At 29.3% G+C, this 72,089-nt stretch overlaps 1 protein-coding gene across 3 annotated transcripts; it reads right to left on the minus strand.

The window, feature by feature from the left end:
• Nucleotides 1–10,541: 10,541 nt before the first annotated feature.
• LOC111637260 lies at nt 10,542–39,101 on the minus strand. 3 transcript variants are annotated; one of them, XM_023382711.1, is made up of 5 exons: nt 38,782–39,101; nt 25,552–25,858; nt 13,821–13,989; nt 10,685–11,646; nt 10,542–10,608 (listed from the first exon to the last, which is right to left on the minus strand). In XM_023382711.1, the coding sequence occupies exons 2-4, from the start codon at nt 25,848–25,850 to the stop codon at nt 10,837–10,839; spliced, it is 1,278 nt and encodes a 425-aa protein (XP_023238479.1). In that variant the 5' UTR covers nt 25,851–25,858; nt 38,782–39,101; the 3' UTR covers nt 10,542–10,608; nt 10,685–10,836. The 3 variants fall into 3 exon arrangements, with proteins under 3 accessions (XP_023238479.1, XP_023238480.1, XP_023238481.1); XM_023382712.1 differs by lacking the exon at nt 38,782–39,101 and adding an exon at nt 28,046–28,112; XM_023382713.1 differs by lacking the exon at nt 38,782–39,101 and adding an exon at nt 26,758–26,846.
• Nucleotides 39,102–72,089: the final 32,988 nt, after the last annotated feature.

Raw genomic sequence — 72,089 nt, forward strand, 5'->3', positions numbered from 1 at the left:
GAGGCTCATTTGGTAATAAAACATTTAATTTTTTTTTCCTTCTCTTCAACCTAATATATAAGCATTTTGATATAGAGACCCGGGAGAAGTTCTTCTAAAAGCGTCCTACGAGTGCCATTCCATGCGTGCCGTTTTTCCGACGTTATATAGAAGTAGGAAGCTGAGAGAAAAGAGCCTTTTGTTATGTTGGATCGGAAGGCAGCGAGGAAGAAATGGAAGCACAGCCCTGGGACTTGACCTTTCATATCTTTTCTATTCTTCGGTCAGGATATTGACTTCGATCTTTTTCACCCCTTTCTTGCCCCTACTCTTTTGATTTTCTTCTAAAAGATTTGTCAGTATCTAGTTTCCGGAGTAAATTGATACCTAACAAAATCTATAAGATATAGATATTATCTGGATTTACTTCTCGACAGACAAATAAAAGTCAGTTGCAATTCATTCCAGTTAATTAAACATCATCCTCTTTTCACTTCAGTTGAAAAGAGTTATTAATATTTTTAAACGATAATTCCAATCGAATTAAGAAAATAATATCAAAAAATATATATATATATATATTTGTAGTTTTTACTCGAGTTCAATGGGGAGGATGAAGAGGAGAACGTTTCTCCATTACTCGACTTTTCATTCAAAACGCTTCGTATTTATCTTGTGAAACCCTTGAATAATAAATATATTTACAATGTTTTATTCTATCAATATCAAGTTACATAGTATCTCATTCTTAACCTTGAGTAATTCGTATATAGAGATATATCAGCTTCTCTTCTTTTCCTGCGCTTTCTATATACGTGCTGCTATCTAATGCTGTCAACAGAACAACATATTTCGCTTCTTCTGTTTGTTCAACTATTGGTAACTGTCTGCTAGCGTTGTACAAATTTGTGGATAGTTATACGTTCCGTATTGCCTTAGAGGCAGGGAGTTAATCCATAGAGACGACTGCTTCTATAGTTCTTGCCTCTCAGTCAAGCTGTTATTCCAGGGAACACTGAATAGAATAAAATCGAATCCCTTCGACTTTTACATATATTATAACGTTGAATAGAATACCAACTTTTGTATCTATAAGCAAATACTATCTTTTGTTAAAAATACGGATGGTATGTGTGTTTTAGAATATATATATATATATGTATGTTTCTTATATATACATATTAAAAAAAAATTGGAATTATATTCTAGATGGAAAATTCAATTATTTCATATTGGATAACATAAATTACATAATATAAATTCTCTTACCACTTTATTGTTATATACATAATATAATACTTAGAGGAAATTTAAGAAAGAAACAAAAGATAATATTGTTTAGTTAAAATAGAATATCAACGTCTTGTTGCTTTTCTCGAGTCGACAAAAGACTTGAAAGAAGAATCATCCAACTGTAACCCAAAATAGCTCTTTATATAGCCAACTTAAGGAATTTCACAGTCAATTTCTTTCTTTTCTTCCTGGATTTAAAAATATTTTGTTTCTTCTCTACCGACCGTAATAAATTAAAGAATTTCGTAGATTTTCTAATGAGATTATACAAATAAAAATCATTTTAAATATATAAAATAATAAAGAAATAAAAATATAATTAAAAAAATTATTTATAACAGGGAAAATAATTGTAAGAGAAAAATCGATAAAAATTTATGCTTAATTAATTTTGATTAACATTAAGATTTAATTCTACCAGAAAAAAAAATATATTAATTAATCAGTCAAATTTCTCCAAAGAAAAATTGCAAGTTAGAATGTTTATTACGAATTTATTTTTTATGAGATAGAAGTTATTTGTTTAAATTTGTTTTTGTGGGGGGGTTCTTTTTTTTTCTCTCTTCCTTCTTTCCTTATTCACTTCTTTAAAACTACAAGTGCGGCTAAGAGTATACTTGAAAATGTGTAGAATGCAGTGACAGACGGAAATTGAATTCCTGCAAGTCTACATCAAAAGAGAAATAGCCAACAACGACGTGTCAGCACTTTTGCCTTCTTTTTAATGTCAATGAAACCATATATGTCTGCAAAAGTTAAGAACTTTATGCTTTTTTTTCTATTTCCTAAAAACAAGGATAGATTATCCATCATCAATTTTTTTCTTTATCCACAGAAAGAAAAATTCCATGTATTTTATGAACGTTTAAACATTTTACATCAATTCGAACAGTTTCACGTAAAAAATTATCTAAGTGTAATTATGAATCCATAAACATATCTTTAGGTTAACCATACATATATTTACATATAAGACACTATAATGTTTTTAGAATAATAACGTATTAAATACTTATAGATTTTTATGTATAATTTGTATGTAATTTGTATATTTTATACACTCCTTTATCTTTAGATGCAGTTGAAAGAACAGAGTGTTATCATCATTCAGAGTGTTATAAACAATAGCCAGGTGACGATGAGGTTTCATAATAAGTATAAATATTAGCTTTATTTAATTATAGAAAGGAAAGAATTACATAAATACAGTAATGTTATAAACGTTACCACTGATTTAGAGGAATATATAATCTTCCTCTTTCTCTCTCTCTCTCTCTATCCTTTGGATTCACTAAAGAAATTTTTACAATGTTAGTGTTCGAGACGTGACCATTGCAGAGGCGTGGTTTGAGTATCGTGCTTTCTCGTTCGAGACGTGACCGACAATGAGACTTTTATTGCACCCGCGTTTTAATTTACGTGCAGGTCGATGTCCGGTTTTTGGGGGTGCCTGCAGGGTGGCTCGCATCTACGTGCTTAAGGTGCAGAACGGGACAGTCCATGCGTTTCGTGACAAACATTTCCGTAACACTAGATCCCATATTTTCTCTCCTCTATTTTTTTTTACAGTTAGAAAAAAAGAAAAAAAAATTGATTTCCCCACACCCACAAGATATTTAAATAAGATAATATTCGTTTGGTATAGGAGAAACCACACCAAGAATGTAAAAAAAAAAAAAATCTGAATTCCTAAAAATGACGTACTGAGAAAACTTTTGTTGTAATGTAAACTAAACCTGTAAAATTCAAAGATGGCGACGACCACCGACTTAAAGAATAGAAGGGAAAGATATGGTGATTGTTAGATTCCCTATAGGCGTCGATTGATTCTTGCCAAGGGGTCTTTCGAGATGTTCACGTGATTGATTACTACGTCTCTAGGTTGAGGGTTTCAATTTTCTAATGGAAAAATATCGCTCCCGTTTGGCTTAAGACCCTGTTCGGATATCTGTAGCTTCTTAAATAAGACATTTACTTTTGAGACTTGTCAGATCAATGGATGAATAGAGAAATGTCGAGTGGATTGGGAATTTAGTATATCGTTCTCTTTGCTTAAAAAAGAAAAAAAAATTAAATAAAAAAAAAGCAAACGAAATAAATGCATTTAATGGTGTTTGATATTTTTCTAATAGTCGACTCGATGTTAAATTATATTATATTTTTTTTATTTTATTAACGAAACTTATATAATGTTCACCAAGTAAACACATCATTCGTTATTAATCAACAAAACTTTTTGTAATAATTATTAACGAAGTTAATTCTATTAAACTATAGATTGTTGCTCTGAACTTAAGAAAAAAGTAAGCTTTATATCATGTGACGTGACTGTCATTAATGTCATAATAGCTGTGACATATATCAAAAATTTAACGTTAAAAATCTGGTTATTTAAATAATTACGACTTNCGAAGTTAATTCTATTAAACTATAGATTGTTGCTCTGAACTTAAGAAAAAAGTAAGCTTTATATCATGTGACGTGACTGTCATTAATGTCATAATAGCTGTGACATATATAAAAAATTTAACGTTAAAAATCTGGTTATTTAAATAATTACGACTTTTTTCCTTTTTTATATTAAAAGTAATTATAATAATAATAATAATAATAACAACTATACATTTTTAATTTGAATAAAATGCATCTTTCTATATACAGATATATATAATTATATTAATATATCACCTTTTTTAATTCGAGTAATTTCTTTATAACGATTAAACGATAATCATCAGTTGTAATTTGATCGTGTTTTGTTTTTTTTTTTTAGATCAAAAATTAAATTTCGACGATATCACGCGATGGTTATTTATTTAAATAATAATCCTTCCTACTTTATGTAATCACTGAAATATTTTTTAATATATATAACACTTTATAAAATACTAGAGAAGTGTAAAGACGATAAAAAAAAAATAAATTATATTAAAATATAAAATTTTTTTTTTTTTTTTTTTTAAAAAAATTTTTTTTTTTTTTTTTTTTTTTTAAAAAAAAAAAATAAATTATATTATGTTACAATGTAAATGATAGATGGAAAATCCAATTATTTCATATTGGATAACATAAATTACATAATATAAATTCTCTTACCACTTTATTGTTATATACATAATATAATACTTAGAGGAAATTTAAGAAAGAAACAAAAGATAATATTGTTTAGTTAAAATAGAATATCAACGTCTTGTTGCTTTTCTCGAGTCGACAAAAGACTTGAAAGAAGAATCATCCAACTGTAACCCAAAATAGCTCTTTATATAGCCAACTTAAGGAATTTCACAGTCAATTTCTTTCNATGTATTAAAAATCAATATTTAAATAAAATTCTAACCGCCACATTCTCTTAATTAACTTTTAAAGATCAAAAGCAATTCTTAAAATTTCAAAATTCTTTAAAAAAATATATCGAAAAACTATCCAATTAATTCATCTCTACTAGCAACAAACAGCTTTATCTTTTTAGTGATTTGAATTATAATAAATAAATTCTTACGTAGTGTAACTATGTACTGTACTGATTACTTTCATTTTTTTTTTATTTTTATATTTGTTTTGTAAGCAAGCAGGACGTGTACAGGATTTAAAACATTTTTATCTAATTTTCTAACTCTTCTCAGATGGGGAGGGTTAAAACTTCCATGTGTAAACAAGATTCGCACATAAAACACTGCAAATAATATACAAATAATGATGTAATCTATCATGAATATCTCAATAAACATTTAGTTTTTCAACTATAACAATGTTTCTTACTTTCAGCTGCTTGCATCTCTTTAATTTTTAAAATACAGTCGACCCCCCCTATAACACTGTTGATAATTCCGTTTTATATGAAATCCGTGTTGTACGAGTCACTTAGATTATACAAATACGTGTGCCGGGCTGTGAACGGCTCACATATTTGTAAAATCTAAGTGACTCGTACAACATGGATTTCATATAAAACGGAATTATCAACAGTGTTATAGGGGGGGGTCGACTGTACTCTTTGGTATCTCCCCATAAAAAATTCGTTAAGATTTTTATTTATTGGGTTTAATGTCATTCGATTTTTTCATATGCATTTTTAACTTTACATACTTCTTAAGCAATTAAATAAGGAAATTAATTAATGCCCATCCATCATCCATCAATGTAAAACATTTAGGTCTAGGTCAGGTGCCTCATCCTCCAGAGATGAATGCAAGTTAAGGACCTTTATACTATATAAATAGAGAACTAATATAGTTATTCAATGAGTATTGTGTTCTAATTAATATTACGAAATAATAAGATGCTTCTCTCTCTATTGTGAATCCACTGCTAGGAAACTAATCATACCAGGGATAGAATTAATCATTGTTTTAGAAGTATTTTATTATTAATACTGTTAAAAAAAAAGAATAAACCCTTCATCAACCTGAAAAAAACACAACTTTTTTATTAATAATTTATTTGAGTTAAATTTTTAATGACGAATCGAATTTAAAGAGCGATGTTGTTCAAGTGCAATTACTGTTTATATAAAAATGTAAACAGTATTTTAGTATTAATAATCGAAATATACATGAATAAATGCTTTTTGAGCGTTAATAAAATATAACCCAGTCTTTAATCGAGAGAAGAAATTAATAATTAATAAAATTTATTGACTGTTGGCATTCAAAGAACTCAATTTTAAATGAATTTTTCAACATGATTTGCGTTTTTCGTAATTAACAGCTAGGTATTGACTCGACATAAGTTCGATCGTAGAATATAATCGGGAGAAGTTACGGGAAAGTTTTTTTTGCTTAATATTAAATATATTCGTAAACTAAATTATATGAAAAAATTTCAGATACGTTTATTCTTTTATACATCTTGATTTTGTATTTTATCAAAAGTATAGTCGTGTTTACAAGTAGTGAATGACTTGTAAGAAATGTTGACAATTTCGATCGTAGAATATAATCGGGAGAAGTTACGGAAAAGTTTTTTTTGCTTAATATTAAATATATTCGTAAACAGATATATATGAAAAAATTTCAGATATATTTATAAGAGTTTAATTTAAATGCGACAAAAATCAAATCTTTCGGGAAAAACGATAGTCACGGATAATCGAGTCTTCACTTTTAAGATTGCAATAACTCGAAAAGTTACAGTCAGAAACGAAAAATTAAAACGCCATTAAATTCGTCAGACGATTCTGCACCAGANGTATAATAATAGGAGAAAGACTTAAATAAATTACTGGAAAATGACGTAATAATACTAGTTTCATTTCTATTATGATATCATTTCTAAAGAATTTATTCAGTCGAATAGTCTTTCATCGATATTAATTTACTAATAATTAAATTTTAAAATGTTGATGAAATGAATGATATTACTTATTAATCACACACACATCTCTTAACTAAATATTTTATAATAATAATAAAGTGTTATTTATTCTATTTAGAAAGTGTTAAAACGAAGAGATATAACCGTGTTTATTTTCTTGATTTAACAAGGATTATCTCAAATTATCATTTTAGTAATTATAACGCTTCAGAGAATTTTCATTTTATATTTTAAAAATTATTATTATGAGAAAAATACTATAATGTTTCGGATTTAATTCCTAAACGTTTTGAAATTCTAACGAGAAGATAAATTAGTAAAATTCAATGTATATAATTCTAAAAATGTTTCACTTACAATCAATAATCATAATAAAGAGAATTGTGATTAAATATTCTCGAGGAGAGGAGGAGGAGGAGGAGGAGGAGGAGGAGGAGGAGGATGGAGGAAAAAAGAATACATTTTGCTTATTAACTTTTTATTCTAGTAAAAATTTAGTTTGAAAAATCCATAATAAAGTTAGATAATTACATTTTTCGCCCACCTTATACTCAATCTGATTATATTTTCTTTCATTTTTTTTTCCTTTATATTTTTATCAAGAAAAGATAACAAATGAAAATCCTTCCTTTCGAATTTATACTCTGTTGGTTTGTAGAATGAATCTTATCTTCTGCTTGGAAGAAATAATCTAGCAAAGGAAATGTCATCTACACGATGAAAAAATCCCCCAAAAGAAGAGAAAATGTGTTTCATCATTTTGTTTTCATATTTTCTTGAAGATTATGTCTCCAAGAAAACTGTTCAAACTAATATCACTCTATAAAAGTTGGTTTTTCTCAAGAAAGATTTATATTTTAGACTATGTTTACAGTAAATTTTAGAATTTTAAGAAAAGAAAAATTCTTTTAAATATATTATATAAAAAGAAAATTTTTAAAATATATTTTCAATCATTTTTATCTTTTAATGATCATAGAACTTTTAAGAAAGATCAGTCTCCATGATATATAACATAGAAACTAACGAGATTATGGTATATATAGATGTAAATTATTGTAATATTAAAGATAAGAATTGTAGAGTTTACAAAATTAAAGGAAAATTGTGAGTTAAGTTGAGAGAAATAGTTGAGAGAAAAGAGTAGATAAGATATTTTTATGTATCTACAGAAGAGAATAAGTTAGGCCAAATCCTATTATTTTCATACCAGAATTGCTCATCTTATTATTACAGTTCCCAGTAGAAACAGATGCCCATAAATTGATGTCATTTGTTTTTTCCTTGAAAACAATCGATAAGACAGACAACTTCTTCATATAACTTTTATAATAACTAAAATTTAACCATTCCTTTTGTTTCTTTCTTTATATATATATATTGTTGGAATTCTTACATTTAATGTTATTTTCTAACATACAGTTAAAAATAACGCATAATCTATAAGAAAAATAGAACAGAAAAGAGTGAAAAGAGGGGGGAAAAAACCTTTCAAATTCAGACATTTCTTTTCTGAAACTAAACTAAATCGAAACTGGTAACTTCCTTCACACAATTCAAGAAACAATAACTAAAGAAGCGTTTGTTTGTCAGACACAATCGAAGTTTCGTTGGTGGGTTTTTTTCTTCTTCTTTTTTTTTATTCTCAGCGTGTCATTTTTTGGCTGTGAGGGGTGGATTTACGAAAACGACAACAAAACCATCGTTATTATTTCCGGTCGCTCTATCAAACGCCGACGTAACGTTCTATCTTGTGTCTTTCCCCTCCTTCGTCCCCCTCTGTGATTTATGACGGTCCAATGTCTAGGTCGTCGTCGACTGGGGATCTCTCTGTGTGTGCTTCGTCGTTCTATGTAAATTGAATGTGGTCGAGATAACTGGACTCCCCATTTACTCCCTCCCTTAAATCGGAAGTTGGTTTTTCTAACGGAACCGGACTTCCATCATCTATTTCTATCCTCTTTTCGAATGAAACACGATTTTTTATATATATATATATATATATGTTGTTGATTACACGTGGATCATTGTTTGTTAGGAAAACATTCTTCGGTTTATTATAAATTTAATTGCCGAATGATAAAAGGAATATGTTAAATTAATATTGAAATTTATTCAAATAATTAATAATTAATTAAAATTAACTTTTGAACTTATTTATTTTATGTAAATCTAGTCGCGAGTTTAACTTTGATGTCTATCCGATGCTTACAAGTAATAAAGGATGCGATGTAAGCCCCATGTCGGGAAGAAGCTTTGAGAAAATAAAGAGAAGCTGCCGTATATAAATTAGAATTTAGGAGGTTAAAAACTATTTATGAGGCTCATTTGGTAATAAAACATTTAATTTTTTTTTCCTTCTCTTCAACCTAATATATAAGCATTTTGATATAGAGACCCGGGAGAAGTTCTTCTAAAAGCGTCCTACGAGTGCCATTCCATGCGTGCCGTTTTTCCGACGTTATATAGAAGTAGGAAGCTGAGAGAAAAGAGCCTTTTGTTATGTTGAATCGGAAGGCAGCGAGGAAGAAATGGAAGCACAGCCCTGGGACTTGACCTTTCATATCTTTTCTATTCTTCGGTCAGGATATTGACTTCGATCTTTTTCACCCCTTTCTTGCCCCTACTCTTTTGATTTTCTTCTAAAAGATTTGTCAGTATCTAGTTTCCGGAGTAAATTGATACCTAACAAAATCTNGATGATGTCGATTGGCTAACTTCAGACATTCAGCTTTGGTAATTTGAAGGGTCCGTTTCAAACGTTTGGAGATCATGTACAGGCTGGAGGATCGGTGGTAGTTCTTTTGGCATTCGCATCATCGTCATCGTCGATAGTGCAATATATATTCTCAGCTTCTGGCGTTTTATTGACTGGATGAAAAGTAGAAAATTGAGGAGTCGACCTTTCGCGATTTTTAGTTTCTGACTGCGGTACTCCCATCATAACGGGTTTTTCTCTAGGCCAATTTTCTGGATCGTAAGCATCTTGGTAAGCTCCATACCATAACGAAGTAGGACTCTGAAAGGGAGACTTTTCTTCGTTCGTCGCTAACTCCCTATAAGAACTATCGGAACCTTTTCTTCTTGTACTTTTCTGTCCCAATATAAGATCTTCACCCGCTTGACTATCTTCGCTTCGATCTTGATAATCCTGAGCCGAAACAGAACTATCTTGAACTTTGAATAGTCCTCTTCGTTCTTCTTCTTCGCTGCTTACTCCCTCTCCATCGCTCGATCCTACGTCTTTGCAAAGATCACCACCAGTAGAACCTCTGACACTACTAGTACCGGAACACGGCCTGCTACCTTCTTCTCTAGCCAAACTCAATTCATCTTCAGCAAAATCATCTTCGCTATCCGTAGTCCTTCTTTCGACTTCACTATCTTCCATGTCGGAATTGTAGCTATGCGTATCTGCTCGTTCGTCCGAACCACCAGAAACTTCCTCGTATATTGGATTAAAGTGATCCTTCGTTTTCTTGTTTCGACCGCACGTCACTTCTTGTAAAGGATACGGAAAATCACCTTGTCTGAGAGGTGTCATTTGAGAATTGTAGCTATCGTACTTCAAATCGAATAGCTGAAAACATATATATATATATATATATATATACATTTTTCCTTTAATATTACATTGGGAATGTATATTGAGGGAAAAACAAACATTCATTCTTGCTTCATGTGACACATTTTTGCAGTTTTCATTTTTTCGGAAGCTGTGAAGACATTCCAGAGTTATTTACAGCACAAACACAAGTTCATAGTCTTTATAGCATAACCACAAGGCACATTTAAGAATCATAATCCGCCATCTTCAAACTGGGTTTTCTCTATGTAATTATAAATAATAATAATATTAATTTATATAATATAATATCAAACCTGTAGAATAAGAGATTCAGTAATGGTTAAATCTAACTTTAGAAAATGGATTTAGAAATTTAAAAAAAAATTACCTAAACACTTCCTTTTTTAAAATATTATGTGTTGATATTTCTATGGATACTGTGGCGTATCACTTGCCTATAAAAGAAAAAGAAAAAGAAATTAAGTATTTTTTTTCTTTCTAAAATTCCCTACGACATGAAATGTCACTCACCAGCTCGTGTCGGCTCTGAAATCTTCAACACACGGATTAATAGGGAAGAGTTACCGACCCAGCCTGGAATATGCGGACCGGATGATGTCGATTGGCTAACTTCAGACATTCAGCTTTGGTAATTTGAAGGGTCCGTTTCAAACGTTTGGAGATCATGTACAGGCTGGAGGATCGGTGGTAGTTCTTTTGGCATTCGCATCATCGTCATCGTCGATAGTGCAATATATATTCTCAGCTTCTGGCGTTTTATTGACTGGATGAAAAGTAGAAAATTGAGGAGTCGACCTTTCGCGATTTTTAGTTTCTGACTGCGGTACTCCCATCATAACGGGTTTTTCTCTAGGCCAATTTTCTGGATCGTAAGCATCTTGGTAAGCTCCATACCATAACGAAGTAGGACTCTGAAAGGGAGACTTTTCTTCGTTCGTCGCTAACTCCCTATAAGAACTATCGGAACCTTTCCTTCTTGTACTTTTCTGTCCCAATATAAGATCTTCACCCGCTTGACTATCTTCGCTTCGATCTTGATAATCCTGAGCCGAAACAGAACTATCTTGAACTTTGAATAGTCCTCTTCGTTCTTCTTCTTCGCTGCTTACTCCCTCTCCATCGCTCGATCCTACGTCTTTGCAAAGATCACCACCAGTAGAACCTCTGACACTACTAGTACCGGAACACGGCCTGCTACCTTCTTCTCTAGCCAAACTCAATTCATCTTCAGCAAAATCATCTTCGCTATCCGTAGTCCTTCTTTCGACTTCACTATCTTCCATGTCGGAATTGTAGCTATGCGTATCTGCTCGTTCGTCCGAACCACCAGAAACTTCCTCGTATATTGGATTAAAGTGATCCTTCGTTTTCTTGTTTCGACCGCACGTCACTTCTTGTAAAGGATACGGAAAATCACCTTGTCTGAGAGGTGTCATTTGAGAATTGTAGCTATCGTACTTCAAATCGAATAGCTGAAAACATATATATATATATATATATTTACATACATAAGACAATTGTAATTGATAATAACTAATTTATATTCAAATTAAATCAATAAATGTATTCAGAAAAAAGTTTTAAACAATTCTCATAGATGGCAGCATCTAACGAGAAACCCACTTTTTTCTTTTTAATAATAGAAAAATTGTATTATAATATTATACAAAAAATTATTTAAAATTAATAAATTCTCACTCCATATTTTATAATTTTATATAGAAATATAGATACATCATTTTCTATATTTAAAAAAAAAGAAAAAAAAAAAAACGTTGCGAAAGTAGTCATTTCTTAACAGTAGTCGGTCGTAGATGCTAAAGAGAAGATAGTTTTTTTTTCATAAAATTTTATCCGCAAAACTTTATACACGTATATTCTATAAGAGACGAAACTACATTTATGACTAAAGTCGGTTTCTTTACCGATAGTGGATTAAACTGGACTAAAAACACCGATAAACTTTTATGAGGATCGTCTTTCGACCGAAGAGATTAACTGGCAGAACAGCCTATGAACAAACAAGTTTAGCTTGGTTTTATTTTATTTTTATTTTTTCGCTGGTCGTCATCGGACCGTGCATCATTCTGTTGGATTCTTCTATCCAATAAAACCATTTTTATTTAAAGAAAAATATTTCTGATTTCTCAAATGCAACAGTAATTTGAGCAACACCCGTTTTAACCCATTGAAACAAATCTGATACATATATAAAAACAAAACAAAACGGATGGTGTGTGTGTGTGTGTTTTTTTGTGTGTTTCTATACCACGTTTCTTAAAAATATTTAAAATGTCATTAAACTTATATATGTATATATCTTTTGTAATAGGAAAGAATTCAAACTTATTTCTCACTTTCTGCACGAAATTTTAACATATATGAACAAAATGGTAATTTAAGCGACTGGGTGGAATTTAATAGTTAAAAAAAGAAAAGAAAATTGCGCGTTATATACAGTCTTATGGACATTTTTAATGCAAATAAATTAAACATGTAGTTATATTTCTAAGAATATCCGATGCGTGCAGCGAGAAACGTTGTTTCTGAAAATCAACTATAACAACACGCGATTTGAAACACTCCCTCCCCCCTTCGTATTGGTTATCCACGCATGCTCCGATTAATAATCTCCCTTAATTGCCATCAATAGGAACACCATGATAGAGCGGGACCTACTTATTTCTGACAGTGGACTATACCAGCCACGTGTATGCCTATCTTCTGCGTGATGGCACGCGAAGTTCACGTGCCTATCCAATTAGAAGGTGAGTGTACACATTTATGACGTTGCGTGAGACGTCATATAAGGTAGGAAGGGAAGAAAATCACAATGCGTGACATTTACCTGTTCTGTAAATGTCACTAGCACGACCTAAAAATGTCGTTGGGTAGTTTTACAATCTGTTCTCTAAGAGGTGGTTAACTGGACAAGCTCGATAAACCGCAAAATTTAGTTGAGTGTACAGATAAGAGATGGCAGCACGTTGTTCTAACAGTTAGTGTATTGTATCAATAGCGTAATGACGACCTCTTACGACGAGTTCAAAACGCTATAAATAAATAAATAAATAAATAATTATAATGCAAACGAATATTATTCCGATTTAATGACCGAGGAATATAAAAAAAAAGGTAGAAAGAGAAGTGATTTATCAACGTAAGACATAAAATTATCATCACGATTTAAACTGGTACGTGATTGGCCAGAAAAGCTGAGCAATTAGTTAATGTGTAAATTAGTTAATGTCAGGAAAGTAAATTAGTAACGTGTGTGATTTATGATGAAGCAACTTAAAACTTCTGCTTGTTGTTGTTGTTGTTAACATGGAGTTTGCTCCGAGGGGGTTTAACTCGTTACAACTAGAAGAATTACTTTCCGATATTGATGTACGATTTGGATTCTTGTTTAACTCGTAACGAAACAGAATCGATATAGTCTCTACAAGAAAATAAATACTTAGAAGTACAATAAATTTAGAAACATCCGGGTTAAGGTCAGAGAATGAAGGGCGAGTCGAGATGATGTCATTAGATAAACAGTTAAAGAGTGTTGTTAAATAAAAAGGATATTAATTTTTGTTATATTATTTAAAAAAATTATTTTAAATAAAAGAAATAAGAAATCCAAGCTTTGTTTTCTTACCTCGAATGGAGTTGCTGATTGCATTTCTGGTCCTCCGTGAGGTGGTAAACGGGTAGGATGATGATGTATAAGGACATCATCATACGTGACCCCATTCGACCCCGAGAGGTCACAACGGTCTTTCGGCTTGTGATTACATGGCAAGAAGTTCTGGACTTTCTTCTTATGCCTACGAATAGACAAACACTTCAGTGACAGCCTGGTATTAATAAAATGTTCACTTGTGATTTAGTGAATAAATCTAAATTAGCAAGGTTAAAAAGAATCTTTTTTACATGTTCCGAAACCTGTAAATTGCTGTAACGTTATATTAACATTAGAATAATTATCATTGACGTAACAAAAAAATCCAAGAGGGAGAGAGAGAGAGAGAGAGAGATCGATTTTCTTGATAAAAATATATTTTTCCTTTGTTTACGAATGTACTGTACTGTACAAATATATGAGTTGTAGATAGATTTATAAAGCAAGATTTAATATATATAACAGTTAAAAGGATATGTTTATAGTTATATTTCACAACTGTTAAGTGAGTAATTTGTTTTGAACTCTTCCCAAATAAGAATGAGATCTGTGAGAAAAATTTCTAACAAAAGGAAAGAGTATGTCAAACGAGACACCAAACTCTTACAATACTATCACAATCCTTTCCCTGATTTGTGCTTATTGTCCAGCGATGATTCTCAGAAAACCAGTTCTTTATTCGCACTTTGAAAGGTGCCTTCTCGTTTCACTTATCTCCGAACGAAACGTGAAGAAGTTTGAATTTTATACAAAAAAGAACGTTATAAACTTGTTTAGAATCCTTTATATAACAATAAATAAATAAAAGTACGAAAATATTATATAAAAATCTCCTTTAGTTACTTCGTTTTCCACCAGATGACATGACATGTTCTCGTTTTGTGCCATTTTTCGGGAGGTGGATTACACATTATATATTCTTCCCTAGCAACTGCAGATATTCGCTCGTTATCTTATGTTAAAACCGCGCATTCCACTAAAGGTTAAAAGAGCAAAAGTCACGAATAAGTCCCACATTTCGCCTCGTTTACGAGTTTTCACACCCCCCAAAGAATCCGACATTTACACACACATTAGCAAAGATTAATACTCTACAGACGTTATAAGCACGAGTCGACAAATCTTCTAAGTGCGGCTCGTCTCTTTAGTCTCTCGTACATCTAATACATAACGAGAAAGAATATAATTTAAGAAGTAACCAGGGTCATCAGGCCATAATAAAGAAGAAATACTCTTGAATGTTACGATGTTGTATTACGTGTTCGAACAGACCTGCCAGAAATTACTCGTATATTAAACTAAACGTCTTCATCCTTTACAGGAAAAAAAAAACAAAAGTTGCACACCTAATAAATAAATAAATAAATTCTCTTTTATCTTTTCCAAAGGGTTAAAAGGTTAAAATATATATAAAATAATTCGAGAAGGAAATTATTTTCGTGTTGACAAAAGAAAAAAAAAGGATCATAGAAACAGAAAGAACTGTAAATAAAAACATTTCACACTGTTATAGAAGAAGAATCAGTAAAGATATTTTCACATAATCGAAGACAAAATGTCAAAAAAAGAAGAAAAGATTTCGATAGCAAACAATACAGATAAAGGAAATTGACGAAAGTTTTAAAAAAAGATATATATTTTACTAAAGAAAATAAAGAAAAAAAAAAGGATTTAAATCCAATGAACCATTTCACCAGCAAAAATTCCATTTCTGATATCCGAATGCACTTGCCCATCAATAACGGATTTTCGAGAAATAAACGTACAAACAGGCTACAAGCAATTTCGATTTCGACTCTATGAAACGTTTGTAAGAAAAGAAACATATAGATTTTATATAAACCATATCAAACAAAATCTTTAAAAAGATAATTCCAACACATTTTAATAATTAAAAGTTCAGTTTGGATAACGCTATCAAATTAGATTTACCGAAAAATCTATCAAATTATCAAAGTATAAAATAGAATTTTATTGAAAACTTTGTGTAATAAATATTTGTTATAATAATAATAACATAATAAATAATTCATTTGGTTTTAGAAAATTAAATGAAACGCTTCAGAAAAGTTCGTTGAAAAGACGATCCCCTTAGTGACTTGTGGGAAACGTTTGCTTAATGTTGTTTATACCCGAGGGGGGTTTTACTTTGTAATTCTGGGTGAATGACATAATAGCATTTTATTGGTTCATCCATTAAGCATACAACTTCTGATATTTAAACTCCAACTGTGGTTTACTTTTATATTGTTACTTACCATCGCTGACTTGATTTAATAATGTGAATTATTATTTAAAATGAAATTAATATAATTCTATGAGATTTAGGAATATTCTTCTTTTGGAGGAGTAAAATATACTGTTAATGCATTGAATATACTTAAATATTGCTTTAAAATATGAAAATTAGTCCAAAACATAACGAAAATTGCAAGAGAGATGATTACAAGTTTCTTTATCTATATTAAAGCATTCCTATTTAACTCTGACACACGCAGGTTAATAACTATCAAGATGTAATCCTTACAATACGAATTACTGTTGTTAGAATAAATTATACTCCTGTTAAAAATAAGAAATTTTGAGAAAAATATAAAAAGAAAAAGCTTAATTTAATGATGTCGTTGGAAGAGGAAAAATAAAGATAGCCTGTAAAAATAAATCAAACGGTAAAGAGGAAGTGGAGAAATGATTGTAATAATAAGTTTATAAATAGAGAAAACATTTTGTAATGGAAAGTCTTGATTAAATTGTCACAAACTGAATGATCCGATTCTAAGAGAAAGCGGTACGTAGATGAAGTGCGTGATTAGATTTGTTTGAACAATGTCTAGCAACATGTAAGTTATAACTTAATCAGTCAACTGTATATAGTGCTTCTCTTGAATAAACAAAATATCCTTTCGATGATAAACACGTATAGTTTAGCTACAATATGTTAATCTCTTTAGAATCGCGCCATGTTTGTCCTTGGAATGTCTGCCTAGTCAAACGAGTTGAGTGGCTTGTTCTATTCAAGTACAGAAACTTTATATAAGGTCCTATTTTATTCTTGTATTGCTACACATTACCGTATACACTATATATACGTGTATGTGTATGTACTGTACTTTCCATCACAATATATTTCTTTATTTTTAAAATATTAAATTTCCTCTTCTTAATTCTTAAAAATAATTTAAGAGAAGTAAAAAAAAAAAAAATAATTATATTAAAGTAAAATTATGTAGAAACTTTCGAAGGAATTTTTTTAAATTTTATATAAACTTTTCCTTTAAAGCATTATCATAATTTTTAAATTTAATTTTTAGAAAAATCGTTTTAATGATGAATTAAAAACATTAGTCTAAATTTACTTTTTTTATTATACACACGACGAGTTAATTATGGTTAATGATGAAATGATCAACTTAAAGTTATACGTATTTTTTAATTAATAATGATGAAAACTTCACTTTCGAAGTATAATTTTTGTCTTCTTCTTCCTCTAAATTATGTATAAAGCCAACAAAAAAAATGTGGCACGTACGACATTAAATTACTTGTTTTTTTTCTATATAAAAAAGAAAAAAAAAGCAATAATTAACGAGACTCAATTGAAAGGATCAAACTGATAACATTATTTTGAGAAAAATGAATTCTGACAACCTCCTGGACATCTTTCAAAGCAATAAAACAAGTAGAAAGAAAGAGACTCGGGGGAAGAACAATTTCGTATTCAAGAATTTTGCTTTCCCTCGACAGTGTTCGATTTTATTTTTTTTTTTATTTTTATTCTCTAAAATACAAGTATAGAACGAACGATGAATATGTTAATGTGATAGAAACCAAGTAGACAGTGGGTGTGTTTTTTTTTATGTTGAGTTATATTGCTTTTGTCGATATCTTGTTATGCTTATGGTCGCGCCTCACTAACAACAACTATTTTGCTGTTTTCTGTCACATCGAATGCGATTTACTTTGTTAACATAAACAAAAAAATAAATAAAAATAACATATCAAATGATGTGAATTTTGATAGAATTATTAATAATGCCAAATTTCCATTCTGTAGTAGGTCTACTATTTTCTCTTTAATCATTCATCTAGTTATCAATCAACATGTCACCCAATTAGTCTACTGTTCAGAAACATGTATTGTAACCACACAGGAAATGCTAGTTTAGGCCTCTTGAAAAATTTTCACAAATTGTCAAGTAGAAAAAACCCGAATTGTATTTGAGATAGAATACGAGTGGGTCTTTTATAAAAGAACAACAATGAAGTTATCGGCTGAAAGTGTATATATTAAGTAGGAGCGAGTCTATACAGAATACAACTCCTCTACGATATAAAGTCTTTATTGACTGCGCTGACAAAGTATTGTGAGTAGGAACAAGCGACTTTCTGTTACACTCCATAACTTACCAGTTGGCCAATCTTTTGTATACGAGAGGAAAGTTGCCTCAGTCGTCTGACTATTGTGGTTCGAGTTTAGAGTGACGTTATTAAGGGCTCAATGAGCCGTACCGTGTTAAGGGGAGCGGATACAAAGCCACTAGACGAACCATTGACTGGACGATGCCTTTCCATCAATCACAAAAACCTTCAACGCCGTTTTTGTTCTCTCGTAACTCACCTGCCGTTGATTCTTTATGTTTTCCTCCATTTCTATTCCTTAGTAAAATGTTTTCGTGTAAATAATTAGAAATTTATCTTTAAGATTAATTATATTATATGATTGATAATCGAATTATTTTTATATATAATTAAATTTTGTTAATATATTCATTAACTAATGACTATTTTTAAAATTATTCCTTATAGCATCTCAATTATTATATTAATTATTTAAAAATAAAATTTATGTTATTTCACATTTTAAATAACGAAAGAAAGAAATTTTAACGTAGGCCTACGTAATAACAAAAACGGAAATATTTTTTTCGTAAATTAATTTTAATTTATTAATATTTGCAATTAAAAAACAAACAAATGTAATCGTTAGCAATTTATATAAATTTTATATATTATATTTTAAATTTATTATAAAGAAAACAAATCAGTTAGCAGGTATTGTCGATACAGTTTAATCATTAATCTCTACATTTTGTGAATTAATTTGTCGAGTTGCAAATTCTTTCTGCCATTGGTAGTATAAAAAAGAGAAAGCAAAACGAACCAATGAGACATCATACTTCACTTTGTATCCGTCCATTGGGACGTCTCTAGATCACCACATGAATTCCATGGCAAGACGAATAAGCTCCTCCTCCTTTCGTCGGCTCGTTTGTTACGTACGCCAATCATAGTCAGAGGCCCTGGATTGGTCCGCCTTTCAGCTTGTTGACTTCAAGCCGTCTAGTTACTCTCACTGCTGTGGCTGCACCTTCAGCCGGCTGAACATAGTAGCCTGGTGGACTAAGTGCTGACATCTCAGAAACTACACCATATTTGTCAGACACAGTTTGTCACCAAATCCTAACGACTGTGTGGCCTAGGCCTGCCAAAAGGCCAGGCCTACATTTATANAAAATCGACGATAAATAAATAAGAGATAAAAGTTTAATTAGAAACTGTTATATAAATTGCATCCCTATAATAACAAAAAGAAAAAAAAATTTAATTATTTTTCCATGACTAAGAGTACTGTAACACCAATTATACATTAAAAAATATTGACAAATTATACTGAAATCTGATACGTTTCGTATAAAGTTAGCTTTCTTCTCTTAAAAAAAGAATTCAAACTGATTTATTCTTTGTTTCAAAGTTACAATAATCTCTATAGTCTATAGGCTACTTAATGGTCTCTACTCTAGTAAACTTGTCTGAATATGTTGTCGAGAGTGAAATATAAAAATCACTTTGTGCCATACCAAGAAAAGTATCCTTTATATAAACGATAGGAAAAATAAATAAATGGTTAAAATCTATCGTTAACTCTTCATTGACGATTTGATTTATCTTTTGACGAATAAATATTGTTTAGTAAATCGTGTGGGATTCAATGTTATCAGTAGCAGACATCTAAACTTTAGTATACAGTTTGTACATAGTTATGATTGGGAAAATTGCCAAAACACATCGACATTGTTTACAGGAGAGAAAAAGAAAGAAAATACCTTCGGACTTTGCTCTCTCTCTCTCTCTCTCTCATATGTCCAAATATATTTTATAGAGATATAGATTAAGTAATCAGAGGAAACGACGACATCTTTGACCTTTTCCAATAAAAAAAAAATAAATAAGAGCGTTGTCGACAAACTTTTGACTTTAGAATTTAATACGATTTTTCTGTATTTCTACACAACTTTATAAATTAAATCTAATGTGTAATATTTTCTCGTTTATATCCGAGAACATTCAACATAAATGTCAATAGTTAGATCTATAATCCATTTGTTGTATGCTATAATTAATTATTTATCCTTTATAAAAATGCTCTCTTCGTATTATAATTATTTTTACATTTTTAACAAGAGAATTTGTAAACAGGAAAACAAAATTTATTTTTAGAATTTTTATTATTTTATTTTTTAAATATTTAACTTTACCAGTTCGACTTGTGTAATATAAGATGTTACATTATATTAACCTCATTTTATTAATTATTATTATTTTTTTTATTTCTAATGCAATTAAATTCATTTAATTAACAATACTCAATTAAACATCGACATTTCTTTATCATTATAATACAGTACATTATATAATTAAAGCTATAGAAGTAAAAGAAACAGTAGAATAAATTCGAATGTTTTTTTTCATTATATTGCCGATAATTAAAAGACTATTTATAGAGAAAAATTCATACATTATTTAATTTAGTTATTTTTAAATATAACAAAACGTCGTTAAATGAAAAATAAATTTATTAATTGATTAAAAATAAATAAATTTAGTTAATTAAATCTTTTATTAACAGAATTCCGCTTTTTTTTTTTTAAACATTTAATAACCTTTCATACGTGATAAAACAAGGAGAATTTATTGTGTTGTTATGTAAATAACATGGAAATATATTTTAAAAACACAGGAGAAAATAGAACAAGTTTAATGTTACAAATTTAACTTTATAATAATAACAATAAATAATATTTTTCTCGAGAATTATAGCATAATATACGAAAAATACTCATAAAAATCCTCTTTTTTTTAAAAAAATAATGTAAATTTAATTAATTATCTCATTTATATTTATATAACTTTTGAATTTATGATACAGAGTTGTTTTTTTATCATTTTTATTTTACTAAAATGTATCAACTTTTATTCTCTGATACTACATTTAATCAAGAAATGGCCTTCTTTTATCTTTCAATATGACAAAATGCTTTCTAAAAATGAAAGTATTATAAGTATTATATCGATATAAAAAAGGTTTTAAACAATATATGAGCAATAAGTAATTTATTTTCATCATAAAACCATTAAAAAATGTTTAAAATCGCTATTATAAGAAGTGATGTACTTACGGGTTTTTAGTTAAGAAGCTTATTTATTATGAAGCTAAACTTATTGTTTGTGAAAAAAACAATTGAAATTGTAACTGAAATTACAATCTATTCCTCTTAATAATTCATACTTATTATAATAGGCCTATTTTTCGGTAATACCAATTGTTATAATTATTAAACCACACAATACAGTATATATATATATATATATGTATTTATTCAAGCTGAAAAACTCAGTAGCTTTTAACAAATTAAACATTTAAAAATTAATTTTATTACTAATGTATAAGAGTGGTAGAGAAAGGATCGGTTACTTTTTAACTCAAACTAATTTTCTCGACACTTTTAATCAGCAAATTGTATTCTCATGGGTAGTATAGTCTATTGGGATTTGAAGCACTTCACCCAATTAGGGACCCAAAAAGGCGCGATGGTGCTGGTTTTTTTGGGGGGGTGCTCCTACTGAATGTATAATAAGAAAATCCTGTTTTAGTTGCCACCAAAACGCTCGGGAAATGACGCAGAATTATTGAGGAACTCTGTCGGAAGGGCAATTTCCGTTAGAGACCGTTAGAGGGGCACAGGAAATTGTAGGGTCGATCCGGGTCGGGTATAAAAAAAAAAAAAAAAAAAAAATTCTATTCATGTATTAAAAAGAGGATTCAACTCTGCTAGGATCTGATTTAAATGACTATAGAGTTAAACTGTACACTTCCAGTTAATATATAACACATTTTACCCTGATAAACTTACAAAAATTTTATATAAAAATTAAAATTTATAACTTGTTTATAAAGTTTTATATTTAATTAAAACTTCCAGACATTAATAATCCTATTTTAAGATCCTCTATTAAAAATAAAAGCATTTATTTATTGGTATGAACTAGTTTTTTTTTTATATTAGTCGACCCCCAATAACACTGTTAATTATTCCGTTTTATATGAATTCCATGTTGTACGAGTCACTTAGATTTTACAAATACGAGAGCNATCCTATTTTAAGATCCTCTATTAAAAATAAAAGCATTTATTTATTGGTATGAACTAGTTTTTTTTTTATATTAGTCGACCCCCAATAACACTGTTAATTATTCCGTTTTATATGAATTCCATGTTGTACGAGTCACTTAGATTTTACAAATACGTGTGCTAGGCTGTGAACGGCTCACTTATTTGTAAAATCTAAGTGACTCGTACAACATGGAATTCATATAAAACGAAATTATCAACAGTGTTATAGGGGGTCGACTTGTATAGGCCTATATATATATATACAGATCTCTCTTATTGATGGACAATTTTACTTTATTTATTTATATAAAAAGAATTTTACAAGCTAGCAAGGCAGTAAAACATTTACATCCGGTTAAATTTTAAAATATTTATATAATTTACAGGAAGGTTTGCTATAAAATATAATGGAATTTTTTGTAGATTCTTTAACGTAAATACTTATTTGTTGGAGGTTAAAATAGAAACAATGTCAGAAAATGTCGATAAAATTTTATCATATTGATGGGAAATACAAATAAAACGTGACATAATCTTGTCACAAAACAGATTTTGAATGATAGATAACCTTTAGCGGAGCGATCAACAATGTCATTGAACTTGATTCGGAGTCAATAAAACATTAAAACTTCTTACTTAAATATTTAATAATAAAATACTTTAAAATTCTATATTAACTTGTACTTAATTAAATAATAAATATATAAAGTTTTTAAGTTTTAAATACAGTATATATATAGTTACTTCACGATATGTAGGCACTTAGTTACTATACTTTACTTCAAATTACAGAAGCGTAAATCCGTTCTGACTTAAATGAATAGATTTAATTCGAATAATATAACAATTAACTACTCTAGTAATAAAATATCATTATCTTAGCATTAATTAGAAAAAAAATTTAAAGTAGAATGCAATGTCATCACAGCGTAATTAATCGAAAATTGTGACTGCTTGGAGATGAACACAGTTCATTCGTTGCCTGGAGTTCTAGATCAGTAACAACTACGCAATTAATAGAAGAGTTTCTATGGTAATGTTACTGACTACAAGTAAAAGAAGAAACAAAAAAAAAAAAAACAAAAAAAGAAAGAAAGAATCGAGGTAATTGGTCCGAGGGGTCGTTAGCGTGCCTAACCTAACAACATACAAAAGAATATCACGTCTGGTTTATCTATAAAACTCGCCATACAATATTCATTAAAACGTTGCAGAGTTAAGTAAATTGGCTTGTGGACAACTTTGAATTTCTATAGATTCTAGCTACTCTAATATATATAAATAAAATTGAGCAATGGTTAAGTCTCAGACGTTTCGACTACAAATCGTTAAAGCAAGGGGCAAAAGATTGGAATTTCCCGGGACTGAAATATTCCTCTATTTATAGATTTCGGGTGGCACTTTAATTACGACGTGTCATGAGGTGGGCTATTGACGTCAATGGATAATTTTTTTTTTTTTTTTTTTCTTTTTTCGGGGACTAAACTGAACCGTTTTTGGCACGCACCACTACACAATAATAAGACAAACATGGATCCAAACATAGAATAAATTTAAAGATTCTATTATCCTTTTTTCTTTCTTTAACCGATATCTTTCAAATTAGTCTGTGTAATAAAATATTATCTTCGAATGTCGTTAGTTAACAGCCATAAGAAATTTTATCTGCAGTACACACCTAATTATTACTATTGTACCATATGTAATCATTAGTACCTATAATGATTCGTGTAATTTGTTGTTATCACTTAGTTAATCGTATTTTTAATAATTATTGATTATGATAACTTATAAATTATCATTTTTATCACATCCGTTAATTACTTTTTTAACTGCAAAGCTATCATTTTCTAAATGTTTATTAATATTTTCCTCGTAATCGTTCTCTTATCGATACTTTTTCCCATTGATAAGGCTTTAAAACTTGACTACGAACGTATTCAAAAGGCCTATATATATTGTTTTTTTTAACAGAAATAAGCTAGAAAAAGAGCAACGTCTACGATACAAAAGTAAATCGGTTGCCAAATTTTGAATTTCTTTTTTTCGAGATTTTTCCTTAGATAAATTGTTGTTGACAGAATATACAAATAATGTCTCTTTCTTTAATTTTTAACAAGACATTTTCATTTCGATTCGAGTTATTTGTCAACATATAAAAATATTACAAAATAAAATAATAATAAAAAAAGAAGTTTGAGAGAATTTATTTATTATTATTAAAAAAAAATTCTTTCTTAATTTTTGAGGAGGAAAATAATATAAATTTTCTTTTTAAAATGTAAGATAGAAGAAGCAATTTTCTAAAATAAAAGAACGAAAAAAAAGCAATTTATAAATATAAAAAAAAAAATCGAAATACATCTTATAACTTTTTTTTTAATGTTTGTTCTCATCTTAAATCATTCCACGTTGGAAAAGATATAAAAAAAAAAGAGAGAGAGAGAAGAGAAATAAAGTGATAAAACGATTATAAACTCGAAAAAAAAGCTTTTTTAATGAAATCTGCCTGCTCTAGAAATTAAATAAACTTAATATAATCTATAAATTTTCGTTGTTTCTTATATAGAAATTGTAAGAAATGTATAACCTTCGAGAATGGAACGACTTTAAAATCTAAAAGAAAAGAAAAAAAAAACGAACTCTGGCTTATTTATGTAAGTTTAAACGAGGATAAAAATTTAAAAAATAAAAAGTTTAAAGCTACAAACAGATATAAAACGAGATTTCGATCAAAATAATTATTATGGATCATCGATCCGAACACTTTAACTTCAACAAACATCAAACCTAACAGAAAGAAAATGATATTTAATTAGCTTCGTGACAACTATCTTCTTCTTAATGATCTAATTTGCATTTTCATCATCTCCCAATTCTCAAAGTCGAATTTTCTTTTCTTTCTTTCTTATTATTATTATATTTTTTTAAATGGTCTTTTAAGACCAATGACGTTTAGATGATGAAGACTTTGGGGTGGGAGGTAAATGCGAACGACATAGTTGCGATGACTGACAAAAAGCGGATCCATTATTTCTACCATTTTATAGCTCTTTAAGTACGTCTTTTACTAACTGTTATGTCTGGCTACATTTACTGGATAAGAATGAACTTCGTGCTTTAGCGACGAACCGAAGGATGATGATGATAATGCTATTTTTTCGTGTTAGAGTGAAAGCAAAAATAAAAATAAAAAAAAATCTCTGCAAAAATTGTTTTAAACCAATAAGAAAATCATTATTTATGTATACTTACCTCCATAAAACGTATATGGCGACCAGAAGTGCTACTGCTATGATGGAAGAGCAAACTGCGATGACTGGAAGCGAAGGAAATGGTGTCTGACTATATTCAGCTTCGACCAAGTCGATATGGCAATAAGGCAAGTCGGAATCGTAGCCTCCTTGGCATTGTCTAGAAGTTGGAGGAGCGGGAGGAGGTGGAAGGCGAAATTGTGGAGGTGGAGGAGGTCCAGGACAATCGCATTTATAATCTGCTTCTTCGCTATCCCAATATGGACTTGGATCTACTAGTAAACTCGCTTCCGATTCCATAGCCAAACCTATAAATTAGTAATAAAAAAAATATATATATATATATATATGTGTGTTCCTTAGAAAATATTCTATGTACTTTCTGTGCAGATGCATAAACAAGCCGTAGCTCCATTTATAGAAATCTTCTATATCATTTTTTTTTTAGGAAAAATACTTTTTCTGATGACTAGCCGAATACTTTCAAGTATCAGAAATTGCTTTCTACAAAAAAATTCTCTATAATTTTTAAGTTTCTGACTTTTTTTTTGTAATATATATACATTTTTCCCCACAAAACTAAATAAATACTTGTTTCTAATACGGTAATTTATGTGTAACACTATATTTTAATACCTAAAATCTAACATGTTTTCTTGAAAATACAAAAAAGTCTACCGAATTGAAAAGTTTTCTACGGGAAATAATCTCCTATTTTTAAACAGGTAAACTGTATTTTTTTAAGTGAAAAAATGGGTTATTTTCTGTAGTAAATACTAGCCGAACATCAGAAAATATAGAGAATATTTCTTATAGGAGAGAAGGAAGACTGAATAGTGCTGAACATGCTTTGAATTTCCTGAACGTATATAGAGAATGTTTTCTATAGATTAGCTACTAAATACATTATTTATAAGTATAAAAATTATAAAATGATACTTTAAAGAAATTTGCAATAACCTTCATTAAAATATACAGAAAATATTTATATTACTTCTTACTAAATAAATACGCTTTTATTTACTAAATAAAGAATGTTTATTTGGTAAGAGTATTCTCTAGAGTATTATTTTATATATTAGAAAATACTTCTTGTTTATTGTTTTATTTATTAATTTAATAATAATAATAATAATAATAATAATAACAGGTTTTTTTCAATAAAAAGAAATATTTAAATAAATAATTTCTTAAAAATGATACGAACTTTTAAATTCAATGAAACGAATACATGAATAAATTTCTCAACGAAAGGAGGCAAATTGTTTTCATCAGTATTCAACTTTAACATAACAATTGGATAGATTAAATGGCTAACTGGATATTATTCATAATTAATGAATTCAAATTTATGACTTCATGTAATTTTTTTGATAAAAAAAAAAAAAGGAGGAAAAACCAGGAGGAAAAATTTTTCTACTAAAATACAGGCTAAAGCATCAGCTCCTCCCTTCTCTGGAGGTCTGCAAGAGGCACTATAAAGGTAGATTATTTCTTTTTTTTTATTATTTTCTTCTCTTCCCCATAACCTAAAATGAAATTTCCTGTTATAGAAGTTAGTTAAGTGCTCATCTAATTGATTCTTTTTTTTCCGGAATTCCTTTTTTAAAATCATTTAAATGCTTTCATTAATAAATTTTAATGTAATGTTCATTTGTCATAAACCAAAAATTTCCCTTTTATTCGCGCGAGTGTTACTCAAAATGTAATGAAAGGAAAACAAAAAAAAATAATAATAAATAAAAGAGCATATTTTCCGAGAGGGAAAGCGAAGGGGAAAGGAAAACGTAATCGTTGTTTATACCGTTTTTCTACGATAAGGGGGGTGGAAAAAAAAGCTTTTTTCGTTTAAAGATAAATGTGTCTGAGTGAGAGTTGACAAAAGAAAACCCGAACGATTTATATTGAGAAAAGTCCTTGAATAAAACTACATCAATTTTTCTTCTTTAACAAACGATTGGCAATAAAACGACCAGTTTTTGTTAGATCCTTCCAAATATTTCCGATCGTAAATTTCAATTTTCGATTCTATTGGTACGAATTTCGAAGTTTTTTTTAAGAAAAATTTCCATCTCCAAAAGTATTTTCTTGCACGGATTGACTCGGAACTTAGAAGAAAAAAAAACGAGAGAAGTAAGAGGGGAAAAGGGAAAAAACCTTTTAAACAATACGAATTCTCAGTAAGTAAATCGATTTTTAGAATTAAAAAATTCCATTGCCGTACCAACTCTGTTAAAAAAAATCCGCGTTAAAAGTATTAAACTTTCAAAGCTATACTTGTATAATAATATCCTGTATTCGAGTTTAAGCAATAGAGACACAAACAGCAGTCGTTTCGCATACCACAAGTGGTTATAAGACGGCAAAAACTATCAGAGTGTCACAGGGAGAGAGAGAGAGAGAGAGAGAGAGTCGTCGCTACGTCACTCCCTACGTCAATTAGGGGTGGAATTGCGTGACTAAATCACTCAAACTGTCGTCACCGAAAGTCTTACCTGAATCTACAAACTTGTTGGCTGAGTCTCAGCTAGTGAATGTAGATCGAGTGGGAGTGCAGTGCGTTATGTCACCAGTTGTCGCACTGATAACGCCACCTACAGCTTAGATATCTTTTACAGATACAACAACAAAATAAACAGCATCGCTAATTGGCATTAATAATGCAAATGACTCTAAATAATACAGATCAAACGGCTCTTTGTTATTTTATTAAAACTCCATTATTTATAGCTTTTTAAATATTTACAAATTTGGCTTTTTTTCTTTATTTTCTCTCCGTTCAAAGGTAAACAAAGATTAATTATATTTTCCTATCTTAATATATGTATTTTTACATCTTTATATACGTCTAGAAATGTCTAAATTGCGTAATAAATAGCTTATAAAATTTTATAAATTAACTGAATCGATAGAAGAATACTTGTGAATAATTTATTTAACGAAATTAAACAAAGAAAAAGATTCCTTTTTGTGTTCAATTAATATTATATACCTGTACTGAATTGGATTGTAAGAAAGTAAAATCTCTATCACGTGTTTATCTAAAAATTGTAAAGGTATAAACTTTGATCTGATATAATTAATGTTATCGCAATTATCTCTTATCGTGACTGGAGACAGAATCGAACTTTGCTTTTATTTATTAAGCATGAGTCATAGCTTTGGAAAGAAACATATATACATTTTTCCTTATCTTTTTATTAAATTAAATGGTATCATAAGCATTTTTTTACACACACGAATCGTTCGGTTAGATGAACACGGCAAAGATACATCCGGATTTTCGCATGGAGAACTCGAATATAATAAGCAGAACGATGAATACTCCGGCCTTAGCACAGTATGACGTATGCTATCAACCCCTAACAGTGGCTGTTAAATTATATCTGGCATCTGTTAGTGGCTACAGAAAGAAAGTTATGAGACAAGAGAACACTTAGCACCGCAGGAATAAAATTCGATTCTATTATAAACTGAAGCAGGAAATAGTATCGGAAGATCTCGTAATATTATTAATGTTATCAAGATTCACTGAACTATTTCGATCTCAGAGTACCTACTAATTAACTATTTTTATTTATTATCTAGTTATTAGTTTATTTTAATATTTACTTTAAACATTATATATACAATTTATCAATAGAACGAAATTAAAACTACATAACGTAGGCGGAGATTCTTATAAACTTTAACTTGTTTACATTAAACACATTTTAGAAAAGGTAAAAAAAAAAAAAAAAAATCTGGAACGTTGTAATCTATGTAAAGAATGAAAGGCACGGTTTAAATTCTATCGTTCAAAGAAAACATCTGTTAGAATTCCCAGATTCAATAATGGAAAACTAATGTCATCTAACGGTATTCTTCTAAAATAAGCAAAAGAATTTTAAAGAAATCCAACAGGATAGATCACGTCCCTGTCGTGAGTTTCGCAACTTAACATCTGTTCTCGTATCAGTGGAGCCAATAAACAAACTTCTTTCTAATTATAGAAATTTTCGATAAACAAAACGATTTTTGTTATTTTTAAATAAATGTATTTTCTCTAAATTTCTTAAGGTTATTAAGTTTTTAAAACGTGCATTTTTTTTTTAATATTTGTTTTAAGAGAGTTTAAGGCCTATTTATTTTTTAGATTTTAAGATGTAAAACTAAATGTTCGAATTTCCATTCTTATCGGTTTCGAATAAATAACTCTTTCTGCTAATTCTACAAGCGAGAAAGACGGTGATAACCTTTGAGAAATGGCGACACATTATCAATACGAACAGTAAAGATCGAAGAGACAAGGATTTGCTCTTCTCTCTTATCCCCTGAGGATAAGTAACTTCAACCCCCTTATTCTCCTTCAAACTAAACGCTTTTGTTAAATGAAAAATGAGAATACAATCGAAATTTTTTCCTATTAAAAATCTTCACGTAATAAAAATCTGTAACAATACGAAACAATACATTAATTAGTTTCTATTTAAACAAAAATAACATCCGTTATCGAGAATTGGAGACTTGTTTGCTTGAAAATATTTGATTATGTAAAAGTTAATTATAAATGTTATACCTTAATTACACACTAAATATAAGTAGATAAGCTAGAATGTCAGAAAGAAAAGAAAAAAAAAAAAAGATATTCTTTAAAAAAATTCATAATTAAGAAGGAAAAAGAACGACGAGATTCTTAAGTAATTTTTATCGCAATTTCTACTGAAAGACTGAATAAATAAAGCACGATTTTATTTTATTTTTTAAATACACATTCTGAAGATTTAATTTATTTAAAAAAAAGAAATCTTTTTAGATTTATAAAACATAAACGCTAAAAACTTGTAGTAGATTCCCCTCATCCTCCTTCTCCTTCTCCTCCTTCTTCTCCTCCTCCTCCTCCTCCTTCTCCTTTAGACTTTCCATCTCCTGTTCGATTTTCGAAAGGAAAACAAGAAGCGCGAAAATTAGTAAAGGGGAGAAAAGAAATAAAAGAGGGTGATTAAAAAAAAAAGGGAAAAAAGGTAAAATTCTTATCTCTACAATGGTTTTTGTCGTTTTAATTAGATCGTGGTGGAGCGACGTGTTCTGATGACAAAATCAATTCCTAAAGAAAAAGATGTGTAGAAGACGATCGGAACGACTAAATCGCGTGAGATGCGCTACCGAATAGGGAAATACGAGTAGAGCTTAAGATGTAGGTTATCAAATGCAGATTTTCATCCCGTGCAGATTCATTTTGAGAGAACGTCTTAACGTTTAAGGGACGTGTGATGTATGTTTAAACATTGGCTCAATGTTTAGTCTGCGGATGGCTCCTTGTAATCAAAAAAAGCTTTGGACTAGTAATAGATGGTGTGTAATAAAAAAGAAAAAAAAGACATTAAAAGATAAAGAAAAAAAAATATATCAAGAATAAAGGAAACGATTCCTACAACGTCTAAATATTTAAAACGTTTTGAAAAATTGATTTTAGTACTTCTAATATATGTTATAATCTGTTAAATTGCTAATTAATTCTTATTCTGTATCGTCGGTTATCGAATTAATCCTTATTTCCAAAATTTGCTTAAGTTAATTGAATCTGATTCAATTAGATCTATTGTAGGCGCAAGATATACAACAGTTTAGTCATTTATTGTAGCAAATATAGTTAAGATCGAGAAGAGTCAATAATGTTTACCTCAAATTCTATTACGGTTTAGATGAGTATTAGAAACTTTAGTTTAGAATCACATCACTAACTTGTTAATCTATTAAAACTTTGAAAATATATTTAAACTTCAAATACTGGAGAACTAAAATTATAGGTGGAAAGATTAATAACTGAAATCCCGTATACTCTATTATTATTATTATTATTATTATTATTTGAGAATATGATAAAAATTTTCAAATATTTTGTGTAAAATATATATTTTTTCGATAATTTGACAAGTTTAATGTTAGCATTTCTCATTCCCATTAGCTTTGGAAGAGACAGCACAACAATTACGTCTTTTCACAATAGCGTATCAAGCCTATAGAGAGTATAAAGAAGCCCCGAGCTAAGATGTTCGATCTTACATCGATCGTTGCTCCTGCTCTTCTTTCTCCCTTATTAGATTAAAAATAGATAGTTCGATATAAAGAAGAGGGGGTAAAAAACTGATACTTTAAGCAATTAAGGATAATTAAAATTGTGTAGTTTAGTTTATAAAGCTTTACAAAAAGAAGCCTGTTTTTTTTTTTTTTTTCTTTTAAACTGAACCGTTTCGGAAACGAATAAAGGAACAAATAGGAAAACTGCTTAATACTCTTCGAATAGGAGAATTTATAGTAGAAATTATATTGATTTAGAAGATGATCTAACAAATCTGATTCACCTGCAATAGAAACATCGACTAGTCGGGCCAGGAAAAGAGGTCAGGTGACACCCACCCCGAGGGGAGGGAAAGTGGAGTCGACATCAGAAATGTAAGAATCGATTGGTGGAGTATTGATTTACTAAACCAGAGTAAACTGCCTACTTCTACATTTCAAGAGACTGATCTTGAGCAGTTGCGTTTTTTTTTTTTTCCTCCTTCCTCTCTGTTACTGTTCGAATTTTATGAGATAGAAAATCCGATCCGCGAGCAAGTTTTAGTATTCATCTTTAAACATCAACTTTTGTATCTTGTCTCGGTTACCATAACAACGGGATGGTGATTAATGCTTGGGTTTTACGTTCGACACTATAGAATAGAGAGATAGAGAGAAAGAGTAAACAATTAATGTTGCCTGCATCAATGGATAGAATCGACGGAATATTATTGTTGGTGACGACGTCCGGGTTCATTGTGATGTACCAATAAAGGGATTGTAAGGGATGACATAACAATTGGCAGTCTTCTAAATTACGTCTCTCCTCCTGGCACCAAAATGTCTGAAGAAAACGGATTTAGCTGCAAGTACGGCCTTGAACTTTAATTATGGCTGATGTCGAAAATAGATTCTTAATACGGTTTTAAATCCTCTATTTAAAATTTATTACCTCCTCGTCTACGTAAATTATCACTACTTACATTATAATTTTAATTTATTATTATTATTATCATCGGGGATTAATCATGATAGAGAAATATAGCTCCATCTTCTAGTTCCAATAATTCGTTTCTTTCCGTCTTAGAAAAAAAATATAGGCTATATATATATATTCGATGAAATCATAAATATAATTTTAATTAAAAATTATTATTATTATTATTATTAACGATTAAATGAATTAAGGAAATTTCATAACAATTGCTTCGGGCTTTATTAATACGACTTTATTGTTTAAATCCCAACGAGTAATGTTAAAACAAAAGTATGTATTATACACCAACGTATTAGCTAATTATTCTGTTTAAATATAAATTTCATTTATTATCATTAACAATTAATTGTATTTGAAGAAAATTATTAACAATAGTCCCGGATTGGATGTGTTTGTTTAAATACTAAAAATAGTAAGAAACAAACAAAACCCAACTCCTTAAAATTTAATCATTATAACTGCATGGTAGATGCTAGAATACATTAAGTTTTTTTTCTTTTTTTCGGGTATTTTTTTCTCAAACGAGGAAACGTCGTTTAAAATCGGTATGGTGTGTGAAACAATAGCTATGTAAATAGTCATTTACCACGTATACATCCGTCATTCTCCCCTCCTCTACTATGGCGACGAAGTGTGACTGACGGGCGGTTCGCAGTCATAAAAACAACCCCGCATCATAAATTACCGTTTGTGTGTTTAACAAATGCGTACTTTAACCCGAACGAAACTCGTGACCTTACAGAGATACCAGAATTGAAGAGTGGGGAGGAGAAAGAGAACACATCATCTCATGACCAACATCATTAAATATCCACCCCCTTGTCTAGTAGAGTAAAACTAAATCTAACATGCATCGAACCTAGACGGTCTCCTCGGTGGGGGGTGGAGGCCGATTTTACTATAATCTAGGAATATATCAGTTCTAACACACAAAAGACTTACTGTCGAAATTTAAATAGTTTTTTTTTTTTAATTCTAAATTAACGCAGCATAACCTTCAATGAATAGCTTTTATTCATAGTTGTGTGCAATAAAGAATCGCCCTTTACAAAACTGTTACCCTCTCTCGTAAGGAGGGAGAAGGTTTGCTTCTTCTACATCTACTTCTCTCCCGTATAGAATAGTCTAGCATAATGTCTGCTAATCTTAAGATTTAAAAAAAATACATATATTTTACACGAAAACAGAGTATTTAGGCTGAATAAACTCTTTTATTTTTCAATATTTGTTTTGAAATCCGGTTAAATATTTTAATTTATTATTATTATTATCGTATTATTGACTACTTTCGGAGTCTTTAAAGACGTAGAGGCGATCACTTAAACTTTTAAATATTCTCCATTTGAGTGGTCGTAACTTACTCGACGGTTTGGAGATTTTTATAACATTCTTGTGATTTTAAAGAATACTTTATTGAGTTACATTAAACGATATAACTCTTTAAGAGCTAATAGAAAGACGTTAGAACGTATTAGTCTCAGTTTAGATACGTAAGCTAGCATCTGTAATACGTTTTATTGTAGAAGAAACAGTTTCGGTGGAAACGATATGCAAATAGATAGTTGAGACTATCTATCTATTGTCTTATGCGTCAGCCATTTGTTGAATTTCCATCTAATTATTTCCCTCAGATCAACCCCAGTCTAGACAAAGGGGATTCAAAACTTTTCTTGTTAACAAAATGCAAACGTCTGAGCAGCACCAACATTTTAATGAAAGAAAATTAAATGAATTTGCATAGGTAACGAAACGCAATTGTCATGGTAATGCTTTCCAATCGATTGCTTGGTAGCCTATCAGTTTTGGATTCGACTACGGAAAACGGGGAGCAGCAGAGGAGGAAACAACAGAAGCTGACTGGTTTTCCTCTAGGCTATATAAGCTTTCGATCGGTTTTGTTAGGAAGAGAATCTCGTTAGGGAAACGCTTTTTTTTTTGTTTTTCCTCCTCTTCTTCTTCCTCCTTCTCCTCCTCCCACCATTCTGTAGTTCCGTTGCCAAGAAGACTCGTTAACTGATAGATTCAAATACATTAGTCTCATCAGTCTATGGCGGCTCAAAAGGGAATCAATTTACGCTCATAAGATTATAGATCATCCAGAAAGCGCGTAACGAAAATTAAATCAGGCTTTATACATCATTTACAGCATCTTAATACAACCTTCCCTTCTTTGTATCAGCTATAAGCAAGCATTAAAATGTTCGATCTAAACCGGAAACGAAGCAATAAATCGAATTTATAGACATAGTTAGCTTCGATTTTTTTATTAGTTTTATATATATAACCTATATATATGTTTATATATAAGATGTCCTTTTCTTCGGAAACTAATAGACATTAAATGCTGAAGGAACAATCCTTTTTAAGTTAGTCGTTTTCAGTTGTGTAATTCCGATGGGAACGGTCAATCTGAAGGCAAAAGTGGCTACCAGACTCATTGATCGAATGTCGTTTAGAAATAATTGAATGTTTTCCGGTTCTTCTCCGAAGAACTACAGAATCTAAAGAATATCTGACATAGTAGCAATTTATAGAAACGAGAGAATGTTATATCTTATTTTAATCTATAAGTCAATAGAAACGATAGCCTATTAAAGTGGAGAAAATCGAATTATCTACTATACTGTATTATACAGTATTGTGCTTTTAGATTGTATGGATTAAAAGGATGAAATCTATCTCTCCAAGCTGCTATATATAGGCCTATACGTTGCTGCAAAGATGAATACTTTTGTTCAGTTTCGATAATAAAATATTAAGCAATAGCAATTTGTTGTATAAATTATCGGGGATTACAAAGATTAAAATTTTGGTAAGATCTAGTGAAAGAATGTGTCTTACGTTAAATGCATTTGCAAGGATTCAATCGATAAATTTACGCGAGTGATGCTAAAATTCTCCAAATGCAAATAAGAATTAATCTCTTTATAATGTAAGAAATGTATTTATTTATCGCATTTAAATTTTTAATTTTTTTTTAAAAGATTAAAATTCTAAAAAAAAACTTTAAAGAAGAAGAGTTAAAACGACAATTAACGAGATCGTTTTAAGAAGATTTTAAACCAATTTACAATGTGTCATTTCCACTTGATGTATAGATTGATTGGAATTTAATTAAGTTTATCTATTAAAACATATTTGAAATAGCTTTTATATTAGAAAATTTGCTATAATTGGATGAAGTCGAGTAGCTCATCAGTCTCCGAAGCATTAAGAGTAGCCTATGTATTGATATATATATATATATATATAAGCTAGATAGAAACGAAGCCAACTATCGAATAACTGGGCGGTCTCGATAGCAGATGTCCCATGGCCATATTGTATGAAGACTAAATTAATCCAAGACAACGCCCTACAGAGACCAAACAATGCTCTTCACCTGTAACTAGATCTCTACTGGATTTTATCTCTATCTTCTATCATATTATCAATTTATCGATTCTATATGATAGTTGCTGAATCATGGCTTTTAATATAATAATTTTACACATAAACGAATTATTAATGTATCAAGACGTTTAAAAAAAAAAAGAACGTTTTGTCCAACAAGACACGATGTTTTATTAGAGTTCCTAAGACGAAATTCTTCAGGCTTGTATAGTAATGAAGCGGAGAGGGGAAAAAGAAAGATGTTCTGTGCACAATCCGAATAGCGGAACCGAAGAATGCCAAAAGGGAACGAGAATACGAGAATAAAAAAAAAGTAAAATGGTAGGAAACAAGCGAAACGTTTATAGCATACTGAAAGTTTATTCTTTGTTCCTCGACTTAAATGGATAATTTCTAAAGCGAGTTACTCAATAACCGAAATGTAACAAATACTGTCGGATATAAGGGTGATTGAACATCCTGTATGAGGATAATTTATAATAAAATGAAGTCACAGGATGTAATAATATAGTCACGAAGCTCTAGTTGCATATATTAAGAGGCATTCCGATTATTTTACCTTATAATTTGATATTCTGGATTTACATTAAAAAAAAATTACATTTTCCGGAAAAAAAGTCTATTTTAATTATAAAATTTCTTTATAATAAGTTATATAGAATATTATTTTAAAGTATTTTAAATAGACTCATTTGATTTTACTAGATTAATCTATAATTTAATGATGAAACGGGTTATTAAGTTTATGTTATGTATGATGATTTAATGAATTTATAGAGTTAAATGCTTTCCAAATAATATATATATATATATTGTAGAAAATCCTGTCTTCAGTATTATATCGTTACCAACAATGAGAACATTTTTCTAGAGCCAAGCTGAAAAACAGCTTTGGATTTTTCGACAATGTCTTCACAACTCGTGATTCGTTTCGGTTCCTCAATTGCAAATGGCTTCGAATACGGCCGTTTTCTTACCACAATACAACACCTTTCCAACTACGATGTGGACCATCGTTTTCTGTAGGATTACCCTTCCATCTGACATGTTTATGGAAGGTTTAAGAAAAGCAAGAATGTTATTCGTTTCCTCTCAGCATTTTAAAGTACCAGCGGGACATCAGCCAGACTTAAAGCATTCCTTTTTGTTGTTGTTACTACTCAGTCTTATTCTTTCTTTTGTTCGAGAATTTTGGAGTCTTTTAAGCAAACGTTAACATCTCGTGACCTTTCATAAACTGTGATAATATAACAACAACAAAAAAAGACTATTATAAAACATAATTGTAAGTAGTTTATTTATATATTTTTTATTATTTTAATTGTTTAGCCGATGGATAACAAGATAAATTTCCTTTGATCTTATCAGAATTTTAAATAATTTCTCTAGATTCCGTGCACAGATATAATGTTACAGTAATAGGATTTTAGTGTTTCTCGACACGTAATTCAGTTAGAAATCGCATAATTTAAGATCAAACTGCTTTCAATCAACTAAAGATAAATTCGAATAACTTTACATTTAATTGGATTATTACATTTTCTTTGCATCTTACCCGACAAACGAAGAAGAATTTTGATTTTTAATATTAAGTTTGAAGTAGAATCACTTGAAAATATTAAAAAAAAACTGTTTGCATTTATAAGATGCGATGTGTATTTTGATCAAAGAATGAAATATAGCGTACATAAGTCCATTGTTATGAACTGATTTCACGATCTCAACTTATTGATCGGAATCTCTTTATTTGGAGAAGAAAAGATTTGTGGAGATCCTTCATGAAATTCGATTGAAAAGAAATTGTTAGGAGGAGTATATTGAGGAGGAAAAGAAGAAAGGAAAAAAAACCATCTAAAGAGATTAGGAGAGGGAACGGACTACAATGGCTAACTTCCACTATACCACTGGTACCATTTCCGTATCAGGATGGAGTGGACGGTAACTAGCTCCATCAGAAATGATGACAACATTCCAGCTTGACGCATCCGACTCTACATTACATTGTTAAGCTATATAATAAGCAATGACACCGATTTCATAAAGTTTATCCTCGGTATGTGTATAAGGTTGAGGGACTGCGATGAATCATTGTCACGACTATGAACCCCGTCACCATTATCAAGGTTCATTTCGTGGAAGAATTCCTTTTTCACTAAACCGCAAATGTTCGAATTTCATTGATAAATTTTGGTCTAGAACAGAATTCTGTGATGTCTCTACGAATATTTGAAGTAAAAATCGATTAAATTTTGAAAGAAATGTTGCTTTATACTCAAATTTAGTACGAGTTTTCATTATAAACAAACGTTATTTATAATCACGTAAACAAAAGAAAGTGTTCTTGAGTGTATTTAACAGAATAAACTTATAATTATCGCGATGTGAATGGATTTAATATGTTAGAATGAAATACATGTATCCAAGTGGCGTTTTCTACGATGGTCAAATACCAAAATAACAATGTATATACACAGCAACCAAACCAGAAACATTTTAGTACTATTCATAAAATCCATTAAACGTCCTCTACATAACGTTTACAATGTAAACAAAAGCTGTTCGACACCAACCAAATTCCCAGCATTGCCACACCAAGCATCGAGAACTGTTTATCTAAGGATGTACCCAATTATTGTAACACAAGCCCCTAGGCATCAGAGAAGGAGCAGTCGCTTTCCCAAACAAGGGAATTAGATTATATACAATACGAAAAACCCATCTCATTAGAAGCAGTTTAGATACAAAGTAACCGAAAAAAATAAAAGAAAAACCCAGCAATCAAACCAATAAACGCGAACTCACCTCAAAACTTCAAGGTTTTAGAAATTCGTGAAGGAAATAACAATCATGTTGCCAACGTGCAGCCTGGGCAATCCTCTTACATACAGGCTCTCACTTGTCTGTCATGTCACGGATATGTAATCGAGGTAAACTGCGACGAAACAAAGCTCACTCTTCACAAAACTAACAATAAAATGATCCACTAGAGAAAACGTTTAATCAAAGTAGTGAAGACGATATAGCTCCAACAGAAAGTGTTAGAGTATGTTCTGCCGCTCTCCTTCACCTCTGACAAGTCGGCGCGCCTAGCCGCGCCGTTCTTCTGAGCAAAACGATAGGATAGTTGATAGGTCAATACACCAGCCGGTACGCCGAGTCAGCCGCATCTACTACACCATCCGAGGGGTGCTCGTCTACTAGAATGGGATGAGACCACGCCTTGTTTAAGACAGCCAGTCGCGCATAAGTTCCAGACTCGCTTTTTTTATATATATATATATATATATACACACACACACACACCACACACACATATATATAAATATATATTCCTCTTCAACTCCCCTCATCTTCAGGTAGAGAGCAGCTGCCTTTAACTATAATTAGAGGAGATAAAATGCTACCAACGTGGACACATTTCTTATATATATTAAGAATGGCATATATATAAAGTAAGGAAGCTAGATTTTCGTAAAATTAAATATTGAATATTCTTCGAGCTACTCTTTCATCGGGTGTCACGCATAAAAGCCATTAGTAAGCTACTAGCAAAAATATACAGTAGTAAATCTGTGTCGAGTTTAGTTGCCTTTAACCGTGTGACAAAAATCGAACGAATTCGATTCGGGGTAGAAACTTTAATTGAATCTGGATGGAAGCAGAAAATTTAATTTTATAGAAAATGTTTCCGCGTCTTAAGAAGACGAAACAAGTAAACACGAATTATAAATGAAAATCTTTCTTATATATATATATATTGAATCGCGTACGAATAGATAAATATATATTTAAATTTCGTACAACGTGTCCTTAAGTGGATTACTTTATTATTTTTTTTGGGGGGGGAGTTGAGAATGTCGCCGATCGACTGATTATTATATAGGAGTGGTATACTTTTATTCAATTTGGATAAAAGCATCCTGATGTCTTCTTTGATTCACATCGGTAAAAATGGAATAGCATAAACTTTGGCCACGATATTTATGATCATATACTTACGATCTTATACCCAGAATCGTCTTAAAAATGTAACGTTACTTCTCCTATCTTCATCTATCGAATCAAATCGTATACAATTGATGAATTTTTATATTACAGATGACATTTTCTAAAATGTTGTTAACAAAAATAGTGAAAGTAAATTTATATTTTTCCACTAGTTTTTTTGTTATATTACATTAAAGTAAAGTAACGTTAACTTTTATATACAATATTTAACACACTATCCATCATTTTATTGATTCTAATTCTTAAGCGAGGAGTTGTAAAAGTGTATAATATATTTAATACTTAGTAAAAGGTTGGCAATCACGTTCTACTAAAGGCCTAGGTTACATATAACGTGAGATAAAAAACATATTTTGCAGCCAGTAATACTATATATTTTTACAAGTGCTAGATGTCGTTCTTCTTGATCGATGACGGCCCTTGTGAGAAAAATGGTATTACGGTACTCCCGACTCAACGTGTCTACGAAATACAAGCTTTTAATATTGATTCTTCAATATTGACATTCATGTCGCCTTTCTTCGGATCACCTGACAAGTCTTTTAGGTAAGCTGAACATGTCTGAAATGATAGTTAATGATACTTTTTCTCTCTCCCAAGTATTCATATGGGTAAAATTATGACAAGCGTAAAAAATGAATGGTTGCACACTTTGCATAAATGTTATTGAAAGGATTCTTTTGTATAGATTTTTATTTAATGGCCTTCAATTCGTTTGATATTTGTCTAACGACAAGAAAGTATTTATAAAGCTCCAACTTTCTCTTATGAAAATGTATTTATAAGTAAGTAAATTTCTTTCTTCATTTTAGAAATTTTAAGCCGAATTACTACTAATTAAATTATAATTAAAGGATTTAGAATTGTTTAATTTATACAGATTTAATCGTAATAAATCCTCAATGCTAAGAATCTAATAACTGCTTCATTACATACAAACATGTTCATTTAGAATATATATATATAGAAATGTTAGTTATAATAACAATAATTATAAATAAATTCCTTAGCTTTCTTTTGAAATACAGCTTATATTCTTTATAAATGCGTGTTCTCTCTCAAAAATCATGTATTTTTTAAAGGATATTACAAGATATATATATTTTTATAGCGTACAGTTTTTCTTATATCAATATATATCCTTTAGTCTATCTACAAATGTAGAATCCCTTTACCACGTTTACCCTTCAACATATGCAACCGAGTAGAAAATATATAGTCGAGGATCACTAAATTTCCTGTCCAAATCTATTAACCTAAATTCCACTCGAATGGACTTTAACAATAATAATAATAATAATATAACAGTAAAAACTAATGGATCTAAGCATGGAAAGATACAAAAAAAAAATGATTGGAGTAAACAACTTTAATATTTAAGAACATTTAATTGATTTTCTTTACTGTCTTTTAAAGTATTTTTACTAAAAGTTTAGAAAGTAAATTCAATTCATCTGTAGTATTGACAATCTAATCTTTAAAATCAGAAGCTTTCTTTTGATGTGTAACCGTTGGTTTTCCTAACAAACTTTACGCTTTATGTACATAAAGCTATAGCTAATCTGTTTAATTGACAGCAAATGGCTGTTCAAATTGAATTTGTGGTTAAGGCACTGACCGATAAGCTCGTTTGTAATACTGTAGAAGCATCTCTCTAACTGTTTCTAGTATGGCAGAAGGAAGGTTATTTAAATAAAGTTTTTATAACGAGTCACTAGACAAATTCCTATTAAATAGGAGAAAAAAAAATTAGTTTATCATGTAAAAATTCAAAACTATAACGCTATTTGTTATAATGAAAACACGACTCTTCACATAGGAAAATAAAAAAGAGGTGACTTGTGTCGTGACTTTCGTGACATCGACAGGATGTGTATTACACTCCAGTGAAGAATATATATAATCCATTGACGTGACGGTTTATAAAAGTTGGCGAAATCGTTCGTACATAAACACGTGATTAACTAAACTAAAGGGATGAACCGTGAGGACATCGCCCAGTGTTTAGCATAAACTTTCCAAACTGTCGAATGAGTTTCTTTCGTGACGTCTATCACATGCGATCGCTTTATTAAGTTAGTACCCACCTACGTAATAAATTTGGTACTTTAATGTTAGTTTTCTTCATAGAAGATAAGCATTTGGGATGTGAGAGATGTATCTAATTGCTGAGAAATAAGGTAAAGAGAGAGAGGATAAAAAAAAAGTGATTAAATCATTTATCTTGCTTAAATGAAAGAAGAAAATGTTTATATTCTTTGCTGAGTAAATATTTGAAGAAGGAAAATAATAATAATAATAATAATAATAAAGAAAGGAAGGTGTTTTCTTTATAAGTATAATTCCATTCTTAAAAGATATGGGCTATTTAAAAATAGAGAATCAACTATACACTCAACTAAATTAATAGAATAGTTTCAGTTGGAAAAATGTGTTTTATTATGAATCGTTTTATTTTTCATGTAATAAGTACAAAACGAAATGATACAACACTTAAATCTTTAATTTTTAATCAGGGATAACTCCGGGTTTTCTCAATGAAAAATTTATGTTTAGAGAAAATTTTTCTCTTGTATTTTTTTTTCAGAACAATTTTCGTACAAAGAAAAAGTACTAAAAAATAGAAAGAGAAGAAGAAACATTCATGCTTTAAAACTTTATCATTTTTGTCCACCTCTAGGATTTATAACAATATATTTTCTTTGTGTGTGTGTGTGTGTGTTTTAGAACGAAAAATGTTTTATAATTAAAAACTTTCTCATTTTGATTAATTAATTACGATTAAACACCTTTTTTTATAACGATTTCTTAATTAAAAACGCACATTTGAGTTTGCTGTAGTCTAAAATTGCTCACGTAAGGATATCAATTGCTAAGCAGTGAAGCCCAACTCCTGTTTGATTCTTCTTTTTTTTTTTTATAGAAAACGAATGTATACAGTATAGAAAAACCGACTCGAATAAGTAAATCGGAGTTGAAAGGTAAAATAACACATAGAATAGAAGAAGGAACTCGCATCCATTACGAATTTAAAGAATATGTCAGTAGACAAGAAGCAGACAAAAAGTCAGGCAGTCGGGCGCCATCATGCTCTACTGCTCCGTTAGCGACACATATGTTGTTATTATTGGTTCACGGTCAATTTCCCGATGACGTCACGAATACGTGTGGGTCATGTGATGCGTATACTGCTATAGTATTAACTCATCCATCTTCGTCAATTCTTGACTGCTTCGCTCTTATTGGTAATCGATCGACAATGTCGAGTATGCTACAGTTTTACATTTCGCCATTTCGCGATCATCTAGCAAAGCAATTTTTATTTATTTATTTATTTTTTTTTAATGTCAAAGTAACCTCATATCTATTTGTAAGCAATTTGTAATGAATACCTCCCGTTTCTTTTAACACTTCCCTTAATGAAGAGTAATAGTAGTAGTAGTAGTAGTAGTACTCAAAGTAATAACATATTACAGTACTTTCTTGAATTCTTAAATTTAAGAAAGATTTAACAGCAATTTCTATATTAAAAAAATGTATACAGTATATATATATTTTAAAACTTTAAGATTCCATTTACGTTTTTCTAAAGTAACTTTTTATTTAACCATTAATACGCGGTCGATTTTAAGACGAAATGAGCTTATTTCATGCAATTTACATAAGAGAAAAAGTGATTTTTTTCCTCTCCCCCTCCCTCTCTCCCTCTCTCTTTCTCTCTCTATTTACCAATTAATGTATGGATACATTTTTATGCAGTAAAATTCACTAAACCGTAACTGGATCGTGTAGTTTTAAATACACTTCATTCAATGTTTACTGTTGGCATTTATGAAACTCAACTCACGTTACAACACGAAGGAAAGAAACCTTAAACTAATGCAAAAAATATCAAGAAAAATCGAATATTTCCTTCTAAAACTTTTATTGATACTAAAACAAATGTAAATAATAATAATAATAATAAAAGATTAAATTGTATGGAAATCAACTGGAGAGTTTTATTTATTTATTTATTATTTTTTTAATTTTATATGAGTAAAATTTGATTGTATACTGTAAATGCCCCAAACCACTACACGCCTATCTCACCATTCTAGTTCTTTTAGTTTCTGAGAAATGTGAAGAGCAGACAGAAAGACAGACAATAGTGAGTAAAGTGAATACAAAATTTCAATGCTTTAAATTTTTTAGTTTCCAGGGAAGGTAAAGTTACATTTAAAAGATACTAGAGGAAAGCAAAATAAAAAAAAGAAGAAGAAATACGATTCGATATGAAATTCTGAGAAGGAAGGAACCGTGTTCACCACAACCTTAGAAAATTTCAATTCTCTACTTCTAGTTTTCAATAAATCTTAAGGACAGACAAACGTTAAGACGTATATATATATATAGTAAATAAAAAAGTCATTTAATTGCCAAAAATATAAAGTTTATTATTATTAACTTTATAATTCTTAAGATTATTAATTCTATTAAGCGTGTTTCTTTACCATTAAATAAATTATATGACATAACCTGTCGATAAAAATCAGAAAATAAATCATGGAAGTTATTATAATCTCTACATTTATTAGTTTTATCAAACGTTGAAGTTATTTTAATGGCTTAAAATTAAGATAAAACGTGATGATTGAACATATTTTAACGTAATAGAATAAAATTGTGTGTTAGATGAATTGCACATTTGAATGTTAAAAACATTGATTCATTTTTTTTCTCATACAAAAATCGATATTTTTAGTAAGAAAAAAAAGAATTAAAAAAAAACCAACGTTTTTTTTCTCAAATAATCTCGAAAATTTTATTAATAAACACGTAATAAAATGATTAAAATATGAAGAAAAAAAAAGAAGAAAGATTTCTTTATTTATTACTTACATTATTTTTCCTCGTATTTAAAGATAAATTTTATTTATAAATTTAACAAAAGATTAAAGAAAGAAAACTTAAAGTCTGTAATAAACTCTAATTTCCTTTCTTTAATTAAGTTATGTTGATATAATAATATCTTATTTAATTGTATTCTCCGATAAGAACTTTTAAAATACAAAGTGTTAAATGAAACTGTTTAAAATAAAAAATTATCTTATTAAATAGAAGATTTTATATATTATATTTTTGTAAATTTATCTTAAAAATTTAATTATTTTATTATTATTTTTTAAACTAAGTTAAATAAAACCACATTAGAGAGAAAGAGAGAGAGAGAGAGAGTGAGAAACCTAAGATGGAAAAGATAAGAAGGATGATGTGGCCTATTACTACATGGATGAAAAAAAAACCATCACTAATTAACTGATTCCTTTAAAGATAATACAAATTAACTTTGTTGTTGATTTTTTTTTTCCTTTTTTGCTTTGCTTTTCATCTACAGCAACTAAATAATATGTAAATAATTAACTTGTGAATTTTCAAAGAATCTTTTTATGTTGTTCTTTATAAAAATATAAAGAATGTGTTTATGAGAGAAATTTTTCTTCTTCTTCTTCTTCTTCTTCTTCTTCGTGTGCTTCAAAATTCGACCCCCCTCTCTCGTCGGTCGGCTGGCGAGAGACAGAAAACTGTNGGAAAAAAAAAAACATTTTCTAGTTTCCCAAGAGTAAAGAATGGAAACTAATCAACAATATGAAATTCAGATGATATCAGTTACTCCTCTTCTTATCTTTTTAGGAAATTGTAATATTCGAAAGTGGAAAACATTTTTCACAATATTTTTTTATTACAGCTTTAGCATTATAACTTTTTTTTTTTTTTTTTTTTAATTTTAAAGCTAAAACAATTTGAAACTTTTACTTACGATGGAATGTTTTATTCACTTATGGGAGTGGTACTATAGTGGTTGAACAACTTCATTCATTATCATTATCTGATGATTATAGTCGGTTAATTTAATTTGCATGTTAAAAACAAATTAAAAGTTTCAGTTGTTGATAACAATACGTTTCTTTGAAGATTAAACGTAGTTTTAATCTGACAAATATTCAAGTTAAGCATGAAAAATGATCAATGTCTACACGTGAGTATATACTACTCTATCTTTTAGTTTTCGTATATAAATTAGTATATAAGTAATAAATTTAATAATGTGTATTAAGATGTAAAAATCTTTCATTTTATATTATTCAAGAGAATAAATTTAAAATAAAGTAGACATTATAAAAAAGGAGATATTGATTATGGCATAAATCAAACAGTTGATCAAAGGAAAAAAAAATTAATAATAATAATAATAAATAGGAATTAAAAAAAGCAAAGAAAGGAAACAGTTTCGTTTCAATATACGTCTTAAACAACAAAAAGCATTTTTCCTAGCCAACCAACATCACAAGTTTCCGTAGAAGGTACAGTACCAGGGCTAACAAAAGCAGTAAGGAGTGCGCTATCTAGAAATCAATATTTTCACCAAAGGAATGTCACGGCAAAGAAGTGCTGATCCCTCATTCTACAACCGGTAAAGCAGACGAATCTCTGGAGAAGAAGCAAAGAAAAGAGAAAAAAATGGCGAGAAATTGAATCAAGTATACATTCTCCATCATACTTTAAGCCAGCACATCTGGGTGAAAATAGACAACAGAGAGAGAACAGGGGGATGGAAAATAAAAAAAAAAATAAATAAAAAAAAAACTCAAGCTTTGGACTAGCTGGTGGTGGCAGTTGGCAGAGTTATCAGTCAAACTATGCTCTGCAGCAATATATGATTTCTATTACTAGTCTGACAAATTAATTTTATTGTATAGTAAAGAAAAATATTTATACTAACTTTTCTATTCTTTAATTTAAACTAATATTTAAATCAATCTTTCTCTCTATATATATATGTATTTTAAATTAGACGTTTTTTTGTGATATATATTGAAAATATTCCTTACCTTTTCCATATCCAGATGGAAAGATATTAAACTAATAGAGTTCCTGGACTTTGAAAGAGCTTTGAAACCTTCACTTATCGAAATGCTCCATTCTAGTTCTTTTAGTTTCTGAGAAATGTGAAGAGCAGACAGAAAGACAGACAATAGTGAGTAAAGTGAATACAAAATTTCAATGCTTTAAATTTTTTAGTTTCCAGGGAAGGTAAAGTTACATTTAAAAGATACTAGAGGAAAGCAAAATAAAAAAAAGAAGAAGAAATACGATTCGATATGAAATTCTGAGAAGGAAGGAACCGTGTTCACCACAACCTTAGAAAATTTCAATTCTCTACTTCTAGTTTTCAATAAATCTTAAGGACAGACAAACGTTAAGACGTATATATATATATAGTAAATAAAAAAGTCATTTAATTGCCAAAAATATAAAGTTTATTATTATTAACTTTATAATTCTTAAGATTATTAATTCTATTAAGCGTGTTTCTTTACCATTAAATAAATTATATGACATAACCTGTCGATAAAAATCAGAAAATAAATCATGGAAGTTATTATAATCTCTACATTTATTAGTTTTATCAAACGTTGAAGTTATTTTAATGGCTTAAAATTAAGATAAAACGTGATGATTGAACATATTTTAACGTAATAGAATAAAATTGTGTGTTAGATGAATTGCACATTTGAATGTTAAAAACATTGATTCATTTTTTTTCTCATACAAAAATCGATATTTTTAGTAAGAAAAAAAAGAATTAAAAAAAAACCAACGTTTTTTTTCTCAAATAATCTCGAAAATTTTATTAATAAACACGTAATAAAATGATTAAAATATGAAGAAAAAAAAAGAAGAAAGATTTCTTTATTTATTACTTACATTATTTTTCCTCGTATTTAAAGATAAATTTTATTTATAAATTTAACAAAAGATTAAAGAAAGAAAACTTAAAGTCTGTAATAAACTCTAATTTCCTTTCTTTAATTAAGTTATGTTGATATAATAATATCTTATTTAATTGTATTCTCCGATAAGAACTTTTAAAATACAAAGTGTTAAATGAAACTGTTTAAAATAAAAAATTATCTTATTAAATAGAAGATTTTATATATTATATTTTTGTAAATTTATCTTAAAAATTTAATTATTTTATTATTATTTTTTAAACTAAGTTAAATAAAACCACATTAGAGAGAAAGAGAGAGAGAGAGAGAGTGAGAAACCTAAGATGGAAAAGATAAGAAGGATGATGTGGCCTATTACTACATGGATGAAAAAAAAACCATCACTAATTAACTGATTCCTTTAAAGATAATACAAATTAACTTTGNAGCTAAAACAATTTGAAACTTTTACTTACGATGGAATGTTTTATTCACTTATGGGAGTGGTACCATAGTGGTTGAACAACTTCATTCATTATCATTATCTGATGATTATAGTCGGTTAATTTAATTTGCATGTTAAAAACAAATTAAAAGTTTCAGTTGTTGATAACAATACGTTTCTTTGAAGATTAAACGTAGTTTTAATCTGACAAATATTCAAGTTAAGCATGAAAAATGATCAATGTCTACACGTGAGTATATACTACTCTATCTTTTAGTTTTCGTATATAAATTAGTATATAAGTAATAAATTTAATAATGTGTATTAAGATGTAAAAATCTTTCATTTTATATTATTCAAGAGAATAAATTTAAAATAAAGTAGACATTATAAAAAAGGAGATATTGATTATGGCATAAATCAAACAGTTGATCAAAGGAAAAAAAAATTAATAATAATAATAATAAATAGGAATTAAAAAAAGCAAAGAAAGGAAACAGTTTCGTTTCAATATACGTCTTAAACAACAAAAAGCATTTTTCCTAGCCAACCAACATCACAAGTTTCCGTAGAAGGTACAGTACCAGGGCTAACAAAAGCAGTAAGGAGTGCGCTATCTAGAAATCAATATTTTCACCAAAGGAATGTCACGGCAAAGAAGTGCTGATCCCTCATTCTACAACCGGTAAAGCAGACGAATCTCTGGAGAAGAAGCAAAGAAAAGAGAAAAAAATGGCGAGAATGCTGGAAACTTATCTCAGTTATATGTAATATTATTCAGCAGGCTCTTTATAAGTTCTGTTAGTTATAATACACCGATTTGAATATTAATTTCTGCTAAAGGAATCCTTCGGGGACACGTTTAAATTGTGTTTGTAACATATTATACAACTTAAAATCAAAATTTTCCATATTATCACTCAATGGATAATGTTAAATTTGCATTAAGATAAATGGATTCTGTAGAGTAATTATATAATTTTAAAACATTAAATATAAATAAAAATGACATAAATTTATTTAATTACTTTTAAATTGTTTCATATGTAACGTAAGGATAAAATATTAGTTAATTAAAGTATAATCCTCTTCGTATATATATTGTATAGGACTATGTATTGATTTTATCAAGGTTTAATATTATTATTTAAGAATTTAATAATCCATAACTAAAATATAACTATAAAAATGAAGAATAAAAAGCGTAAAAATCTACAATTTATAAGTATAAAATTATTTCTAGGCCACAAATCTTTGCCAGAACTTGACACTTATATATATAATTTTGACAGTTTGATTGCTTGGCAGTAACTCTTTTTACACGACAAAGAAACTTTAATTTAAAAATCCGAACGTTTTCAGTATGTAATAATAAAATATTTAACAGAAAAATTATATTTCTATCGAGTTAATAGCTTAAAATTAGTTTATTGTGAAGTCACATTCATATGGAAGCTGTCGTAATGTCTGTCACGTATTGCGACAACCTTAACGTTAATCATTATACAATATAATTATATACAATAATTATATACACCGTACGCATGTATATCTATTTGTTTAACTACTAAACATATAGAAACTATATTGTTTTCGAAGCAATAATAATAAATAATAATTAAATTAATATATTATATATCTGAATTACCAAACTACAATTCTCTTGATGTTATTACCTTTGTATAAACTGTATGATATTATTATAAATACTTTAAATATTGAGAATAATATTATATTAAAGCAATTAACTGTATAATGTAAAGCTAACATTCTAGTAAATTGTATATGTCGACTCTATCGATTTTTCTTATTTAAAAGGAAGGGAAAAAAAAACTGGTAATATCGAAACTTAGTATTCTTCTAGAAAAATTTCTCTACTTTCTACGACAACTTACCTAATCAATTTAGAGTCAGACAATCATCAGGAAAAGTTGCTTGTTGGCAGAATGCAAGATGGATGAGTCGATCTCGACGTTGTGTGGTGGCAGTTGGCAGAGTTATCAGTCAAACTATGCTCTGCAGCAATATATGATTTCTATTACTAGTCTGACAAATTAATTTTATTGTATAGTAAAGAAAAATATTTATACTAACTTTTCTATTCTTTAATTTAAACTAATATTTAAATCAATCTTTCTCTCTATATATATATGTATTTTAAATTAGACGTTTTTTTGTGATATATATTGAAAATATTCCTTACCTTTTCCATATCCAGATGGAAAGATATTAAACTAATAGAGTTCCTGGACTTTGAAAGAGCTTTGAAACCTTCACTTATCGAAATGCTTAGAAATATGAAGAAAATTTTTCTTTAGTTCAGNATGTTAGGTGATCCATATATAAAAAAAAGTTATAATAAATAAAAGGGGAGAAGAAAAATGAAATTTATACAAGAAACGAATTATGAAAAGAGGAAAATTGTTTAAGAAGAGTGTCGATTGCCTTCTATCATCATTAGATGCAAGTAAAAAGTACTCGGTTGTCCGCCATATTTGTCATCGTTATTCACGCTTCAGTTGCGATGTTGCTCGTTATGAGATCATTTAAGACAAGATTTGAGTGAAAGTTCTATCCATTTGTATTCAATCTTTATTGAAAATGTTTTAAAAAAAAGCATAGGAAACTAACAATTGAATTACGATTAAAATCGATAATAATTATTAACGTTTAAAATGAATTAATTTTAATAATATATATTTCACTAAGTAATTCGTTTCATAAGAATATTTATCAATAAAAAAAGAATTAAAATAATGGACCACTTTTATAGCTGGTGCTTGTTATATCTAAGGCCAAGAGGTATCAAATGAATAAAGACACGGATGCTCATTATAATGCTGATAAAGAAACCAAAGGGAGAAAGAACATGACTCAATGATCATGCTTCAATACACTTTTTTTTCTTTTTATACAATCGATTGAAATAATTTACATATTTATTTATGTAATTCTTTTAATTTTATAAATAAATAATTGAAGTATTCAATGTATTAAATTAGACTAAATATAAATCTTGAATATTTTAGTAAGCAAAAAAAATAATAAAAAAAAAACATCTGAAATATAAATCCTAATGTATAGATATACTAGGATTTATATTTCATATGTTATATTTAGTGGATTATATTATATATAGTTACATAAAGAANTACTGGTTAATGAACGAGCACATGTTTGAAGGCCACACACATGGTTTGACTCTTTTTCCATCCCACGACTGTAGATTAACCCCTTCTTCGAGTTGTATCGTACTGGGCGGTCTTCATATTTTCTATATCAATAGTTATATATATATATATATATATATATATATATATTCTCTCTCCTTATAAACGTAATTATCCTGTCAAGTCGAGAAAAAAAAAAAGAAGTACAAGTTTATTATTTAATTTTAATAACTTGTAGAGAGATATTTATGTTGTCAAAATTGGTAACCTATACACAAGCGATTTACTTGTCCTCTCCATTTTCCTTACGTTTGCGGCTTGTTAATTGTGAATTTAATAAATGATGGTTATGTGCTGTAATATATTCCATTAAATGAACTTCGGAGATTATAATGACATAACGAGTGACAATATAGTCATTTACCATGCTGTTGAATCACTGAATGGCTGAGTGAAGCTAGTATCTAAATTTTATAAGAGACTCTTTAGAAAGAACAATGATACATACTGTATAATGTTTTACAAATCAACAAAATAACCTTCAATTATATAACTTATACACTTTCCTTTTACTTATATAATGCTTTATATTCTATATAAAATTGTAATAAAGATAATTAAATTTAAAATATATATACAGTATTATATAAAAATACTAATTTAATAAGATTTTAATTCTAACTACATCCTTGTTATCTCAATTCCTATATCCATATCTTTGATAACTTTAATGATACCACGCTACTGCATTATCATATAAATATAAATTTATATCCTTTTTGCAATGCAAACCGTAGATAAAAATTTAATATTTATTAAATTATATTTTTTTTTTAAAAAAATAAGCTATTATATAGGATAAAATTAATTAAAAAGGAGAGACTTTTTGTTAGGTGATCCATATATAAAAAAAAGTTATAATAAATAAAAGGGGAGAAGAAAAATGAAATTTATACAAGAAACGAATTATGAAAAGAGGAAAATTGTTTAAGAAGAGTGTCGATTGCCTTCTATCATCATTAGATGCAAGTAAAAAGTACTCGGTTGTCCGCCATATTTGTCATCGTTATTCACGCTTCAGTTGCGATGTTGCTCGTTATGAGATCATTTAAGACAAGATTTGAGTGAAAGTTCTATCCATTTGTATTCAATCTTTATTGAAAATGTTTAAAAAAAAAAGCACAGGAAACTAACAATTGAATTACGATTAAAATCGATAATAATTATTAACGTTTAAAATGAATTAATTTTAATAATATATATTTCACTAAGTAATTCGTTTCATAAGAATATTTATCAATAAAAAAAGAATTAAAATAATGGACCACTTTTATAGCTGGTGCTTGTTATATCTAAGGCCAAGAGGTATCAAATGAATAAAGACACGGATGCTCATTATAATGCTGATAAAGAAACCAAAGGGAGAAAGAACATGACTCAATGATCATGCTTCAATACACTTTTTTTTCTTTTTATACAATCGATTGAAATAATTTACATATTTATTTATGTAATTCTTTTAATTTTATAAATAAATAATTGAAGTATTCAATGTATTAAATTAGACTAAATATAAATCTTGAATATTTTAGTAAGCAAAAAAAATAATAAAAAAAAAACATCTGAAATATAAATCCTAATGTATAGATATACTAGGATTTATATTTCATATGTTATATTTAGTGGATTATATTATATATAGTTACATAAAGAAAGGAACGAACTTGAAACCAAATGCAATTTTTCTATATGATTTTGGTGTAGGCCCTATCTCTGGATTCTTTGTATGTGTCTTTTTATGTTATTTATACATTTAAAATATATTCATTTATTAATAGAAAACGATTTAATTATTCTATTAAGAATTATTTCTTTTTCAAAGTAAATTTCTGTCTAAAATTAGGTGTTAATATGAACTCCATTTCGGATGGAAGTTTTGTTTGGCCACCAATACGAGCAAAACTAACTTAAAATATAAGCTTAAATTTTATAAAATATTTATAATAATTCTTCCATCATCAAACCGATTTGACTGAAAACTGAAGAGAATGTTAATTAAAGCAAATTGCTTTAAATTCAGCTGACCGTGAAATGACTTGGGCTGTCGAACTGACAAAAGACTACAAAGTTTGTCATGATTGGATGATTCATGGAAACATTCAGAACAATAGACAAAATTGCAATTAAAAGTTGCTCTAGATACGATTCCAACCAGTAATAATATCTCCTTTTGAGATGAAAGAGGGATTAACTTAGACAAACATACCGATATTTTCATCTCAATATATATATATATATTCGACATTTAATATGAAATATTCCTTTGTTATACTTTTATAATTGACTGGTTTAATAAAATAGGATTTAATTCTCGTAGTCTTCAAGTATTCAGATTTCTAGTAGAAGAGTTATATTTCGAATCTCTTATCTTCTTAAAGGATAAAACGACTTTCGTATAGGTTATAACTCCATAAAAGTATACAGAATATAGGCTATATATATATATATGTTTTATCGTATTTTTCAAAGTGAAAAAGGAGAATATTTTCATATTTCTTTTGTAAACTTTTAATTAAATAACCCTCAAAAATTTTAAAGTTAAAAGAATAAAACTTATCAATTGAAAAAAGTTGGAAGAAGTCGTTCAGTTTTATAGTGTTTTCAATCAGAAATTCATATTTTCAATTCTGTAGAAAACAAGATTTATTTACTTTACTTGAAATTTTACAGAAGAATCGAAGGGAGAAAAAAAAATTCCCCCCAAAGTCTAATTATCTTTTTACAGAATTTTCCCTTAAACTTTTAATGGAACATCCGAAATGGCAGTCCAATTTATAAAGTGTATCGAAGCGAGAGGTTCGCTCAATTCTTTTAATGGTAATGTTCTTTCTCTATTGAAAGACCCACAGAATGTCAATGTTAGCAAGATAACACGAACAACGTAGACAACGTACAATAAATTTAGACTAATCTATAAATTCCAAGTAATATAAACACGTACAGTACAGTACAGTATACAACTATAAATATCTAATTTGTGATCTGTAAGTACTGTACAATTATGTCAATGTTAGTTTGTATGTATTATACAGTAGATCATCCTTTAATGCTATTATTACTTTAACATTTTTGGTTTTGAAGTAAACACGTACAGTACAGTACATAAAAGTTTAGATATTTTAAGCCGAAAATAAATACATTTGCAGATTTAAAAATTTTAATTTTAAAAATGTTAAATGTTTTTACAAAGGATTAATATAATCGAATTTACAATAACGTTCTCTTTTAAACAGCAACAATTTTTTCAGGAATTTTTTTAAATTTTTGAATGAAAATGAATGCAGAAGATTGGAAGGAATGGAGGGAAACATGTGACATTCCTAATAATTCATTATTTTTTAACAATAAAAGCATTTCTACTTTGACGAAATAGTAATAAGTTTTACCTGTATCGAAAAAAGTTATCTTAATTTAAATACAAATTTTAGAATACTCTTTAATTAACTTTAATACAATGAATAAGTTCGGAAAGTTTATCAGTTAACCGGTATTCTATTCATTCTTCGAACTATTTTGCTGTTACAGTTTTATTACAATTAAATTTTATTGTATAAGACTTTTTGAAGTATCGTACGACCGATATCCATTTTGAAAGTAAGAGCCGGTGTCTATTGTCCACGACGGAAGGAAGTTTAACGGAAACAGATATGGTCGCNGAACGGCTCACGTATTTGTAAAATCTAAGTGACTCGTACAACATGGAATTCATATAAAACGGAAAAATCAACAGTGTTATAGGGGAGTCGACTGTGTATTTCTTTTTTTCTTATTTACTTCGAATAAAAATCTAATATTTAAAAGTGAAGAGACGGGATGTTATAGAATTTTAGAAAAGATACTGGAGTACAGTATATATATATAAGATCATTTTTATCTAGGAGTAACTTGAAAATATACAGGTCGACCCGACGGTCATAATTTATGAGGTTTACAAACATTATCACATGACTGGGTGGAAGCATCGTTGTTGGTTTAACACACTCCCAAAAACAGAACGTTTCTCTAAAAATATATGAGATATTTTTTATTTTTATGTATTATTTATTTCGAATTTTTATATATTTATTTTTTTTTAAATAAAAACAATTACAACATAATATATATATTTATATAAAAGGAAATGGATAGATATATGAGATGAATGACATTCAGATGCAATGTCGGGATAACAGAAGATAAATTCTACTTTACTAAAAGAGACTTTGTTTTCTTCTTTCTCAGATGTTTCCAGCTAAGAAAGAATGATCTTACTCTTCTTAACAAAATATCCATACATCCCCAGCTTTGTTATCTATAAATATGTTATCTGCCTTATAAAATTCTGATTATCTCAATTTACTTAAGCTTTAAATAGGCTCTACATCTCCGGATAAATCTTTATTCTTTAGAGAATAATATTTTTTAAAATAATTTATAATATTTTCTGTACAACATGAAATAAATAATNTATATATATATTTAAATTACCTTGTTTCTCGACTCGTAAATCGCGAATTAAGAAAATTCGAATGATGCCACGGAGTAATAAGACCATCTTGAAATAGTCACGTTAAAAAATATTAATTGGTGCGATTGATAAAATACAGATACTTTCATTTTAGTAAAGGAAAACTTAAAGGAGCTACTCTATTAAAGAGCAAAGAATTATTACAGAGTGGCTTTTCCCTATGTGTAGGAGTAATCTGATTCTTTTTTTTCCAGCTCGAGAAGGCATTCTGTACTCTTGAAAAAGATTTAATAGTATATTGAGTTAAAACCTCAATTAAAACTTGATCCAAATATAAAATATACTTTAATCTTTATATATATGTATAAATTCCTTTCTACTATTTCTATTTTTAGGACTTATATATAGTTTTATATATATAAAGAATCGCCAGACTAAATCACGAAAGTACATTTTTATTTAAAGAATAATGACTCGTCTGGACATGGAATAGTTCTAAATGGTCGCGAAAAAAAACGGATTCAATATAAATAACAAAAGAAAAGACTTAAAAACAATGTGAGTTGTTACAATGATGTTTCCTTCTCTCTCTAGAACGTTGCTCGTAAGTACGATGTCGACAGAATGAATGGTCTTTATTCAAACTTAAATGTTCATGACCGGAAAGTACTTACAGTCCGATGTCTTGTTTATTCCTATCTTTTATAAAACATATGGATCCAATACAAATTGACATCAGAATGCAATATAGGCGTTTCCATGATTCCTATACAGACTCAATACAACTTACTGTTTTCTTTTAAATTTACTGTCGAGTAAACTAAAACGAAACGTTTCTTTCTCCACCCACACATTAAATTTAGTCAAATTGTTTAGATTCGAATATTGAACATTACAAATTAGAGTAAATAATACAAAATACTATACGATTTATTTATTCTTTTACTTGGTATAATCTATTTCACACCCTTTTCGATTCACGAAACGGTAGATTACGCTTCGGTGAACGGTTTATCTTTCATCTTAAACAGTGGATCTATATTTAGAACCATTTTCTCAATGTTTTTAAGGCTAAAGATACGAATCGAACGTGTTTTAGTCTTAAGGAAAATTGTATAACCTTGCTGAAAAGTAGTAAATGGCGACATAGATGATGGATGGAGATCGGGCGAACCGTCCATTCCACAAGGGTGATGACAAGAAATGTGACGGTTGACTAATGACAGAATGACCCTGAACTATTTCCGGCCTGGAAAAGCAGACCAAAAATCTTATCCATACCACATGCACAAAAACTCACACTTTTTCCTACTGGCCAACACTGAGGAGTAACCGAATCTTGGAACTCGATCCCTTACATTAAATGGTTCTTTTTACATCCCAATGGTTTAAGATAGCATCAAAAACTATTAAAGTATTCCCATTATAACACATTTTTTTTTTCCATCGCAAGTTTCTTCAAAGTCGGTAAAAGAATCGATTTACCTGGATTGGGTGAAGAGATAACCTTCACCTTATACTGTCCCCGTTATATATCAACATCTCAATACACGTAAGGGCCTCAAATTAAAATAAAAACTCGTTTTAAAATGGTAATTTCTATATGAAACGGGTCTCCACACCTCATCAATTGTAAGTGTCGTTTTAAGACACCTCAAAGTTTTCATGTAGAGCAGCTATCTTACAAATTCCCTTCGTGTCTTTCCCACGTTTGTTTCGTTGACCTCCACCCAAGTGTAAAAATTGAGTAGCTTATTGTAAGTCAAGTAGAAAGGTGTGGCCCAAAACCTATTTTTAATTACTAGAGGCGTGATTGGAGGAAAATAAATGCTTTTCGGACGACCCTTTTCGATCAAAGAAGTTCTTTTATCGGTTTACACACGCTTTAAAAGTTATTAAAAGTTTCTTCTCTCCATTTTTGACGGGTGTGGGTGTAGAACCAATCGAAAATTTCGTTTAGAAATCTGTCCGGATTTAATATATTTTGTGATAAACGTTAACGTTTTCGATATCCCTTTACGTTTGACTGTAACGATAATCTGGTGGAGCTCACTCCATTAGAACAGATTTTCTAGTGACATATTAATGTCAACCAAACACCGCAGGCGACTAGAGATGTAAGTGACAAAACCATAACAACGGTTGCCATGTAGTTGACAAGTTGTGCACGTGACGGCATAAGGACAAAAGCAAGAAGGAGGCGTCTGGATGTCGGATCTCGATGGATGGCGTGTCTCCAGTTGTCTACACCTCTTCACACTTTAACCAATTCGAGTTCGTTTCAACATCTTGACTTAAAAAATTCGCCGAAAAATACACTTATATAAGGCCATTTTTTTTTCTACTCTTTAAACCGGTGTATTCGAGACTAATGTTTAATTCGATACAAAATAGAATGAGCCCACCGGATCCCGGACACGGTGCGTTGAATTGGCCAACAGCTAGCTTTCACACAAAAGAGAAGAGGTTATACAGAAAACTGCGCTTAACGATCCGAGAAAAGGGGTTGCTTTTTTTTTTCTTTTGCTGAAAGAAATGAAAACCCCACGTTGAGGGTCAAGTCCTGGGGTCACGTCAGTAAATCCCCTTCCAAACGAGAATCCGTTTCGTGCAGACGAAGGGGAAGGAGCGATAGGCGGGTACAGAGCCTGACCATCTGTCGTCTTCTGTCCAAAAAGTGGAGGAGGAAAGGAGACTCTCCAAAAAATATAAAAAAAAAACCTCCTAAAAAACCCGTACAAATAAATCTTCATTCGATTCTTCAACGCTTTGATCTAGGCGAGAAATTTAAAAAAAAGGCAGAAGGAGGGAGAAAAAACCCTGCAGAAATGCAGAAGCCTTTGTTTTGAACAATTTTTTTTTTCGATAGGAAAAAGAAATATATTTACAAAAATTCGAAACAGGAGCTAACTAAACCACAAATATACTTTAAACAGAATTTCTTTATGCTTCCAATTTAAACACTCAAATTCTAAAGAGACTTTCAGAAATACATTAAAAATAATAAAGAAAACAAGGCAAGAATAATAAAAATAAGTAAATAAACTAATAAGCAATGTTATATATATATATATAGCCTATATTTACTTAAAAAAAACATCAATTATAATCAAATATTCGAGTTGCGATTTCCCAGTTTCCATCTATCAAAAGAATGACATTTCATTCAGATTTATTTCCACAAAATTGATGAATGATATTTAAAAAAAAAAGAATATTAATGGGTAAATATTCTTCTAGAAACACATTCTTATTTATTAAACAATTTATTTTCACTCGACGAAACACGTTAAAATTCAATAATTCGAATGAGTATGCTTTCTACATTTTAAGGAAATTTATTTAATTAAAAATCTCTTAAATTATTTGTTTTTTTTTCTTTTTCTAGAGGAAAAAAAAAGAGATGAGATAGTTATAAAGAAAAACTCGCTTAGTTTCTGATTAAAATCTGTAATACAAAAGCTATTAATTAAACATTTCGCATCGATAGTTCTCATACGTCTGAACGTATAACAAATAAACGTGCAGACATACAGCAAAAGCAATTCTTTATTAACCTAGTTGTGTTCAGACTGGAAAAATGAATTACCCGAAACCTGTTATTGTTCAGAATGGTTTCATTAACCAACAGGATTAGCAATTTAAACAGAAGCAAAAGGGGGGAAGGGAGGGAAGGAAGAAAAGAATGATTAATCCTGAGTTAGTCTGTAGTTTACTCAAACAATATTCCATTTGAAAATTTAATTATAAAGTTAACTGACGAATAGTTTAACTTTCGTTTTCGTTATTATAATTATAACAAAATTAAACAGACATAAAATTTTAATTGGGTTTAAAAATCAATTAAATTTTCTGTATTGAAATTCGTGGAAAATTTCAAAATTTTACTGATAGAATGTTTGAATCACATATATAAAAAAATTGATTTTATTATTTTTCTTATCGATTCTTCATCTTTCCTTAATGATCAGAATTTCGAGAAAATAACTAATTACCATTTAAAATTAATAAATTAAAAATATTTCTAAAAGAATTTTATCTTATTAAATAAATCTTTCGTGTGTAAATTTTAGTTTAGGTTTTAATATTATACAAGTTATCTTTATTATATAAAGTGGAGAAGATAAATCCTCTGTGGGAATTCTCCTTCTTAGTCATATTAACGAAGAAATTACTAATTACGAATTAAGAGTTTACACTTTGATCAGGTTCATTAGACCGTGATCAGGCTGTCAATTTACTAGAAAATAAATCTTTCCTGTGTGAAACGAAGTTAATCCTGTCGTGTGGCATTACCATTTCACATTCTTCCATAAGCTTATACTGGTTAATGAACGAGCACATGTTTGAAGGCCACACACATGGTTTGACTCTTTTTCCATCCCACGACTGTAGATTAACCCCTTCTTCGAGTTGTATCGTGCTGGGCGGTCTTCATATTTTCTATATCAATAGTTATATATATATATATATATGGNCTGTATAAATTTACTAAATCAAATAACATATGTCAAAACTAACTAACTGATATTTTCTATTGAACATTTTTTCAGAACCTTATAAAAGTAATGTTTATTTTCTTTATAGAAATCATTCAAGATTTATATAAGTTGACTGGAAAGACTGATATAAGCTTACAATATGGGCTTCGATCCAATAATAAGAAGGAGAAAACAAAGTGAGTTTAGCTCAGTCGGTCTCTCTCGCTAATTTATCCCAACTTCACTTACGCTCCGTTGGGAATCTTTCCCTTATTTTTCCTTTCTCTATGGTATCTAACTCGTCTCTGTACCGGAAATTAGGCTTACTGGATGACTAGCAATACGATCCATCCTGACATCTGCGAGGATTAAGCCCACTTCAACCTTAAGTGACTTAGAACCGAAGCAAACGGATTCTCTCCATCACCTCACCTTACGTTTCTTCTATAGTAGAAAACTGATTAAAAAAATATAATAATTAAATATTATAATCACGTTTTAAAAACTTTAAAAGTCTATATTTTAAAGTATAGTTTAGGGGTGAAGTTACTTTACATTACAAGAAACAAGCGAGAGACTTTCTTCGATTAATTCTTGTTACAAAAACTTCTTTTTTTTCTCCTCTCTAGTAAAAAAAAAAATTACACGATTTCTGAAGGGAAAAATAAGCAACCCCAGTTCTTATCGCAGGATGCTATTTCCATGTAAATGACGTTCTTATAGAGATTAATAATTCTATCTCGCAGATGGGAGATAACTCGATTGGAACTGAAAATTGAATTTTTTTTTTTTTTCCTTCTTCCTCCCCCGTCATTTTATCGAATTGGACTCAGAAAAATATATTATATAAATTATATTTTTACTTGTACAGTATTTAATTCAAAGATATTTGTTTTGTGTATATTGATTTCTTAATATAAACGAAATTTGTTTATAGAAGAGTATATAGGCTATAATTAACTTTGTTTTCTGCAAAAGTGAGAGAAATTCGACTCTTAAAATTCGAGGAATGTGTTGTTATTTTTTTATTTCTTCTTCTTCTTCTTCTTTTTTTAATCGATCAAAGACAAACTTCCCATAAAATTTATTCTGAATCGAAAGACGAATATTCAAAGTCAAAGCTACTGTCCCCGGTATCATTCAATAGTGATGGGTAGGCGATCTCTAGGGACAAACAGACCCATTGCCACAACATATTACCTCTCCCATCCACGTCTTTTGCCTTCTTACCTTCTATATATCTGTCTCGTGGGATATGGGTCTTGGACTTACGACTATTTCACTGTCTTTTTAGCCATAACAATCTATCTTCTTTAGGGATTGATTGAGAACTTGTTTGAAGTGTTGTGGGCAGAAATCTTAGGGATTAGAAACCTTCTACTTATTTTCCTACTGGTTTTAATATAGTTTATCAACTCTTAGTGCCATCTGCTGAATGATTTTTATATTAATTCCCACCCCGATGATAAGAATGGAATTCAAAAAATGGTAAAAGATAAGTGTTATCGGAACAAAAAGCTCCTTCTATCAAAATTGTTATCTTTGTTGACATAGTGGCCGACGTTGAAAGGTGGTAAAGAATTTTGACGTTGAAGCGATAGTCTAGACGACACCTGTCTAAATATGCATTTAGATTTTAAAAGATGTGTTTCCTATGCTCTTTTTCTTTTCTTCGTCTTTTTTTAACTCCATTGTAAATGGATGGGAGGAATTACTGTAGATAACAGTGGCCAATTATTATTTTTATTCGACTTGTAAAGCTTTCTATACAAAGCCTTGTATTTCATAGATACGAAGCTTTCAAGTGCAAAATTTTCGCGATTAAAGCTTCTTTACGAACGACACCCCTCAACTACACTCGTCGCCTGTCATTAAAGACATCACACGGCGTGTTAATCGTTGTCTGACGTCATATCTAGTCTTTTTCATCGAATGATTAGATAATGGAGGCTTTTGCTACCTTTATCAAGCTTATATGGAGAAGTGATGAGTGACAGGTGATATCACTGTCGTCTCCTAACCTACACTTTACACCCTCGTCAGGTGAGTCAGTTTAAGGCCAAAATTTCGAATATACTAAATACTTTTCGGTTATTATCTGAGTTACTTTATCCAGATAAAAAAAAAATAAACCACGAAATTATAATAATCACAGAAAGCTTAACAAAATTGCTCACTAGTCAAAAGGGCATTTAACAACGTTTCTGGACAGTCGTAGGTACAATATTAAAATTGTTAAAAGGGTATTTAACACTACTACATTATCTATTTTCCTAAAATTAACGTTTTTTTTTAAAAATAAATTCATAGATAATGGCCATCGCCCTTCTTTTAAACCGAGTTCGACGTCCTCCTCTTCACGACGTTGAGTGTGATGAAGTATTTAATCGCTGGATGTTTCTCGTCCAAATGAATATTAAACTCTAGAAAAGTAGGTAGGTGAAATAATAGGTGATTTAACTACTCTCGTCACGGCGATTAAGAAGAGCAACCTCCTGAATAAAGATGTAATCGAGAAACTAGTTGCGGCCACCACTAGTCGTGATAGGGCGCCATTTTGACTCCATACAAGATTATACAGGAACTATTTAACATAAAGATGTTATAAACAAAGCCGGATAAAAAAAAAAACGTGAAAGAATTTACTTATTTTACTACTACTTCACTTAATAATGATTATTATTCATCTTATTATCCTCATTGTAATGACTTCTGTTTTTGCACTTCACATCAATTTTTACATGTTTAACGAATTCATTTATATAATTAATCATATTTAAAATAAATCCTTTATAATTTATTATTTGTATAACTAGTTATATTAAAAGATAAGACTAAGATCAAGTCAGAGATAAGCCCAAGATATCTTGAAATTCAGCATCTACACCTACTCACTTTGCAATAAAAGGATATGAACAAGAAGAGTTCTTTGTAGAAAATTCCAAAAATGTTCACGCATTCATAATTTTTAAGTAATTTATATTAGATTTTATAAAATATTTTGCATTCTTGGATATATTCGATCGACATTGGCATGAACACAAACTCGGAATTATTCGTGTTTTCACCTGTCCCTCAGGGCATTTAGATGCTAGAGCAGTTATCAACGGACGGTTTTTTTGGCTTTGAAGTGGCGGTGTAGAACACAGAATAAAGATGACAGATAAGTTAGAGGTCAAGTCTCCCTTAAACCAGATGGTTTACTAGTTCTTCAGACTGATATTCGCCATGTGACACGTTAACGAATGTCTTTTCCAGTTTCTCATATAATACTACCTGTAATCACGGGATTTTATTAATGTTTCAAAGGAAAAATATATATGAAAAAATTCCTCCGTTAATTAACTATTCACAGAGACTTAACTGCTATCAATAATCTAAAATTTATAGCATTAAAGTTGAATTGGAAGATTTTTTTTAAGCGCATTATATGTTAATTTACTTTAAAAAAAAAAGAAAAACATAATTTATATACTAATAAATTTGTAGAATTTTCTTCTTTTAATAATGAATTTTTATATATTTTTCCAGATTTAAAATAGAAAATAATAACAATAATAATAAAAAAATAAAGTGAATTAAATGTTCATAGAATGAGTTAAAATTTTTATTTGGCAATTTTTTGAATAATTTAATTTGAAAAAAAATAACATTTTCTAAATCAATTTGTGTAGTAAATATTTACATAAACAGAAGAGTTTAATTTTATTAAGAGGAGAGAATTTTTTCGGTGTTTAAAAATTAATTTCTTCAAGAATTTTTTTTCTTTCTTTATTTCTTTTGTTTACGTCCTTCCTGAATGCAAAATAAATAAATAAATAAATAAAATTTCTAATGTTTTTTTTTTTAAATCGAGTATAAGAAAACAAAACTTTCGACTAAAAAACAACATAAAAAAGTCTTTAAGAGAAAAAAAATTAAAATTATAACAGATCAAATTAAGATAGGATTTCACGAGAATAATTTTGATAAGGTGTAAAAAAAAATACATATATAAATAAATTTTTTTTTCGTTATCTCTACTTAAAAATAATAAAAATTATTTATCAGATATCATCAATAAAACTGTTCAAACAAATAGCTAGAAGGGCGTCAACATCCGGAAACCCTGCACTTCGTTCTTTTCTTTAAAAACTTGAAGCGTGACCAGTTACTTCACTTCTAATGTAATAGGCGTGATTTACTCCTCTACACCTGCAAAATTTAATATTGAATCGCTAAATTTAACAATCTAGTGTATTAATAATTTAACTTCATTGTTTAATTACGTGTTAAGAGAGTTATGTTTCTTTCTTTATATAAATCTTCAAGATATACTTTCTCTCTCTACGATTTTTTTTTTAATTGAAGGGAAATGTCAGCTGACTCGACAATTGTCTTCTTAAACTTTACCCCGTGCCAGTCCAGTTGTATTTTAATGTTAATTGTAATTGCCGCATACCTTCACGCAGCTAGTTTTAGATTTTGTACTTACACACGAATCGCTGTCTCTTCGGTTTTGTTCTAACCAATGAGAAGAGCGAAAAAAGGTAAAGTGGATATACAGTATCTCACTTTTTTTTTTCTTTATGTCCTTCCTCTTTTCGGACTGCTTTCTAGTCGTCATAGCAACCACACGCATTACACGCGTTGGCCACTTAAGAGAGGTTTTTCTATCGTACATCTTCGTCAATCTAGGCATGCGTGGATACGAATGGAGAAAATTGAATGTCTCCAGATATCAGATCGATGGCAGAAGGAGTGAACTTTGTACTGACAACAGCAAATGATCCCTGTTGTCTAATGGCGACTAGTTATATCGGCATTTCTCTTTCTTCGTGGGATACCAGACAATTGCAAAAACAAGAAAATCCGCTTACTTGTTTCGTTTTCTCATTTAAAACACGTGCAAGACGAGTCGAAAACATAGAAATTTTAATATTCCGGAAGGATTTATATATATATATATATATTTAAATTACCTTGTTTCTCGACTCGTAAATCGCGAATTAAGAAAATTCGAATGATGCCACGGAGTAATAAGACCATCTTGAAATAGTCACGTTAAAAAATATTAATTGGTGCGATTGATAAAATACAGATACTTTCATTTTAGTAAAGGAAAACTTAAAGGAGCTACTCTATTAAAGAGCAAAGAATTATTACAGAGTGGCTTTTCCCTATGTGTAGGAGTAATCTGATTCTTTTTTTTCCCAGCTCGAGAAGGCATTCTGTTTCATCCCAGATAGCGATTTGTGTAGCCATATCAACCAATCTTCCATCACATCTTCATCTCTCTCTCGAGCCATTTTCGGTTAAATTATTTGTGTAATTGAATCAACATCATTTTCCTTAATTTAATTACGTAACGAAAAAACATTTACCACAGAACAATATCTTTTCTCTTTCTTCCGTCTTCGCAGACATTTGCTTAACCGTTAACAACACGATACTCACCAACTTTAATTAAACGGATGATACGGAATGAAATCTCTACTGTTTTATGGTATTTATAAAAGACAAGTCAAGCTTCCAATACATAAAAATAGTCGAAGATTTCGACGAATTGAGGACACACATCCGTAAAGAAACGAATTCCTCGAACATCACCAAGACGTACATTAGCTATGGATTCCGTTGTTGGAGCGTAACGCATCCTACTGATGACTACTGCAATTAACGCGTTGCTGGAATGCAAAAACCCTGCCAGAATCGATGCTCCATACTACTTTCTTTTTTCTTTTTCACCCGAGTTTCATACATTTTTGATCATTGGGAACCGTAACGGTGGCTCCATCCATCGGTGTACCATTCAGTCATACGGTAAAATAAAACAATTACACGCATGTAGATGAAACTTTGTCAGAGTTAATTGTTATACAAATGTTATGTTAATAATCTGTTAATCGACTAGATAATTGTTGTGTAATGAGTTTTGACTTAACACCGGATTTAATAACAGGACGAGTCGAGTTATTTTCCATTTTCCCGTTGAACAGATTAATAGCAAATTAGCGACATATGTTAGAACGGAAATTCGAAACGTGTACGTGTGTTAACTTTAACTTTAAATATCTGTTAATGTAAATAGTTAAACACAGAAAAAAAAAACTATATATACGATACACAAAAACCATCAGAAATATCCGTTTTATATTCTAAAACACAAGAAAATGGCGGAATTTTTCTTCCAGAAATTTTTTGCACCTCTAATATACTTTACGGATTAAAACTGCTTTAATACATTTAAACAAAAAAAAAAAAGACATTTTACTTATCTCGTTAAAACTTCACCCTTTTTCGAAATAATTTAAGAAAAAAGTAAAAAAAAAAAATCTTCGATACATCCACATGCTTTTGTTGAGGTAGTCCACATCTAATTTAATCAAAGAAAATTCCTTTACCACGCAAAACTCTTTTTTAGATAGAATAAGCAGTAAAGCACCGAAAGGCAGATTACAGAAAGGATATATATATATATTCTAAGTATAAAGAAAAGAGGATTATTGAAAAACAGAGAAAAAGGTAGATTTCCTATTGGCCAAACCATATCCAGCAACGAAGCGAGGCGTAAAATAACAGGAAGACTTAAAGAGAGACTCAAATGTAAAAGTAAGAAACTTAATTTACTACTTAATCACCTTGTGTGAATCTAGACCATCTTCGTCTCGGTGGATTTACCAAGTTAAGACGTTATTATTAGAAATATGAGTTCAATCTTCGCCTGATCTGCCGAGGAAACGATGCACTCAAACTCTTCCATCTTTCTTACTGTCTTATAAATTAGACTAGCTCCGAAAATAATCTCTACGAGAGAGAGAATGTGTTGCAGTCTCTTTGTTTGTACTCATCAAACTTGTGAATTTTCTATTAAAATGAGTTCTTGAAGAATTTAAAAAGAAGAAGAAGAAGAACGGGGGAACTTTTCTAAATACAATTTAAATAATGAATTAAAATCGTCGCTTTATTTGCATTTTTTTAAAATTATACTCTCCGAAAATAAGGAAATTGTTCTAAACTGTTTCTTTTTTTATAATTGCAAAATGTTTATAACTCAAATAATCTGAACTGGTGAGAGATGAGTGGAATAATTACAAGAATTTTGAATTAAAAATTAATGTATTCATTTTATAAACAACTTCAGGTTTTACTTTAAAAAAAAAAAAAACTGATTTANAATAAATAACTTAAATAAAAATATATTTTTTAATCTAAAACATTATAAATTTAGTTGCTCAAGAAGATTTATTAGATCACAAAATATATTTTATATAACTACTGTTTCTATAATCAAATAATTAATGCATTATTACCATAAACTGAAACATAAATTGCTAAATCTACTATATATGATTTCCTCCAATATAAAAGAACAAATTACCCAATGTTCCTATTTAGATTATTAGATACCTCATTATTCTCCAAATCAATAGAAGATGGAGTGCTTTCCGAACCTTCCGATTTTCGCACCCAAAACATATGTAGCCGTGCAAACTGAGATTTTTCTGAATAAATATTAACAATACGTTCTCAAAAATTATTTCAAGTTAACATTAAGCTTTCTATTCATGAAGTGTTTTTCCTTTTTACTTAAAAATTATATATTGTTAAATTTTTTTTGTATTTGTAAAAATTGTATAATTTTTTTTTTTGACAAAGAAATTATATAGGAAATTAAGTTGTTGTCACAAAAATAATCATCTATCTACAAATAATGTCTAGCAAAACAAACTCAATATAATGGAAAAGAGGAGCGAGATATTATAGAATGGCTATTCGATTTATGATGATGATGATCAGATTTATTTAATGATTTGTAATTTTTAAAAAGTTGCAACACTAAATACAATATTTTCATTATGTTTTCTTACATATGATTTTTCAAAGAACAGATTAATAAAAATGTCACCACTATATTAAGTTGTCTATACATGTTCCCATTTAACCAGTTTGAGTTTATACATATATTTAAAAAAATAATATACAAGATATATAGGGGTGTCCTTGTCATGTTTTACAACCATTTCTAACATGTAAGGTTATCTAACATATTACAACTGCAAACTCTAAAAACAGGAAATCCTTGTTAATTCAAACTCCGACAGTTCGAAATCCTTTTCATAACCGTCCTTTTGTCCCAGCTGGGGATATAGAGATTTATAGGAATTTCGTTAGTTTGAAATAAAGCTACTTCAAAATTTGAAGTGAAAATTCTGTTAAAACTCTGATATGCATATGTAAACTCATTCATTAAATTAAAGTGCTTCTATACTGTAAGAGAACAATAGACCAAGAACAACTCTAATCTGGTCAACATGGCTTCGCTTTTACAGTAACACATTTTCTGGTGTCACCTTACCCATGGAATAGCCTTTTTTCTCTTATCTCATAAAATACAACTGGGCAAGAATGAACTACAAGTAGAAAAGGATATATTTGTAGGGCTATAGGTTACTAGATTTGGGCAACTTATTACTTTTCTGGCTACATTTTGAGAATTCTGCTTTATTTTTTTCATAAAACCTATCTGGCAACTTATAAGGTTTTCATTGGTCACATGCCGTTTACCTACAGTTTATTTATATTATTATTAATTAATAAAAATAGTTTCTGTACACACAGTCATATCCAATTTGCTTAATAAATTATGTCAGTTACATAGCATTTGACATATTGTACAGAAATATGTGAATCTCAGATAATTTGAATCTCAATAATTCAGTCATGATTATTTCGTCCCTTGAATTTTTAACTAACGAGGATTTCCTGTATATGCAGAATTCTATCATTTACATAATTAAATTCTGTGAAATTGTCTAATGTAACAAACTGTGAGCATAATAACAAGTTTCAACAAACCTAAAAGTTTTGTAGAAAGATATCTAGCAAAAAAATTTAAATAAAATAAATGAAATATAGAAAAATTTCCATGTTTTCCATGCTAGAGAGCTTGTTGTAAGTTTGAGTAGTTGTTAAACAGGTAAGTGCTTAAGAGAGGAGTGGCTATAATAAATAAATAAATAATTAGAAAGAAATGATGTCTAAGAAATTTTTCATGTTAAAAAAAAAGTGCTACTTCATATATGAAATAAGACATTACCTATAATAAGCAGGAAGAAAAATAGTATAATTTAAAGGAATTTTTACTACCTTGTATGCCTGGATACAGCACGCATCATTACATGCTATCCAGCTACACATTATTTGTCCACAGATGTTGCAACTGCCATCTCATTTGGTTTCACAAAATGCAGTAATCAGACAATTCTCAGTGTGTGTAACACTTTCTGTCAATGGAATCATTAGTCCTACCTCAGTAATTATTATAATCCAAAAACAGAAGAGTTATAAGATATTTTATACTTAAAAACTAGTCTGTTGTTGATAATTTGAAAATATTATTTTAAAAGACATATTGTTAATAAAGAAAATTAGCTACTCTATTTAGCTTTTTTACCCAGAATTTTCATAGTCAGTTTATATGTATTAATAATTGCCACTCTATTGGGAACTTAAATGTTACTGAATTTCACAGAGAGATATTAATCACGTTAAACATTATTAAGATCAACTTACATTAAAAATGGAAATACAATTTGCTTTACAGTTAATAATTTGATATAACTTATGTATTTTTGGCATAAACATTGGTTGCAGAAACTATAACAAAACACTACAATTCATAATTGAATACTTGAACTGCTAAACAATGAACAAATAATCAGATTTTGACTTAGTTTATTTACCAAATCTTGAAATATTTTAAAATGCCATAATTAATGTATAATACTCATAAATATTAAAAAAAAAATTACAATGTATTTCATTAAATTTCTTTACTCTGATAAACTTTCAACATCAATAAATAACTTAAATAAAAATATATTTTTTAATCTAAAACATTATAAATTTAGTTGCTCAAGAAGATTTATTAGATCACAAAATATATTTTATATAACTACTGTTTCTATAATCAAATAATTAATGCATTATTACCATAAACTGAAACATAAATTGCTAAATCAACTATATATGATTTCCTCCAATATAAAAGAACAAATTACCCAATGTTCCTATTTAGATTATTAGATACCTCATTATTCTCCAAATCAATAGAAGATGGAGTGCTTTCCGAACCTTCCGATTTTCGCACCCAAAACATATGTAGCCGTGCAAACTGAGATTTTTCTGAATAAATATTAACAGTACGTTCTCAAAAATTATTTCAAGTTAACATTAAGCTTTCTATTCATGAAGTGTTTTTCCTTTTTACTTAAAAATTATATATTGTTAAATTTTTTTTGTATTTGTAAAAATTGTATAATTTTTTTTTTTTGACAAAGAAATTATATAGGAAATTAAGTTGTTGTCACAAAAATAATCATCTATCTACAAATAATGTCTAGCAAAACAAACTCAATATAATGGAAAAGAGGAGCGAGATATTATAGAATGGCTATTCGATTTATGATGATGATGATCAGATTTATTTAATGATTTGTAATTTTTAAAAAGTTGCAACACTAAATACAATATTTTCATTATGTTTTCTTACATATGATTTTTCAAAGAACAGATTAATAAAAATGTCACCACTATATTAAGTTGTCTATACATGTTCCCATTTAACCAGTTTGAGTTTATACATATATTTAAAAAAATAATATACAAGATATATAGGGGTGTCCTTGTCATGTTTTACAACCATTTCTAACATGTAAGGTTATCTAACATATTACAACTGCAAACTCTAAAAACAGGAAATCCTTGTTAATTCAAACTCCGACAGTTCGAAATCCTTTTCATAACCGTCCTTTTGTCCCAGCTGGGGATATAGAGATTTATAGGAATTTCGTTAGTTTGAAATAAAGCTACTTCAAAATTTGAAGTGAAAATTCTGTTAAAACTCTGATATGCATATGTAAACTCATTCATTAAATTAAAGTGCTTCTATACTGTAAGAGAACAATAGACCAAGAACAACTCTAATCTGGTCAACATGGCTTCGCTTTTACAGTAACACATTTTCTGGTGTCACCTTACCCATGGAATAGCCTTTTTTCTCTTATCTCATAAAATACAACTGGGCAAGAATGAACTACAAGTAGAAAAGGATATATTTGTAGGGCTATAGGTTACTAGATTTGGGCAACTTATTACTTTTCTGGCTACATTTTGAGAATTCTGCTTTATTTTTTTCATAAAACCTATCTGGCAACTTATAAGGTTTTCATTGGTCACATGCCGTTTACCTACAGTTTATTTATATTATTATTAATTAATAAAAATAGTTTCTGTACACACAGTCATATCCAATTTGCTTAATAAATTATGTCAGTTACATAGCATTTGACATATTGTACAGAAATATGTGAATCTCAGATAATTTGAATCTCAATAATTCAGTCATGATTATTTCGTCCCTTGAATTTTTAACTAACGAGGATTTCCTGTATATGCAGAATTCTATCATTTACATAATTAAATTCTGTGAAATTGTCTAATGTAACAAACTGTGAGCATAATAACAAGTTTCAACAAACCTAAAAGTTTTGTAGAAAGATATCTAGCAAAAAAATTTAAATAAAATAAATGAAATATAGAAAAATTTCCATGTTTTCCATGCTAGAGAGCTTGTTGTAAGTTTGAGTAGTTGTTAAACAGGTAAGTGCTTAAGAGAGGAGTGGCTATAATAAATAAATAAATAATTAGAAAGAAATGATGTCTAAGAAATTTTTCATGTTAAAAAAAAAGTGCTACTTCATA

This window comes from Centruroides sculpturatus, unplaced genomic scaffold, assembly GCF_000671375.1.
Source record: "Centruroides sculpturatus isolate CEXI.00-Female unplaced genomic scaffold, Cexi_2.0 scaffold1157, whole genome shotgun sequence".
Lineage (NCBI taxonomy): Eukaryota > Metazoa > Arthropoda > Arachnida > Scorpiones > Buthidae > Centruroides > Centruroides sculpturatus.

Coding starts and splice junctions, on each gene's coding strand:
- LOC111637260 (XM_023382711.1), bottom strand. CDS start 25,850: ATGGAATCGGAAGCGAGTTTACTAGTAGATCCAAGTCCATATTGGGAT. Junction 13,990..25,551: donor GCCATATACGTTTTATGGAG/GTAAGTATACAT, acceptor GTCTATTCGTAG/GCATAAGAAGAAAGTCCAGA. Junction 11,647..13,820: donor AATCAGCAACTCCATTCGAG/GTAAGAAAACAA, acceptor ATATGTTTTCAG/CTATTCGATTTGAAGTACGA.